This window comes from Peromyscus leucopus, chromosome X, assembly GCF_004664715.2.
Source record: "Peromyscus leucopus breed LL Stock chromosome X, UCI_PerLeu_2.1, whole genome shotgun sequence".
NCBI classification, from domain to species: domain Eukaryota; kingdom Metazoa; phylum Chordata; class Mammalia; order Rodentia; family Cricetidae; genus Peromyscus; species Peromyscus leucopus.
Genome location: NC_051083.1, coordinates 115446224 through 115518312, shown reverse-complemented (window position 1 = coordinate 115518312; position 72089 = coordinate 115446224). Strand labels below are relative to the sequence as shown.

The 72089-nt window shown below is 38.3% G+C and overlaps 2 protein-coding genes across 2 annotated transcripts; both read left to right on the top strand.

Moving 5' to 3' along the window:
• The first annotated feature begins 29697 nt into the window (after window positions 1-29697).
• On the top strand, window positions 29698-30696 carry LOC114710158 (olfactory receptor 1468-like). Its single transcript, XM_028894247.1, has one exon. The coding sequence runs from the start codon at window positions 29698-29700 to the stop codon at window positions 30694-30696; it is 999 nt and encodes a 332-aa protein (XP_028750080.1).
• Window positions 30697-46752: 16056 nt separating this feature from the next.
• Window positions 46753-49254, top strand: LOC114710165 (protein mono-ADP-ribosyltransferase PARP6-like). Its single transcript, XM_037199021.1, is given in 2 exon segments — window positions 46753-48880; window positions 48883-49254. Coding segments are annotated over 2 exon segments (1890 nt in total). The 5' UTR covers window positions 46753-47217; the 3' UTR covers window positions 49110-49254.
• The last annotated feature ends 22835 nt before the right edge of the window (window positions 49255-72089 follow it).

The window sequence follows — 72089 nt, the reverse complement described above, 5'->3', positions numbered from 1 at the left end:
CTTCCTGTTTTTATTTTTGTTAGCTAATATTATTCCCTTCTTGGGTCTCTGAGGGAGTTGAAGTTTAGTTAGTTATGGTTGAAGATTAGTTATAGTTGAAAATTAATTAGGATAGAAAGTACATTAGATACATCTTGGATTTACCAAAATAGGATAGATAATGGAATTATTTTCTCTGATTTGTCAAATACCTGTTTAGGTATTTATTACTTGTATATATTGTATATAGTTATTGTACTTTTGTATATAGTTTTTCTTTTGTTAGTTATAACCTTTTGCTTTTTTTCTTTTTATTAAAATAGAAAAGGGGAAATGTGGTGGTAATCTAATTGTACTGAAATATTATTTTGATTGTATGTTAATAAATAAAGTTGCCCAGGGGTCAGAGCTATTAGAGCCATAGCAAGAGTGTGGCGGTGGTGGCACACGCCTTTAATTCCATAAGATCTCTGTGTGTTCAGGGATATAGCCAGCATTGGAGACATATGCCTTTAAGACCTAGGGGGCTGTACATTCAGACAGTGATGAGGCAGTCATGTGTTTGGGTTTACAACCAATGAGAAGGCAGAACAACATACTATAAAAAAACGAACCGACAGGAAGTAGGTCTCTTTTGAGAAGCTGGGACAGCAGGAGGAAGGGTGAGATTTTAGATCTGAGCTCTGACCTCTCGGCTTTCTCCTTTACATTGTTTCTGTGTTTCTTATTTAATAAGATGGTTGGATACATCAACAGGGTGATCCATGTATGCATCTCTCTTAGGGTCCTCCTTGTTACCTAGCTTCTCTGAGACTGTGGATTATAGCCTTGTTATCTTTTGCTTTACATTTAATATCCACTTATGAGTGAGTACATACCATGTTTGTCTTTCTGAGTCTGAGTTACCTCACTCAGGATGATTTTTTTCTAGTTCCATCCGTTTGCCTGCAAATTTCATGATGTCACTGTTTTTTTTTCCTGCTGAGTAATACTCCATTGTATAAATGTACCACATTTTCTTTATCCATTCTTCAGCTGAGAGTTGAGGGACATCTAGGTTGTTTCCAGGTTCTGGGTAATACAAATAATGCTGCTATGAACACAATTGAGCAAGTGTCTTGTGGTATGATTGATCATCCTTTGGGCATATGCCCAAGAGTGATATAGCTGGGTCTTGAGATAGATTCATTCCCAATTTTCTGAAAATCCACCACACTGATTTCCAGACTGGCTTTACAAGTTTGCACTCCCACCAACAGTGGAGGATTGTCCCCATTTCTTCATATCCTCTCAAACATAAGCTGTCCTCAGGGGTTTTGATCTTAGCCAGTCTGAGAGGTATAAGATGGTATCTCAGAGTTGATTTGATTTGCATTTCCTGATGACTAAAGATGTTGAGCAATTCCTTAAATTCTTTCGGTCATTTGAGATTTTTCTGTTGAGAATTCTCTGTTTAGATCTGTAGTTCATTTTTAAATTAGATTATTTGGTATTTTGATGTCTACTTTTTTGAGTTATTATATATTTTGGAGACCTACCCTCTGTCAGATATGGGGCTGGTGAAGATCTTTTCCCATTTCGTAGGCTGCCATTTTGTCTTATTTACCATGTTCTTTGCCTTACAGAAGCTTTTCGGTTTCAGGACATCCCACTTATTAATTGTCTATCTCAGTGTCTATGCTACTGGTGTTATATTCAGGATGTAGTCTCCTATGCCAATGCATTCAAAGCTACTTCCTACTTTCTCTTCTATCAGGTTCAGATTTATGTTGCAGTGTTTGATCCACTTGGATTTGAGTTTTGTGCATGGCAATAGATATGGATCTATTTGCATTCTTCTACATGTTGACATCCAGTTATTCCAGCACCATTCATTGAAGATACTAGCTCACTTTTCAAGAAAAGAACAACTGCTTTAGATAATGGATAACCTCCCATTCCATACCCAGAATTCTCATGTCTTCCTCTGGGCTCTAGCCTGAACTAACAAAGGAAATCCACATGCCCAGATCTCATCACAACAATGTCAGCAATATGAAAGATCAAGCCAGTATCTTCTCTCCCAAATCCACCAGTTCTGTAGAAATGCTCCCCAATGAGAATTACCTAGATGAACTCTAGGACACAGAAGTTAAAAGACCAATCACTAACTTCACCAAAGAATTCAAAGAGATTAAAGAAGACATAAAGAAACAGCTCAGTGAAATCAAGGAAGAAGAACTTATGGAGAATAAATTGGTGAGTGATGCCCAAGAAAAACCACAAACATAAGGCTGAAGGATATGATGATTATAACCTAGGACCTGAGAACCAAATTCAATAAGGAGGTAGAAATACTGAAGGAGACTCAAGATGAAACAAAGATGGAATTGAAAACCCAAATATCACAACAAGAAAACTCAAAGGAAAGCCTTACAAGAAGAATGAATCAAGCAGAAGACAGAATATCAGGTCTAGATCAAATAGAGGCTCTAGACCAAATAACCATGATGAATTTAAAAAAACACACCCAGGAATGTGGAAACCCATGAAAAAAACCTTTAAATTATAGGCATAGACTAGGTCTTCAACAAAGTCATAGAAGAAAAGAATCCCAAAACCCATACATATAGAAAGACAAACCTATATGAATAAAAAAATCACACAGAACACTAAATATACAGGATCAGAAAAGAAAATCGCCACAGCATATCATAGGTAAACCACTAAGCATACATAACAAGGTGTATTGAAAGCTGCAAGGGAAAAACTGCAAGTTACATATAAAGAGTCGATTAGAATCACAACTAATTTCTCAATGGAAACTTTGAAAGCCAGAAGAACCTGGGGCAATGCATTCCAAGTCTGAAAAGACTGTGGTAATCATTGTATACTAATAAACCCAGCAAAAGTAACAACCGTAATTGAAGGAGAAAGAAAAAAATCTTTCCGTGATATAAGCAGTCTAAAATTATAACAATATACAACAAACACAACTTGAAGAAAATACTAGAAGTAGTATGTTTTTTTTCAAGATAGGGTTTCTCTGTATAGCCTTCTAAATTTTTTCTGTAGACCAGGCTGGCCTTGGACTCATAAAGATCCACCTGCCTTGGACTCCCAAGTGCTGGGATTAAGACTGAGCAGGAAGCAGTAGTTTGAATTGAAGTGAGGAATGAGCACAGCAGAACAACTGTGGAAATAAGTATTAAGCCACAATTATTAAATTACAAAGTATCACTGATAATGAAAACACTACCACCAAATATCAATCATATGATCACTGCAATTAACACAAACATTTCAATAATAACTTTATATGTCAATGACCTCAATACTCTACGCAAAATATAAAAGCTGACTAATTGGATCAAGAAATAAAACCAATACATATGCAGCCTACAAGAATCATATCTTAGCTTTGAAGACAGACACTGAATGAGGGTAAGAAAATGAACAGAAATCCTACAATCAAATGGGTAAGAAGAAAACAGGCATCAATATCACAATAGCTGACCAAATAAATTTCAAACTAAAACTAGTCAGGGCAGATAAACAGGGACACTTCATTCCAATCAAGGGAACAGTTAACCAAGAAAATTCTGCTACCCCAAACATAAATACCTCAAATTCTGGTGCACCCACTTTCATAAAAAATTCACTACTGTATTTAAAGACACAGATCAACACCAATCTAGTAACAGTAGATGATTTCAGTATCTTGTTTTCTCTAGTAGACAGGTCATCTAGACAGAAAAGTGAACAAAAACCTTAGAATTCATTGGCATCAGTATCAAATAGACTCACCAGTTATCTCCAGAATAATCCATACAAATAGCAAAGAACACACATTCTACTCAGCAATACATGAAAGCTGTTCTAAACCAGACCACATCCTGTTACCCCAAACAAATCTTTACAAATTCAAAAAGATTGAAATTACTCCCTGTATCCTATCTGACCACAATATAGTAAAACTTAATTATATGCATAGTAAAAATAAAAAAAAAGACTAAAAAATATACAAATTTATGGAAGATTAAACAAGTCATTGCTGAATTTGGAATGAGTTAAAGGAAAAAAAATCAAGAAAGAAATTTTATAAAACTTCCTGGTACTAAATGAAAATGAAAACAACGCACAACAAAAACTCTGAAATATATTGAAAGTGGTCTTATGAGAGAAATTGATTGCTTTAAGTGCCTACATTAAAAAAAAATCAGCAAAAGCAAAAATAAATGACTTAGAGATACAATTCAAGAAGTTGAAAACAAGAACATGTGGAAACCAAACAGAAATCAATGAAATAGATAAAAAGAAAACAATACAAAAATCAATGAAACTAACAGCTTGTTCTTTGAGAAAATAAACCAGATTAACAGTCCGTTGGCCCAACTAACCAAAAGAAAGATAGAGAGGTATCAAACCAAAAGAATCAGATATGAACACGGAAACATTCAGCAGATATCACAGAAATTCAGAATATTATAATGGAATATTATAAAAACCTATATTCCAATAAGCTGGAAAACCTAAAAGAAATAGATTAATTTCTAGATACAGCCAAACCACAAAAATGAAGCCAAGAAGAACTAAACAACCCAAACAGACCCATATCACATAATGATACTGATATTGTAACAAAAAGCCTTCCACCTAAAAAAAGTCCAGGGCCAGAAAGATTCATAACAGAATTTTATCAGATTTTAAAAGAAGATCTTTATTCAATCCTTATTAAACTATTAAAAAACAGAAACAGAAGGATACTTTCAGACTAAGCCAGTATTACTAATACCTAAACCAGGTAAAGACACAATAACTCCAAGAAAAATCAACAAGAAACTATAGACCAGTATCCCTGAAGAACATAGACTCAATAATACTCAGTGAAATACTGCAAACAGAATAAAGACATACATCATGACCTATGATCAAGTTGACTTTATCTCTGAAATGCAGGGATACCTCCACATACACGGGTTAATAAATGTGATAATATAAATAAATGGACTTAGGGACAAAAATCACATTATAATCTCAATAGATGCAAAAAAAAAAGCTTTTCACAAAATCCAACTTCTCTTCACGATAGAAGTCTTAGTGAATGTAGGGCTAAATGTATGTTACCTCAGCATGTATGAAAGCTGTACATCAGAAACTCACAGCCAACATCATCCTAAATGGAGAAAAGCTTCAAGAAATCCCACTGAAGTCTGGAAGGAGATGTGGCATCACACTGTCCTTACTCCTTTTCTAATACTGTGCACAAGGCAGTCCTGGAGCAATACAGCAAGGGAAGGAAGTTCAAGGGAAACCAATATGGAAAGAAATGTCAATTTGTAGATGATATATTATATTATTATATTATATCCCATAATTTCTACCAGAAAACTTCTGGAAACAATAAGCAAATTCAGTAATGTGCTGAGATACAGAATCAACTTGCACAAATCAATATTTTTATATACCAATAGCAATAAAAATTAAATAGAGATAATGGACACACATATTTACAGTAGCCTCAAAGAAACTAAAATATTTATTAATAATCCTACCCAAGGAAGTGAAGGACCTGTAGAAAGAAAATTTCAAACATCTGGAGAAAGTGATTAAAACACATGAAAATAGAAAGACACCCTGAAGGGTTCACAACATGCCCCTATGTTTGGGCGTGTTTGCACATGCCCGTTCGGACACTTCCGCCTAGCCAGTTCCAGGTCAGGATAGCCATTTCTGGATCAGGGCGTCTCTCCTAACCAGGATGCCCAGCAGACCTGGACACTTCCCCTAGCCAGTTCCAGGTCAAGATAGCCATTTCCGGGTCAAGGCGTCTGGCGTGACCAGGATCCGTGACATTTCATGGCGACATAAGTGTGCAACGTGGGCATGTGATCTGCGCACATGCATGGAGTAGTGACGTGATCTGGGCATGCCCAGCCTTTAAAAACAAGAGCCATGTTTCCAGTTTTTTCTTTTTCTCCACACACGTGTCTCTCCCACAGGCCTGCACACTCTCTGTCCCTTTATCTTTAACAAAACTCTTATTAGTGGATTCTGTCATGTTTCGTGACATTTCCTTGCCGGGTAAGAACACAACGTGGCCAATTAACTAACACACCCCATGCTTATCGACTTGTAGAACTCATATTTTAAAAATGACCATTTTATCGAAAGCCATTTACAGATTCAATATAGTCCTAAATGAAATCCCTATCTCATTATTCATAAACAGAGAAAAACCCACCATAAGTTCATATCAATTCATAAATGATCCTGGCTAGCCAAAACAATTCTGAACAAGAACAATGCTGGAAAAATTATTATTTCAGATCTTAAGATATACTACAGAGCTATCTAATAAAATCAGTATGGCAGCAGCACTAAAATAGATATGAAGACCAAAGGAGCAAAGTCAAAGACCCAAACATGAGCACATGTGCCTTCAGCAATCTGTCATTTGACAAAGATGCCAGGATGATAAGGTGGAGAAAAGAAAACAACTTTATTAAATGGCTCTGGGGAAACTGGATGTCCACATGCAGAAGAATAAAATCCGAGCTTCTCTAACAACTTGCACAAAAACTGAAGCAATGAAACTGCTAGAAAAAACATAGACAGTACCCTCCATGATATAGGTGCAGCAAAGCATTTGCGAACAAGACTCCATCTGCTGAAGAGTTAAGGCCAATAGTTGACATGTGGAACTTTATAAGAATAAATTGCTTCTTTCAAGCTAAAGAAACAATCATCCAGTTAAGGAAGCCCACTAATTGGGAGATATTCTTTGCTAGCTATCCATCTGACAATGGATTAATACCCAGAAAAAAATGAAGAACTAAAAAACAAAAAACAAACAAATAAACAAAAAAAAGAATAAAAATTTTGACCTTTTAGAAAAAGGACCTGAGACATGAACAGAGAGTTCTCAAAAGGATAAAAATGGACTCCAGCCAGGGAATCAGGTAAGCTGACAGCTTTCCTTTTGCCCCTTTAAATGCAACCCCCCAGTCTCATTCGAAGCTTTGCAGCAGAACGCCTGCTGTGGTTTCATTTGTCTCTCCAACCATGTCCTTAAGGGATAACAAAAACCTTTTCCTCCAACCTTTCATTCCCAACCTCTTCCTATTATCTTAGCCTACTACACCAGGAGGCTTTCCCTAAGAATACCAGCTGAGCAGGACAGGAAAACAGGTAAGCTAACTGAAGATCTTCACCACTTCCCTCTCCTTTCCAAATCCAACCTCCCAGTCTCCTCCCTAGTGATGCAAGAGAACACCAGCTGCATTGGTGCTTCCAATTCCTTCTATTCCCCACATCCTGCTGACATCACCAGTGGATTCCACAGATCACCCCTCCTGACCTCCCTGACCCCACTAGCTGCTTTATTCCAGTTCACAAGTATAGCAGACACTCCCTGTTAACTTACAGGCCACCCTGCCATGGAAGCAGGTATGCTGACTGCAGATCCTCCCCTCTCCTTCTGTTCCTTGAGATCCAATCTCTTAGTTTCATCTCCAGCTCTCTAGCAGACCTTTTGGGCTGACCTTTCTTCACTTTCTATACCCATTCCAAGGAGACTAAATAAGCAGACTAAATATGGAACACTCTGCTTTCCCCCTCCTGTGAATACTTTCACATCCCTGGGTTATCCTCATTCCTAAGTGTCAGCTCCCAATACCCAGAAACACATTTTACCTGGAACCCCCAGTGGCCACACCTATCAAGTTCACAGAAAATTTCCTTCAAGGCAATATGCAGCCATCACATTCTACTAAAGTCAAGATAGGAAACAACAACAACAAACAAACATAACAAAACAAAACAAGGAACAGATCACAAAGACAAAACCAGACATCAGCACCTAGATCTATAATCCTCCCAATCCCAGATGCCTAGATGCCAGAGTAAAAACACAGTCAGTAGCAGCCAGGGCAACCCTACCACAGCAACCTTATCCCAGCAGGCCTTGAATATTCCAAAAGCTGAAGCACAAGAAAAAAAATCTTAAAATGACCTTACGAATATGATAGAGTTATGGAGGAAATGAATAAATCCCTTAATGAAATCCAGGAAAACACAAACACACATTGGAAGGAAATGCAAGACCTGAAAATGGAAACAAAATCAATAAAGTAAAGAAAATCCAATCTGAAGAAATTCTTGAAAATGAGAAATTTAGGAATTCAAACAGGAACTACAGAGGCAAGCTTCACCAACAGAATATAAGAGCTATAGGAGAGAATCTCAGGCACTGAAGATGTGATAGAACAAATAGATACATTGGTCAAATAAAATGTTAAATCTAAATTACTGCTGACAAAAAACACCCAGGAAATATGAAACACCATGAAAATACCAAATCTAATTATTATAGGAATAAAGGAAGAAGAAGAAACTCAGGTCAAGGCACAAAATATTGTCAAAAATCATAGAAGAAAATTGTCCTAACCTAAAGAAAAATATGCTTATAAAGACACAAGAAGCTTACAGAGCACCAAATAGCTTGAACAAGAAAAGAAAGGCCACTTGCCACATAATAATAAAAACACTAAATGTACAAAACAAAGAAAGAATATCAAAAGGAGCAAGGGAAAAAGACCAAGCAACATATAAAGGCAGACTTATTAGAATTACACCTTACATCTCAATGGAGACTCTAAAAGTCAGAAGGACCTGGAAGATGTGCTGCGTATTGTAAGAGACCATAGATACCAGTCCAAATTACTATACCAAGCAAAACTTTCAATCACCATAGATGGAAAAAACAAGATATTCCATGATAAAGCCAAATTTAAGCAATATTTATCTATAAATCCAGCTCTACAGGAGGTAATAGAAGGAAAATTTCAACCTAAGTAGGTTAACTACATCGATGAAAACACAGGGAATAAATAACATCAGACCAGCATAATCAAGAGAAGGGAAACACATACACACCTCCACTACCACCACCATCATCAACAACAAAATACCAGGAATGAACAATCATTAGTCATTGATATCTCTCTGTATTGATGGAATTGATTCCCCAATAAAAACATACAGACTAAAAGAATGGATGTGAAAACAGGATCGTTCTGCTATATCCAAGAAACATACCACAACAGCAAGAATAAACATTACCTCAGGGTAAAGCATTGGAAAAAGATATTCCAAGCAAATGGACATAAGAAGCAAGCTGGTGTGGCCATTTTAATATCTAACCAAATAGACTTCAAGCCAAAGCAAGTCAGAAGTGATATGGAAGGACACTACATACTGTACATCAAAGCAAAAATCCACCAAGATGCCATTTCAACTCTTAACATTTATGCCCCAAACATGAGGGCACCACATTTGTAAAAGAAATATTACTGCAGCTTAAATCACATATTGACCCTCACACACTGATGATGGGAGAATTCAATACCCCACTCTCACCAATGGACACATCATAGAAATGCTGGAGCTAATAGACGTTATAAACCAAATGGACCTAATAGATATTTATAGAACATTTCAGTCAAACACAAAAGAACACATCTTCTTCTGGGCACGATACAGATTTCTCCAAAATTCGCCATATACTCAGACACAAAGTAAGTTTCAGCAGACAGAAGAAAACTGAATAACTGCCTACATCCTATCAGACCACCACAGATTAAGGCTAGATAAATCAACTACAACAGAAACAACAAAGTTTACAAACTTTTGGAAACTGAACAACTCTACTGAATGAAAAGTGGGTGAAGAAAGAAATAAAGAAAGAAATTAACAACTGCATAGGAATCAATGAAAATGAATGCACAACATACCCAAACTTATGGGACACTATGAAATCAGTGCTAAGAGGAAAGTTCATAGCACTAAGTGCACACATAAAGAATTTGGAGAAATTCCACACTAACAACTTAATGGCACACCTGAAAGTTCCAGAACAAAAAGAAGCAAACTCACCCAGGAGGAGTAGATGACAAGAAATAAACCCAGGGCTGAAATAATAGAAACAAAGAGAACAATACAAAGAGTCAATGAAACAAAGAGTTGGTTCTTTGATAAAATCAACAAGATAGACAAACCCTTATGCAACCTAACCAAAAGGCAGAGAAAGAGAATATTCAAATTAACAAAATCAGAAATGAAAAGTGAGACATAACAACAGACACCGAGGAAACCCAGAATCATCAGGTCATACTTCAAAAGCCTGCACTCCACAAAATTCGAAAATCTAAAAGAAATGGGCAATTTTCTTTATAGATACCATGTATTACAGTTAAATCAAGGTCAGATAAACAATTATATAGTAAAATAAAAGCAGTCACTAATAGTCTTCCAACTCAAACAAGCCAAGGGGCAGATGCTTTTTAGCTCAGAATTCTATCAGACTTCTAAAGAAGAGTTAATTCCAATCCTCCTCAAATTATTTCACAAAATAGAAACAGAAGGAACATTGGTAAATTCATTTTATGAAGCCATAGTTACACTGATACCCAATTCACATAAAGACTCATCAAAGAGAGTTATAGACCTATTTCTGTTAAGAATATCAATGCTATAATACTCAATGAAATACTTATGAAGTGAATCCAAGAATACATCAAAAGGATCATGGATGATTAAGTAGGCTTCATTCCAAAGATGTAGGCCTGCCTTAATATATGAAGAAGGCAGACACACACACTGGAAAAAACCCAGCTTCTTCAACAAAAGGTACTATTCCAAACTGGAGGTCTGCAAGTTAAAGAATGCAAATTGATCTATACTTTATCACCCTGCACAAAATTCAAGTCCAAGTTAATCAAAGACCTCAACATAAAACTAGGTACACTGAACCTGATAGAAGTGAAGTTGGAAAATAGCCTTGAACAATATTGGCACAGGAACTAACTTTCTGAAAGAACACCACCAGTGAAGGCCCTAATATCAACAATTAATACATCGGACCTCACGAAGAGGTCTGTAAAACATCTGTAAGGCAAAGGGTACCATCAATTAGACAAAGTAGCAGCCTAAGAATGGGAAAAGATTTTTATCAACTCCACATCTGATAGACAACTAATAACAAAAATATATGAATAACTCAAGGAACTAGATATCAAAAACCAAACAATTCAATTAAAAACATGGTACATCTTTATAAGTACATTCACTTCCTTCTTACCAACACCTTATATTTAATCCCTGACAGCTACTGATATGATTCCTATTTCTGTGGTTTTATTTTTTTCAAGATTGCTGTGTAAATGAAATCATATATATAACATTTTGTCATTTTGTTTTCGAAAGTTTAGTGAGTTTGTTTGATTGCTGCATGTGTACATAGATATCACTTTTTATTATTAAATACTATTCTCTGGTATGGATTCTGCACTTTGTTTAACTACTCACCCACTGAAGGACATTTGTATTATTTGCAGTTTGTCCAAATGAATAGAACTGCTTTAATTATTCATTTAAAGAATGTACTTTTGAGTTTCTGGACAAAATGCCTCAGAGTACAATATCTGGATTGTATGGTATTTGTGTGGTTAATCTTTAAGGGAATTTCTTATGAGCTGAAATTTAAATTCTCCCCTGAGATGTATCATAAGTATTGTGGTTTGAATTAAAAATGGTCTCTATAGGCTCATTTGATTGAACTTTTTGCTCAGGCGGTGGTGATGTCTAAGAAGCTTATAGGACTTTTAGGAGGTAAATCATTGATAGGTAATGATGTTTCTGGGATGAGCCTTGAGGATTTTACAGCTACGTCCACGTCCTGTTTTCTCTCTCAGCTTCCTATCAGCCAATGCAGTGTGACCTGCAGCCTTATTCTTCTGCTGCCATATCTTCCCTGGCATGACAGATTGTAATTCATTAAAACTGTAACCTAGAGTAAACCTCTTCTTCCTCAAGTGGCTTTAGTCAAGCATTTTGTCATACCACCATGTAAAGAAACAAAGAGAACAAGGGAACTATTATATGATGGACATTTCTGTACCTTGACTATCTAGGAACAATATTGTAATATAGATTTAAAAAGTGGTATTGTTGGAAAAAACTGTATAAGAAGTATATGAGATAGGTCTTATTTCTTAATATACATGCATGTATATGTACATAATTATCTCAAAATGAGTCATAAGCTGTTAGTATATATGTCTTATAACTGAAAGTTCAATAAATTTAAATTATTCTTAGGATCAAAACCAAAAAAAAAAAAAAACATGGTACAGATCTCAATAGAGAATTCTTAATAGAGGAAACTTAAATTGCTGAGAAACAATGTTCAGCATCTTTAGACATCAGGGAAATGCAAAGCAAAACTACTTTGAGATTTCATCTTACAACTCTCAGAATGGCTAAGATCAATAACATAAGAGACAGCTCATGCTGGTGCGGTTATGAAGCAAGAGGAACACTTCTCCATTGCTGGTGAGAGTACAAACTTGTATAGCCACTATGGTAATGAACATGGAAGTTCCTCACAAGGTTGGAAATCAATCTACCTCAAGACTCAGTTATACCACTCTTGGGCAAATACCCGAATGATGGTCCATCCTACTACAAAGATGGCTTGTGGCTTTATTCATAATAGCCGGAAACTGGAAACAACCTAGATGTTCCACAACAGAAGAACGGATAAAGGAAATGTGGTACATTCACACAATGGAGTATTACTCAGTTGTTTAAAAAAAATGACATCATGAAAACAGCATTCGAATGGCTAGAACTAGAAAAAAAAATCATCCCAAGTGAGCTAACCCAAACCAGAAAGATATATATATGGCAATGTCATGTATTCACTTATAAATGGCTATTATTTGTAAATGAATTGCTAAATTGTCTTATTAATAAATAAGAGTCAGATATTGCTGTTAAAACTGAGAGATCAGAAAAGCAGAAAGAAGCCAGATACATTCTTACCACTTATAGATCCTCAGACAACAAGACCTACTTCCTGTATACTCATACCTATATGCCTTTCTGTTCTGTTATCTCATTTCCTCTCTCCTTCTAGTTACATCACTTCCTCTTCCTGCCCAGCTCTGTAACTTCCTGTCTATCTGTACAGACCTCCAGACCTTTATGGTTAGTGCTGGGATTAAAGGTATGTACCACCATGCCTGGCTCTGTTCTTAATGTGGCCTTGCACTCACAGAGATCCAAACGGATCTCTGCCTTCCAAGTGATAGGAATAAAGGCATACGCTACAATTGAGTGACCTCTATGTTTACTATAGTGGCTGGCTTTTTCCTCTGATCCTCGGATAAACTTTATTGGGGTACACAGATAATATATCACCACAATTATCCATTAAGTAAATGATAACCAAGCTAAAATAGTTAGTTCTCCCTGTAGACCCAGAGAGGTTAGGTAAAGAGGAGTGATTTAGGGGGAACTTAGGTTCTCCATGGGAGGGGAAAATAGAATAGTTTCTGTGGCGTGTGGGGATGGGGGCAGGGTAGGTTACCAGGTTGGAAGGGGGATATAGTGTAGAGGGAGATAGTATGGGGAGAGACAGCTGGAAGTGGGGGGGGGTCTTTGGGAGGTGGTGTGGAAACCTAGTGCAGTGGAACCTTCCTGGAATCTATGAAGGTGATCCTAATGAGGACGCCTAGTAATGGGGGATATGGAGTCTCAACTGGCACTCTCTTGTAGTCACATAAGGGTCCCAGTAGCAGGACTGGGTCACTTTCAATTGAGTTCTTGGCCAAAGGGGTCCCATGGAAATCCCCAAACAACCCAGCCTGTTGCTGAGACAAAGGGTTGCTCTCTACAAACTGAGAGCAGAGTACCCTTGTGAAGGACAGCATCCACACAGCTCATTAAATATGGAGAACTCAAGCTCATACCTATATGGACTCTTCACCCTTATGTTCTAGTCTCTTTGGTGTGGGAAGGTATTCTATAGTCTATCAAAAGAGAAATGTGGAAACCAACCCAGACACAACACCTTTGACCTACCATCTGTCCTGCCTGCAAAATATGCTAGGGCAATGGTGGCAAAGAACTTGTGGGAGTAACCAATCAATGTCTGATTTGACTTAAGACCTACTTCATGAGAAGGAACACATGCCAGATACTGCTTGGGTGACCAAGTACCAGAGACTAGATAGCCCAGAGTCCTAGGGTAAACCAAATACTACTGGTCTAGAATGAATATATATATATAGTGATTTCCACGATATCCTATACTTCTTCTGGATCCTTAACTCTTACTCTTCATAAAACTCAACTCCTTATGTGTCAGTGACTTCTACAAAATACCTGACAGCTTTACTCTAATAGAGAAGAAAGTATGGAATATGCTTGAACTCATTGTCATAGGAAAGATCTTTCTGAATAGAACAGCCATTAAGACCATCAACTTACAAATGGGACCTCAATAAACTCAAAACCTCCTGTATAGCTAGGGACACATCAATTGATTGAAGAGGCAGCCTACAGAATGAGAAAATGCCTTTACCAGTTATACATCTGACAGAGGCTTAGTATTTAGAATATGAATATACAACAACAACAACAACAAAACAACAACAGAAGAATCATCAAGAAAACAAATAATCCAAATAAAAAATGGAGTATGAAACTAAACAGAGATTTCTCAAAAGATGAAATGCAAATGTCTGAGAAACATTTAAAAAGTGTTCAATACCCTTACACATCAGGAAAATGCATCCTACTCTTGTTAGAATGGCTAAGATAAAAAAGGAATAACAAGTACTTGTGTGGAAGTGGGGAAAGGGGAACATTTATTCATTTCTGGTGGGAGTGCAAACTGCTACAGCTACTATAGAAATCAATGTGGAGGCTTCTCAAAACACAAGAAATAGATCTGCCACATGATCCAGCTATACCATTGGTATTATACCCAATGGATTGTTTGTTCTACTCTAGAAATAATTGCTCCACCATATTCAATGCTGCTCTGTTCACAATAGTTATGAAATGGAAAGAGCCTTAGTTGTCCATCAACTGATGAATAGATAATGAAAATGTGGTATATTTACACAGTGGAATATTAGTCATCTGTAAACAAAAATGCAATTATGAAGTGTTCAGGTAAATGGATAGAACTAGAAACAATTATTCCGAGTGTTATAAGCCAGATCCAGAAAAAAACAAAAGAGCACAGATTGTTTCCTTTCATTTGTAGATGTTAACTTTCATCTTCAGATACTTGTTCCATTTGAAATACATATAGAGGACAGGAGATCAATTTGGGGACATGGAGGGGGAGGGACTTTCATGATAGATGAGACAGAATATAGTAGTATAAATGTTTAAAGTGGAATAATGTAGCAGAAATTTGGGGTGGGGTGTGGAAGGGCAGGTTAGAAGAGGGAGTGGTAAATAAAAATAAAGACTTAGAAAAAGAAATACAGAAACCTACTACTGTAGAAGCTTGTAGTCTACTGCCATTTCTGTTGGTTACTGCTGTGGGATGTTCTGTATGACAAATGTGTTGCTCTGATTGGTCAATAAATAAAACACTGATTGGCCAGTGGCTAGGTAGGAAGTATAGGTGGGACTAACAGAGAGGAGAAAAGAAAGAACAGGAAGGCAGGAGTCACTGCCAGCCACTGCCAGGACAAGCAGAATGTGAAGATGCTGGTAAGCCACAAGCCACGTGGCAAGGTATGAATTTATGGAAATGGATTAATTTAAGCTGTAAGAACAGTTAGCAAGAAGCCGCCATGGCCATACAGTTTGTAAGCAATATAAGTCTCTGTGCTTACTTGGTTGGGTCTGAGTGGCTGTGGGACTGGTGGGTGACAAAGATTTGCCCTGACTGCGGGCAAGGCAGGAAAACTCTAGCTCCAGGTTACCATCCAGAAATTGACAATAACATTCTATCTCTGAAGACTCTATATATTCACAAGTAACACAGACACCTACATGTGTTCAAGGTGGTGAGAATATGAGACTGGAATTTTCAGCCCAAATGGGATGTCTCAGTTACAGCCCCTCTTCCCAAGGATCAAGGATCCTTGCCAAAGGGGGAACAGAAAGAGTATAAGAGCCAGAGGAGGTGGAGGCCTACAAAAAAACTGTCCTTTGGATATGGCAGTGAAGTTGCACTTGTGAACTTAGGACAACATGCACAAGACCTGTGCATGCTCATTCTAGACCAAATCCCAGAAGGAAGAGGGGAGGTGGCACAAAGTTCCAATCCTGGCCAAGGAGCTGCTGAAAGAGGAAGAATGAGTTTTCTTAAAGAGAGTAGGCCTCAGTAGGTTAACCACACTCCAGTGGAAGGCCAGCCATTCAAGAATATATGGGTAGCACAAATTGCATTTGATAGGTTTAAAAAATAGCACACAGAATTGAGTGAATTTGAAGGGAGAATGGATATTAGAGTATCTGGGGGAGAGCTATGATCAAATAAGATAGTAGAAAATCATCAAAAAGTATTTTAGTTTATTTGTTATTAATGTTTATGTACATGTTCTGGGAAGTTGTTGACTACAATGTGTATGAGAATGTCAGAAGACAACTTTCCAGAGTCTGTACCATCCTGCCACCATGGGCTCTAGGAATCAAATTCAGGTCATCAGGCTTACTTGTCAAACACTTTTACCTGATGAGCCATCTCACTGGCCCAAGAAAATACCTCTTACATTAGAATATGAAACAAAGCGACCCATTTTAGTAGATACATATTTCATTCAGATAGAGTAGAGAAAATATGAAGGATGAAATCATTAAATAGTTTAAGAAACAATCAAATCACAGAACTAAAGAATTATTTCCCATATTAAAAGAGATACTTTTATGTCTCACAAATTCATGAAAGTAGATACATGCTGAAGGCACCTCATGTTGAAATTTAAAATACTGGAGAATAAGGAGGATAATGTCTAATGATAGTAGTTGAGTTGAAAGACAAGTTGAATAAGAGCCACAGAGGTGACAATAATTATACAATGATGTAAACCACTGCTATACCAAACACATTAAATTCCCCCTTACCTACTGTAAAAGAATATCAACTATTTATAATTTCTCTGTGACTTCACTGTGTCATCCTCATCCAGTCCATTGTTATCTTTCTCACAGAGTGTAATAGTCTATAAAGGGAATCTCCATCTTCATTGTGGTACCCTGTAATTCATCCACCAGACAGCACCCACAACCAACTTAGTAAAGTATAAATTAGAATAATTTCCTCCCTCCTTAATCTCATAAGAGATCTAACATGGCATATAGAATTAAATGCAAATTCTTTTCAATAGCCTTCTGGACTCTTCATAATGTAGTCTATGATTGATTACATTGACTTTATTATCAGTCTCTTTCTAATTTTAACCACACTAATCTTTATAGTTTATGTATGTGCCCAACACATTGAGATGAACAGCTTATCTAAAGTAGTCATTGACCATACAATTCTCTAGAACATTTTATTCTTGTCAGGTATTAGAAGATAGAATTATGTGTTCTAATCCAATTTCCTGTACATATATTGTCTGTCTTCTCCCAACTGCCACGCAAATACTGTTAGGATAAAAAATGAATTTATCCTTCCTAATTATCATTGTGTCTCATTATCTATAATAGAAGTTTACATGACATGTTGCTTAAAATATACTGAATTAATTTACTAATGGTGTCGTTTTCTATTCTGCGAAGAGACACCATGACCATGGTAACTCTTGTAAAGGAAAGCATTTAATCAGGACTTGCTCACAGTTTCAGAGGTTTAGTCCATTATCAGCATGGTGGGGAGCATGGAAGCACACAGGCAGACATGGTGCTGGAGAAGAAGCTGAGAGAGTTCTAGATCTAGACCTGAAGGAAGCAGGAAGAGCAACACTTGAGCATTTGAAACCCCAAAGCTCAACCTCAGTGACACACTTCCTTCAACAAGTCCATACCTACTCCAAGACACACCTCCTAATTGCTCTCAAGCATTGCCATTCCCTGAAGACCAAACATTCAAATATTGGAGCCTGTTCTTATTCAAGCCACCAAAATAGGTTATCTGCTAGGAATTCATAGCTGCTAAACAACACAGTAAATAGAGTTATGGGATACACATGGTGACATGTTGGCCCTATATTGTGATATTCAAAAGTTAGCTCTTCAGTTGTTAATGAAGAGACTCTTAGTTGGTCAAAATACTAATTACAATTGATGGCTCAGACCTGAATGGGACATTTATATCAACCTCTCCATTATTCAAAGGACAGTGCAGAAAAGAAGAAAGAAAGAGTGTTAAGATCTGGAGGATGGGAAGAGTGTTATGAACTATTGTTTTCTGGACATGACATATGTATTGTATTCATGTGGCTGCTTGTGTAAAACCTCCACAAGACAGGGTGTACACTTTTCATCATAGATAATGGAGAAGCTCATTAGGCCCTATCATTAGAAGTTAGTATCAGCTAATGTTTGCATGAAGGTGTAATTTTTTTCAGTGATGTACCCGTAAGAAGTTCCCCACATTCCAATAAGTAACTCCTGGTCTATTTCTTGATTAAGCTCAGTAGTCCATAAAAATATAAAATGAACCAAAGTTGTGAAAATAGGAGGAGGACTTACTGCAATTTCACAATATACATGTATGAAGCTGTTAAAAATTAAAACATTTAGAAAGATAGACTTCGGTCAAATATATAGTAAATAGATTCATCACTATCATGCTCCAAAAGAAGAAATCAGTTTTGAACTGTTATAATGTCCTCCATTTTAGTTTCCATGACACAAGACTACCAAATGTAGAAAAAAAATAAGAATTAGGAGGAAATATACAAATAGAACAAAATAGAGTATGTATAGAGTTGGTACAGAGTTTGATACGTCTAATTCCTTACTATATGTAACTTTTATAAACCTTGGATTGTGCTACAAATAAAACACACAGGCTTTTCTGGATTTCCAAGAATATATAATTATATTGGTGATATTATTATGCCTTTCCTTATGGGACACAACGCAGGCCTTATTTAGAAAATGGTATTTTTTAATTTTTAAAATTATTTTTTTGCTATCTGGAGATGGCATAACAAATGCATCAGAGATTGGATGGTTTAAATGACAGAAAATAATCATCTTGTAGTTATAGAGATTAGAAATCCAAGATGAGAATGGTTGGTTTATTGGTTTGTAGGAGGGCATCTGTTTCACTTACCTCCACTTAGGGAGAGGGAAAGTGAGAGGGGTAAGGGAGGAGAGAAAGAATCACTTAGAGTATATAAGAGCAATGCATCTTTTGTTGTTGTTGTTTTTTGAGACAGGGTTTCTATTTGTAGCTTTGGAGTCTGTCCTGGAACTCACTCTGTAGACCAAGCTAGCTTCGAACTCACAGAGTTCTGCCTCTGACTCCCAAGTGCTGGGATTAAGGGCATGTACCACTACCACCTGGCAAGAGCGTTGTATCTTGATCCCATTCATTTCCTCATCCTTTCACATCAGCCCTCTGCCCCTGTGCCACCCCCCAAATAAAACAAAATTTAAGAGAAAAAAGGAAAAAATGGGAGAAAATTAAAAATCTCGTCATGGAAGTTGCAGTGTGACACAGTTGAGTCACACAGTAACCCCCTTTGTCCATATGTCTTTCCTTGAAAGTGTTCATTGCAGAGTCAATGGTTTGGTTCAAGGCTTCTGGTTTCTCCTAAGCTATGGATGCTAGGCCCTCACTAGGACTCTTCTTGGATATCTGTTGTTTCCCTGTGTTGTGGAGATCCTGTAGCTTTCGGTCTGTAGGTCAGGTCCCGTCACATGCTCCAGCAGATCATAGATGGGGTGGATTTTGGGTTGGGCCAAGTCATAACCCTGGTTCTGGGCCTGAGCAGCTATAGGGTTAGTCTACCAGCCAGTTCTCCCCTGTCCACACCACCAAAGTGAGCTCTCCAGCCTTGCCCTGGCTAATTCACCTCTTGCAGCAATGAACAAGAGGGTAGGACTGGTCCTCCTGTTTTCATGTCCTCAGGGTCAGCTCTCCCACACCTATGTCTTTAGGGCCAGCTGTATTGTGTTGCCCAGGTGAGGTACAGGGACCACTCTTTCAAGTGCTGCAGCTAGTGAGGGATAGGGACAGTCCTCCTGCTCTTATGACCCCAGGGCCTGTTCCTCCACCTGTCTCAGACTTTGATGGGCAGGAGGTGGAGGCAGGCATCTCTCTTTTACCTATGATACCACATATCTGATGAGGACAGCTCTCCTTTGCTCATAACATTGGGGCTGGGTCACCCTCACTTCTGACCACTGGGCAGCTCCGCTGTGCTGCCTAGGTGAGGGGCAGGGCCCATTTACTGAGTGTGGCAGCTAGTAAGGGGGAGGGTCAGCTCTTTCATCTGTTGCAGGCAGTAAGGGGAGAGGGGTAGGTGGGGCATCTTTCACCCTCCCACACTGCCACATGACAGGTGCATAGTGGGGAGAGGCCTCTCACACTTACAACTTCAGGGCTGGTTCACCCACACCTCTGCCAACAAGATTGGCTCTATTGTTTTATCCAGGTGAGGTGCAGGGCCTGCTCTCCCAAGGGCTTCAGTTGGTGGGGGGCAAGGACAGTTCTGCTCTTGGATCTCAGGGTCAGTGCTCACAGCTACCTCAGGCATTGATAGGTTGATGGGCATGGGGAGGGGAGAAGGGCCTCTCTTTCCCGACCATGTCACCACAAGACAGATGAGTAATGGGGACAGATCACACATGTTCACAACTTCAGGGCTGGCTCATCCACACCTGTGCTAACAGGGTTGGCTTTACTGTGCTGTTCTGGTGAAATGCAGGGCCTGCTCTCCCAAATGTTGCAGCTGGTGGGGGTCAGGGATGGTTCTCCCACCCTGACCACAGGGCCAGCTCTCCCACTTGCCCCAGGTGTTGATGGATGAGGAGGGAAGGGGAAGGGCAACTCTCCCATGGCCATACAGCCTCATGACTGATGAGAAATGGGGACAGATCTCCCTTGCTCACTATTTTGGGATTGGCTCACCCGCTTCTCTGCCAACATGGTTGGGTATACTGTGCTGCCCAGGCAAAGTGCTGGGCCTGCTGTCCTACTCTGGTGACCTCAGGGTCTAGTTTCTCACCTGCCCCAGGTGTTGATGGGTGGAGGTGAGAGGTTTTAAAGGCTTTAACATGGTAATTTGAGGGACACAATTCAGTTTACAGCTATAATGAGGAAGGCAGTAAGAGTTCAAAATCATAGTCCCTTGTAAATTTATCTATCTGGGGACCTCTTGCACTTCCTTCTTCATTTCCCTACTGTTCCACATTAATATGGGATCAATAAAGATGGTCCTGTTCTAGGAACTAGGGAGATGACTCAGTGTATAAAACACTTGCCTCCCAACCCACCAAGTCCTGAGTTCAAATCACCACCACCCACATAAATTTTGGGCAAATGTGGCATCCCATCTGTAATCCTAGCATTGGGGAGGCAGAGAAAGGTGATCCACTGTTCAAGCTGGCTGACTATATTAGTCAGATGGTGAGGTTCATGTAAGGGACTCTGCCTCAATATATAAGGTGGTGAGAGGTTGACAATGGAATTTAATGTCAGTCTCAGGCCTTGCCAGGAACACACACATTCCTGTATGTGTCATATTCTAAATTCATATTAAGGGATCAAGTTCTGCAGCCAAGGAAGGAATTCAGCCTGTCATTTGTGATTTACAATCAAGAAATCAAATATCTGTATTAGTGCATTAATACGTTCAAAGCCACTTGGCAAATAACATTCCCAGCCATATTAGAATCACAAAACTGTTATTCACTAGCAGGGACTTTTCGTTTGGAAGATATAATTTTTGCCCTGATATATCCAGGTTTCAGGGTCGTTCCGAGGGAATTCAAGCAAGATTTAAGACCCTCTGCAATGCTGTGTCACAGTGACCCTCACACTGCGCTCTATTGTTCAGTTCTCTTTCTGGACATCCTATGAAGGGAGCTAAAAAATCAAGACCTACTTTTTCCACAAACCTTCAAATCTAATTAGGAAAAAATACACCATGTCCTTGTTCCCTTGACACGTCAGGTGGCAAAATTTCATCCTTTCCCAGGCCTATTAGAAACTTGCAAGTATCTTGTTACCTGACCAGCTGTCTTTAAGGACAGCATGCTCACTAAGACCCACACGACAATAAATATTACTTAATATTTACAAGTAAGTCCATAGTACAATAGAAAATACCAAGATCTCTACTGAGAATTAAAGGTTGACTGAAAAAGAGCCCCAGTGCTCTCCTGATTATAGAGTGGGAACCATTTTTATGGTGAAGCTTTTCTATCTCTGATTCTTCCATTCTTGGCTTTTCATTCTCCTGTTTGCTCCTGTTCAGTTGATGCTCTGAAACACAGTGAGGGATGAAGAGTTGTCTGCACACATGCTCTTGCTTTCCCCAACTGACTCATAGCTACCACATAGCTGCTTCTGATTATGGTCTTCATACCCATGCTTGATGTCTTTGAAACCTCACTTTCTGCCATCCCCTTTCACTGACACAATAATTGGCAGTTGGGAAGAATCACAGAAAGCCTGACAGAGTGTAGCTTATGCATTAACTGTAGCATGCTGAATAGTAAAATGGGAAGCCATCTGTGATGATTTTCTGCACCACTGAGAGCTAAGTGCTTCAAGTTGACTTCCCAAACATCTCCCTTCACTAGACACCCCTGGATCCTGGTGCCGCCCTTAAATGCTGCCAATAAAAACTTAATGAACCTGATCATTACTGAGTGACCTGAGAATGAATGAAAATGTGATTGCTTCTCAAGGATGTAGACATGTCAGATGACATGTGAGACTTCTTCTATAGGGCACAGTAAGCAAAAACTTTGAACAGACAAGACTGGATTAGGCACGTTAGCTGGGAGTTATCTGGCAGCCCTTGTCTTTTCTTTCTGTTTGATGTTTCTTTCCCTTAATGTTATGGATGCTTGTGAGTGAGGAGGATTCTTAGGCCTTCTGTACCAACTAAGAGGGATTTAGAGAAGAAACAAGCCCCAGGGGATACTTTTCTCACATCATTTCCCCTTTCTCAGTACTGAAGGAGAGCTTCAACCCTACTTCCATGTCCGATTAATGACATAATGAATAAAAACATAACTTGGTGCCTCCTCCCAAGCTGGATTGACTCCAGTTTCATTCATAAGTTCATAACCATTTCTAGTGTTTTTCACAACCTTATTAAGGAAGCTATTTAAAGCAGTTAAAACCTTTTTCTGCACTTTTCCTAATTTCCCCCTTCAAACAGAAACCTAGGGGGCACTACTATGTCCAGGTGACTCCCTCTGCAAACACACTCATGTATAATGAGCTCCCTAGCCCCCCCCCCAATGTAAGAGAACCAATTAGGCAAAATGTGTTTTCTTTTTGGTCACAAACTCTCTAAGCTGGAAATTGGGAAAGTTCATGAATTATACATCAAAACACATACACCAAAGCCACTGTGTAAGTTGAAAAGAAATTGTACTGTTTCTACTATCCACCTTCTATTCGTATACAATCACACTTCTACCACATCATGCATAAATATACCCAATTAGAAATCAAAGAATTTTCAAATGTCAGATGGAAATAGAAGTATAGAGATAATTTAGTACAACCCCTTCATTTTACAAAGGATACAACTAATACTCAGACAGAGGACTTTATAAAGGTCACTCAGGTAGCTGAGAATAGAAGTGGACTAAAATGGTGAGCATGTCTATGATGTCCTGTGTCAGAACAAACAAGCACACATTCACCTAAGAACATAAATGTGTATAGATCAATCCTCTAAATGAGGAAACACCAATCTTTTTAAAGCAAAAATGACCCCATTCATCATTTCTGAATGTCCCTGTTCTTTCCTGCACTGCTTTGCTGCTTGTCAATTCCCAGGACACTTCCCTTCCCCTGCCTCTGAACAGCCCTCACGAATGAACAATTCATAAGTGCATATGCTATGACGTGTGGAAAGGCAGCCACTCAGAGAAAAGGTCAGTGTCAGTGTCCTTTGTTTCCAAATATGTCTCTTTAAAAAAAAAATCAAACATTGCAATACTGAATCCAAATTGCCTAAAGACTTACAGATCTTCTCTCAGAAAGTCCAAGGCTCCTGAAAAAATGGCAAATTCAATGAAACTGGTGATGTGATTTACCAAACTGAAAAAGCTACACAAAAGGGGCATGAAGAGACACCATTTTTCTAGTGGCCTAGGGAATTGTGTTGACAGGTCTGCAAGTGCAACCATGACTTTGTGATTCGTCAGTCTTTCTACACAGCCATTTCTCCAGTGCCTCAGAAAATCATGCAGATTTGGGACACATTTTTTAGTCATTTGAAATAGGGATCCAGAGTTCAGAGGAGCTCAGGACAAAACAGGGAAGTCCTGAAGAAAAAAGCAATTATTTGTAGATGTTTTATTTTTCTGTGTGGTATATGTGGGTTCGCATTTCTGTGTGTGAGTGGGTACATGTATGTGTAGGTGTGCATGTATACATAGGCACCTGTGTGTGAAGGCCAGACAATCCCAGGTGTCATTCCTTAGATACTGTCCACCTTTTTTTAATGCTTTAGTATTATTCTTTTTTTAGATAGGGTCACTCTCTGGCTGTTACTCTACACACAAACTAGACTGGCTTACCACAGAACCCCAGGGAACCACATGTCTATGCCACCCTTGGGGATCCAACACAGGTCCTATGCTTGCAAGTGAGTACTTAACCAACTAAGGTATGCCCCGGCCCCATATTTATATTTAATTTTGCATTTCTTTTCTTGCCCTTATTTCTTGGTTGTTTTGAGACAGGCTATTACTATGCAGCCTAGGTAGCCCTTGACCTCTTCAACCTCCTCAAAGCTGGGATTATAGGTATGGACTACCACCCATGAGTGTGATTTGCATTTCTGATGTTAGTTCTTGCCTGGCACCTAATCTTTTTCATTTTGAATTTAAGAAATCATAAATTATATGGCATATACAATAACCCACTTATCATTCCCAACTACTAGTTTTGCTTTCCATCACTCTCTTCTATACTGCAGCCATAGTTGTTAACTCTAGGTTCTTGTACTCATCTTGTACTTGAGACCTCCAACTTCCTGTTTCTCTATCTTTATGAATAAGTGCCAATTTTTCATTTCAGTTCTTCAAAAACATCCAGTTCCACTTTTCCCTTAAAGGCTTCTGTGATTCCCACTATAACTTCTTTATGAGTCTTCCATGTATGGTTTCCATTCATCTGATAGTCAACTCATTCCCTGGTTACTGAGTGATTATTTGAGTAACAATTGTTTTTCAGCATTATTGTAGAAAAAGTGAAGTCATCTCTGTCTCCAGAATTTATAGGGGAGCAGGGAAGAAGACAGTTAGTTGCAGTAAATATGCTACATAGGTTGATCTAATCTAATTTAATTTTGAAAGTTCATAGCCCACTTAGAGAAGTAGCACTTCAATTGAGATCAGAAATCAGACCATTAGTGAGTCAGAGGGTAGGGTGATTTCTTTCCAGACAGAGACTACAGGTATATGAAGGAAACTGAAGCAGGAAGGAAGTTGAATCTTTAAATACATCTGGAAGAAAGGGATAAGAGCACAGTATAGAAGTGAGAAAATTGAAAGACATTATAGGCTACATTAACAATTTTGGACCTTAACTGTTTGAAGGAAAGACGTACATGCAGAGGCATGGTGGTCATTCGGAATAGGGTAGTTGAGATGGATATATTAGAGCTATATTAAAAATGAGAATCTGTAAGACTTAACTAATTAACTTCTAAGAGAAAAAGAAGGTGTCAAAATGACAAAAGTTGATAATGTTATAATTTAATGAGATGAGAAAACTATGCTTGGTTTTAGGTAGATGATGAGATTTAATTTTTGTTATATTTATTTGAGCGTGTTGTTAGGTGCACGTATTCTATGATGCATGTGTAGTTGTCAGAATACAACTTGCAGGGGTTGGTTTTCTCCATTCCACCTAAGAGGCTTAGGGGATTAAACTCAGGTCATTATGCTTGGTGGCAAGCACCTTTATCCATTGAGCCATCTTGCTGGCCATGTTTGGTTGTGAAAAATCTGTTTGGTGTGCTTATGAGATAACACAAATGCAGATACCAGGTGATAATGAGAGTGCTTTGTTTTATAGTACAGAATAAAGAGCTAAACTAGAGACAGGATATTGGGAATCATCAGCATAAATATGGTAAACAAGGCCTCGAGAATAGGCAATTATATTTAAAGGAGAGAGTTGAGCAAGAAAGGAAAACTGTCATATCACCATAAACATTTAAATATTTATGAAGGTGCCATGAAAAGGAATGGTAAAAGAATAGTCATCTAACTAGAAGGAAACCCAGATTCATGAAAGTTTTCCCAAGGAAGGAGAGTATATTAGGAAGGGTGATCATCTGAGGTAAATGCTGTGAAGTTGCCAAGAAGACTGGATTTAGCAGAGTAAGTGTCATTTCGACCTTCAAGAGCTATTTCGATGGAATCATGTGGGGCAGAAGGCAGATTGGAGTGGGTTGAGGTGAAGAAGTGGAGACAGAAATGTAAATAATGTAAGAAATTTCTATTTAATGACAGGAATGATACTGTTCCATAACTAAGTGACTGAAATACAGGGGGGGGGGGGTTGCTTTGTTTGTTTGCATGCACATTGCAATGACTAGACCAATTTTGGGATCCAAAGGTAGAGACCAATTGAAGATATGGACAAGCAAGAAACTAGCTGATGATTTAAATCATCAGGAAAGACGAATGGATATGGGGCCCTAAATATAGGTAGGAGGTTAGCCAGGTTAGAAATAGAGCTAACTCTCGGTTTAGTGGCAGACAGTCCATAATAGATTTGAGTAGATGGTGAGAATATTTGCTCAGATTTTGAAGGGAGGGAGAATTGAAGGAAGGAAATTTTAGAAGATAACTTAGATAATTTTGGGCAACTTCTCAGTGTGCCTGTTATTCTGTAGCTCCCCCACCTAGGCTCATTAAGAAGCAGTGTAATAGAACGCTTATATGAGATCTCCAGTGAGCATTTCTTGGTAGTGATTTTTGTCTAACACCTAGTTGTATGGCTTTAGTTAATTCACTCAAACTCTGACTTTAGTTTTTTCCTTTGTGAAAGAGACATCATAATTTTTTACATATACCACAATTTTGTTATGAACTATGTTATAAACATAGTGGGATTAGAACAGTGCCCAAAGATAGTAAGTACACTAGCTTTATCTTTATGGCTAAATCTTTCCAAACAAAAACCTAAAGTTATTGCCGGGCGGTGGTGGCGCACGCCTTTAATCCCAGCACTCGGGAGGCAGAGCCAGGCGGATCTCTGTGAGTTCGAGGCCAGCCTGGGCTACCAAGTGAGTTCCAGGAAAGGCGCAAAGCTACACAGAGAAACCCTGTCTCGAAAAACCAAAAAAAAAAAAAAAAAAAAAAAAAAAACCTAAAGTTATATGTAGAATCAAAGAGCAGTTATTAGGTGTGAGGAGGCTGAATTTGTTTCTCCAAAAGCCAATATTTTAGTTTTATGACTAGAATAAAAATCTAGCAGGCATTTTTGGTTGTATACAGTTTTTACATATCAGGAAATTAGAGATTGCCAATAAATCCCAGTAGGGACGACTTGGTCCATAGAGGAAGGACATACGAGTGGTTTTTTAATAAGATGCCTTGAGACTTGTGTCCTCGGCCAAAAATCCAGAAACAGAGACAACATTGGTTGAGGTTTTCATCCTTCTAACCTTCCTTTCTATTTTATTTTTCTGTTTCATACTGTTTTGAGTCTTGGAGGAGAAAAGGTTTATGTTGTGGCTGGGGAAAGCATCACTGACTTCTTGGTGAATAATGTGAAGCCATTTCTGTATGGAAGAGCTTTGGAAGCAGCCATAAAAAGCAAGGTGAGGACCATCGGAGGGAGACTTCAACCCCTAAACATAAACACTTGCTCCCTACATTCACTACAAACATATTGTGCCAACTTAGTGACTTGAGCACAAAGGGTGACAGATGGAAGACACAAACACACTTGGTTGTGAAGGGTAACACCAGTTTGGAGGGGGTAGATGGGAACAATCAGTTAAATGGAGCTAGCTAACATGCTATCTTGAAAGTCAAATCAGAAACGTGTGCTGTCAAACTTTGTTAATTCAATCTGCATTAATGAAAAGCCTAGATTACATGTACATAATAATATGCCACTTTATTATTTTCGGTACATTCTGTACATATGAAACAGCCGAGTGTTGCCTAGCAGAGGTCCCACCAGACCCGATCCTGCTTGATTTACAATTAGCACATTTATTTGTTAGTATGCAAATGAAGACTGCTACGGCACTTAGAAAAAATTGTGTTATTAAATAAGTGCAGCATCCTTCCTGTAATCTTGTTCCAACTATTCATTAGTGTTAGCAACCTCTTTTTTTTTTTTGTCATGGAAGGTACAAACTTAACAGAAAACCAGTAAAATTATAGAAATTTACACAGTGGCAGTTTCACTTGTGTTAGGCTGGGAAAATGGTATAAAAACATGGCAGGCCTTCAAGTAACCAATGCATAAAATGGATCTGCAAGCATCATATGGAGCAGTTTAGATGCGGTCCAAATTTCAAGAAGTACAAACACAACTTCAATTTGCATGTCCTTGTCCATTTGCTCTCAGATATGGGGAAATTAAGTTCTAGGTTAAAACACAGTCTAACTCTACTGCTACTGACAGGGTGTGACTGGCTGGACAAGATTTCTGGTGCACTGAAGATGGGTAGGGTTGAATAAATATTAGTTATTACCTCCTATGATGCAGCCATGAAGGTGTAAAGCAATACAGAGATGTTATGGCACAGAAGTGAACCAGAGGTCTCTAAAGCCATGCTGGTTAAGCTCAGAACCCTGACTCCACTGCACTGACTTTTCTATCAAATTCATCAACATAACCCTGGATGTGTCAATTTTTGCACCTATAAATTTGCATTTTAGTAGTCCTATGTATTTTATACGGTTAGGGTGAATATTTGAAAAGATACATCATGTAAAGTACTTGGTAGAGTACCAGCAAAATAGAAACCATAAATAATCACTAACACTTAAAGTGTTCCCCAAATCTTTTTTTTGTTTGTTTGTTTTTTTTTTCGAGACAGGGTTTCTCTGTGTAGCTTTGCGCCTTTCCTGGAACTCACTTGGTAGCCCAGGCTGGCCTCGAACTCACAGAGATCCGCCTGGCTCTGCCTCCCGAGTGCTGGGATTAAAGGCATGCGTCACCACCACCCGGTTATCCCCAAATCTTTCTTTAGTTTGGTTTCTCACTGTTCAAATGACTACACTGTAAATGGACTCAGGACATTACATTTCACATCTATGTTGCTTGCTTGAGTGGACATTCATGCATGGTTTTCTTGTGGTACTTCATTTCACCTTGTTGAAATTCAAAAAGTGGTGTTTGGGTCAGTTCTTCTTTGGAGCTATCTTTTTGCCTTTAGACAATACCAGTCTTTAAGATTAGTGAATGTTAACACTTATCGTTTGTGTAGTCATGGATCAAATACATGCCTGTCTACTTTGTATGTGTCAGTACAATTCTCATATTACCTATGAAAATAGAAACTGTTGAAATAGCTCCAGAAAGCTCAGATAGCATAGACATGAAGATTGTGAGCTGTAAATTCAAAATGTCCCAGTTTCCCCCATTTACTCATTTACCAATATTTACTGATCTCTCACTGTGTGCTAGGCCCTCGTTTTACTGCTGTTTTATTTACTAGGGATGAATGTAACCCTGTGTTGTCTGGCTCCAAGGCCTGACTCTGTTCTACAGTCTAGTGTAATGCACTGATGGGCTTTTGTGTCATGTTGCCATTTACCAGTGAAGATGAATTTTCCCTTTTTAGACACAGCAGAACCATGCACCAAGGAAACCAAACTACTATCTCTGGATTCTTCCTCCTGGGACTCACAGTGGGGTCTGAGCAGCAGCTGTTCATCTTCTCACTGTTTCTATGCATGTATGTGGTCACTATGGTGGGAAACTCACTTATCGTTCTGGCTATTATTAGTGATACTCATCTTCACAGCCCCATGTACTTCTTCCTTGCCAATCTATCCTTCACTGACATCTGCTTCACAAACACTACAGTTCCTAAACTGCTGGCAGACATTCAAAGCCAGAATCCAACCATCTCTTTTGGAGGATGTCTTACACAAATGTACTTTTTTATGCTCCTGGTGGACCTGGACAATTTCCTTTTGGCAGCCATGGCATATGACCGATACATTGCCATCTGCCACCCATTACACTATGTTGCACTGTTGAGTCCCAAGCGCTGTGCCCTGTTGGTAGTGATTCCGTGGGTTATCTCTAATCTTGTCTCAGTGCTGCATCTCAGTCTGCTTAGTCGCTTGCCTTTCTGTGATGAGAGAGTAGTCCCACACTTCTTCTGTGATCTGGAACCCATCTTAAGGCTTGCTTGCGCAGATACTCAAATCAACAACTTGCTCATCCTTTTTGTTGGGGGAGCAGTTATCTTCATGCCCTTCAGTTTCATTCTTGTCTCCTATATCCTAATTGGTGCTGCTGTGCTTACTGTTCCATCAGCGAAAGGGAAGTGGAAGACATTTTCTACATGTGGCTCCCACCTCTCAGCAGTGTCCCTCTTCTATGGGTCTATTGTTGGTGTCTACTTTCTTCCAGCTTCCAGCTACTCAGCAGAAAGGGATAAGGTGGCTGCCATCATGTATACAGTGGTAACACCAATGATGAATCCCTTCATCTACAGTCTAAGAAACAAAGACATGAAAAGGGCACTGAGGAGGCTACTCAGCAAAAAACATCTTTTTTTGAGTTGGTGAACTCTGCCGGATACACATCTTCATCAACTTTTAAAAACTTGGAGAGGAGCAAAAAGGACACATGGCCCGAGGCTACTCAATAACATTAGCAGTTTCCTTCATACCAGCTTCTTAACTTCAGTTCTGTCCCAAGATTCTAGTTCAGAAATATCTCACCATAATGAAAAGAATCACAATGATGAAACAAAACAATAATACTTTATTTTATTTTATTTTATTTCAAAACCTTCATTGCTTACATAAAGAATGTTCCTTAAATAAATCCATGAATAAAAATCAAGATTTAATAATTTTCTCCCTAATTTTTGGGTTGCATTAACTTTCTCCCTCAACTGGACTTTATATACTAAATTGTAAATCTTAAAAGAAGAAGGAAGGGAGAGACGGAAGGAAGGAAGAGAGAGGGAAGGTGTGGGAAGAGAGGGAAGGAGGGAATGAGAAATACAGGGAAATGAGGAGGGAAGGAGGAGGGAGGAGGGAGTGATTACTACTTAGAATAAGTTATAGATAAGACAATACTAAAGTTACAACTTCCAAAGAATAACTTCTTTTTCTTCTTTCTATAACTCTTTAAAATAAATATTATGGTGTTCTCATGTGCTGGGTAAGAAAAAAAGTATGTACTAGGAGAAGAAAGTGCAGAGCCAAAACATAGCAAGTGTCTTGTCCTCCTATGTGCCCTACAGAGGCTCTGTACCAACTAAATGCTTCTGAAGTTCTGCAGTTATGACTCCCCACCCCCAGGACTATGAGGGAACACTCACTATGTTCTAACCAGCCTTGGAACACTCTCTATTGGAGCTACATTGAACATTTTGTTGTTCCTTGAGCAGTCTACGAATTTGTGGTACTCTAGTCTTTATAATGTATGTGCTCTCTTTGAAATGTGTTTCACTCGCTCTAAAAACATTCAGTGCTTTATGTTTCCATCTTAGATGCTACATGCTCTGAACTCATATTTCTCACATGTTTCTAGGTACAATTACTCACTTTTGTCTTTGTAGCTCATATTGTACTTTATGTTTCAGGACACGCGCGTGCGTGCGCGCGTGCGTGTGTTTGTGTGTGTGTGTGCACATGCACCAAACATTTGCTACCACTGAGCTATATCTCCAGCTCCTATCACATTGATGAACATTCACTCCATCAATAATCATGTTATATTACTTTACACAATGGATTATAAGTAATAGGATATTTTTTATGTGTTGTCCAAAGTACTCTGAGCTCTTGGAGGTGAGGAGGATGATTATGTTATATTAAGCTCTGTAGCTCTTGCCAGAAGGTAACACCTAATAAAGCAGGTACCCAGTAAGATGAATTGAATGAAGTGGATATTTTTCAGAAAAAGTATATTTAGTTTTTTTCCTCTGCTGAATTTTTGTTAATAATCCTTAATGAACTACCAAATCATTCTGATCTTCAGTTTTCTTCTGGTACAAACTATGAATTAGTTATACAAGTGTCTATCTCCTATCTACCCATGTTGACCATATAGAACAGTTAGTAATTAAAATGTTCTGAGATAGCAGGATGTGAAATTTCCATACTAGATGGGTACCAACATTGACTTTTATTGCTGGATCATCACTGTTTGTTATTTTGGAGAAGAGCTTCTCTTGTCTCTAGTCTTCCTTCTAATCCATCTACTTTCCTTTTTCAAATTTAATTTTTTTGTCCTTCATTTTATGTGTATGGATGCTTTGTCTGCATGAGTGTCTGTGTACCACTTGCATATCTGGTGCTCACAGAGGACAGAAGAGGGCATCAGATTGCCTAGATGAGTTACATATGGTGTGAGCCAAGTTGTAGGTGTTCATAATTAAACTCATGTCTTTATAGCCAGTGCTCTTTTATTTTTTTTTATTTATTCTTCTCTCATACAATATATCCCAACAGTCTCCCCTCCCTCCTCTCCTCCCAGTCACCCGCACCTTCCATCTCTCCCAGATCTACTGCTCTTCCATTTCCCTTTAGAAAATAGGCTTCTTAGCAATATCAATTGAACACAGTGGCCAGTTCTCTTAAAGCCAGGTCTTTCTCTCCAGCCCCCAAGTACTATTCCTATTGGACTGCAAATAAATAAACACTTATGAAGCTTTCCTTTGGTTCTTCATGGGAACCTATGATCTTACAATGAGTGTAAAAAATAAAAAAAAGGAATAGTAGGATGTATGTCATATGGAATAACAGGGAAAGAATACTGGGAGCTTAAACTTTAAGCAGATATGGGGACATGGCGTGTGAGGGAAAGGAGGAGTAGGGAATGGGTTAACCAAAACTTCAGAAGGAGAAACCTTCTGAAACCTCACTAGTTCATAAACTAATTTAAATTATACACTTTTAAAAAGGAATTTGAATGTAAGTACCAAACATTACTGAACGGAATTGTTCCTGTGGGTTATTAAATGAAAAAGTCAATATCAGTCACACATTATCTCCTTATAAGTAATCGGTCAGAGAATCTCAAGAAGCACCACAACCAGATAGGCTATTTCTATTGCTCTTGGCTGCCTGCCATAACTACATAAGACTCTATTTCTGAAGACACTATATATTCTGGTTGCAAGACACAGAGAAATCAGTCTTGAAGTGATCAGAAAAGTCTCCCTGCTGGTTAGCTTCCATAGTGAAGGAAGGTGCTAAGTAGGCTGCTGTGGGAGAAAAGACATCTGTGGCATTATCCAGCCCTAGACCCTGCATGCTACATCACTGACTCATCTGGCAGGATATGTCCACCAGTACAATAGTGGCAAGACTGTTTATAGGACTTACCAATCACTCTCTTCAATGGACTTGAACCCTAATCTATGGGAATAAATTTATACTTGCTTCTAGAAATACGGCCAAAATCTATGGCTAGGGATGTCATAGATTTGAGGGGAGCATTCTCTGATAATGTTTTCATAAATAGTCTTGCTACCAAACTGCCTTCTAAACATTTATGTTTATATCCACAGATTTGTGTTGTTCCCAACTTTAGTCAGAGAAGTTTCTTATTGCAGTGAGTAGAGGTTAATTCAGAGATGCATTACCATTCAAAGTGCTAAATGTAAGTGATTATCAGTTCTCAGGTGTATGTGGAATATCCATATCAACACCCATGCTTTAGGCTCAGGGAACATAGTGGAAGAGGATGCAGAAAGAACATGAGTTAGAGGATGGGCAAGAGTGCTGTGAAATGCTCTCCTCTGAACATAATGACTATAGCACACATAAACTCACAGCATAAAATGTTTATCTACACAAGATCTGCATAATATCCAGCTAGTAAAAAATTCCAGCAGAGGGAGTGAAGGGTTCTTGAGGTTACAGCCCTACCCAAGGAGATATTTGCAATTCATGGCTACTGGGGAGGGAGAGTTAGTTTTGGAGTGTGTCCACTGGAATATTGTCATAGCCCCGGTGGATGAAACCACATACATGCACATAAGGGAAGCATTAATTGAACCCAATGGGGTTCTATTATAAACAATTTAAAAATGTTTTTTACATCAGTTCTCAAATGGCTAAAAACATCTTACTTTTGCTATAATAAAATACTTTTAAAATAAAAAGCAAAGAAACACTTGGAATAGAATAATAAATTGCCTATATACTGTTGGTTATGGTGCAGGCATGTAATCTCAGCATTTACATGACAAAGTCAGGACGACTGTGAATTGGGAAGTAGCCTGGACTACATAGTGAGACCCTGCCCCACCAAGGACTAGGGTGTACCTTAGCATTGAAATGCTTGGCCACAATTCACAAGACCCTGGGTTTTATCCCTAGCATCAAATAGAATCAAATATGAAAAATAACTCTTGGTAAGTCCAATATCTTGGGCAAAATTTTGCTGAGTCTGACTCACCTGGTACCAAATTCAGTGACTCTTCATTCAGCATATCTGATTATACATGTGAGCAGAACAAGTTTATATGTAGATAAGGTCAATAGTGCTCTATAGGGTATTAATTGAAATTCCTCAAAAATATAACAGGGCCAGGGGACTGGAAGATAACTCAGTGATCAAAGGCACTTGCCACCAATCTGAAAATCCAAGGTCATTCCTTGGAACCCACATGGTAGAAGGAAAGAACCAACTCTTGCAAGTTGTCCTCTAACCTACACACATACAATTCTCTCTCTCTCTCTCTCTCTCTCTCTCTCTCTCTCTCTCTCTCTCTCTCTCTCTCTCTCTTGCTCAATGCTTGTTAAATTTAATTAAAAACTATTTTGTACTTTATTCACATTTTCATTTCTTCACACTGCTTTGGAACTGTCTTCATTTGTTTGTTTTGGTTTTTCTCTCCCCCTTTAGAACTCCCCTGAGACTTTCTTGAAGGATTGGTGTACTGATAATTAACTCATTCAGCTTTGATATTTCCCGATGATGTTTTAATTTCTTCTTCCTCTTTCAAGACAGTTTGGCTAGATGTAGGACAAGGGACCTTTAAAGTATAGTGATGATGAACCAATTTATCACCAGAAATGTTCTAAATGAAAAACAAAACATAAACTTTACTTAAATTCAGGAAGATACATTAAGTATACTCCTTTTTAAAATTTTAATATTTTCTATTTAAATATTTCATACAATGTATTTTGATCACATTCATTCTTCTCCCTCAACTTCCCCTAGGTCCTTTTCACTTTCATGGACTCTATTTTTCTTTTTTATTCTCTCTAAAAAAAAAACCCAAAACAAAACAAAAAGTACACACACACACACACACACACACACACACACACACACACACACACACACACACCAAACCAACCAAACAACCAAACAAAACAAAAACAAAAACAAACAAACCCCGCACCACCAAAAATGTGGAGTCCAATTTGTATTGGCCAACTATTCCTGGGCATGAAACATGCTATAGAATATGGTTGATTTACCCAGTGACACTATATTGAAAAAAAAAATTTTTCCCCAGCATATAGCAACACAAATAGCTTCATGCTTAGTATTCTTAAATATTAGAAATAGAATTTAACAAAAATATTGGTAATGTATACAAAATGGACATGGCCTGATTTTAGTGCAGAGAATAGTCAGAACAATGCTGTGGCGTGTGTGTGTGTGTGTGTGTGTGTGTGTGTGTGTGTGTGTGTGTACACATGAGAGAAAGAAGGAGAGAGAGAGAGAGGTAGAGGAGCCAACAGGAGAGCATAACATATTCAAGTATTAAGAAAATATGGGAAAGAATTTAGTCTTAAGTGCACCCCAGAGGATTTTTGATCAAGTGTGACAATGATGATTATGTAGGCAGGAAGGACCACCAGCAGAGGAATCGATCAACAGCAGAGAGTTCAAATGGTTGAAGCTTTCAATGAAAAAAAAAAAACCCCACAAACTGAAAAAATGAATGATTCTTTCTATGAGTGTCCAAGCAGAAAGATCAAAATTGAGGAAGTATCATAAAAGAAGCTTATTATGATTTTGATGCATAAAACTGAAACATAAAAATTACACTCCCTACAATCCCAGTATGTATAACTCCATTCATGTGGCATACAGCCACTAGTTGAATGTGATTAAAAATAAGACTCGATGGCAGGGAGGTATATATGCCTGTGATATGAGGTTTCTAAGTAAGGAAATCTAGGACATAGCATTCAGTACAAAGAGCAAACATATCAGCATTTAGATCACATAAGAGGAAGAAAGAACGTTGTCTTTGCTAAAATATTCACCAGTACCTTAAGACAATGACTGAGTACATACACAAACTTACAAAGGATCTTCAGAAGATGATATGAACAGTGGTTCAATAATGTGACCAATACTGGTACATGCCAAGTAATCAAAGTTTCTTAAGAAAGGGACTACATATATTAAAATAGATACCTCAAAAAGGAAAACTAGTAGGTAGGGGTCATTCGAACTCCCAGACAGAACTTATTTTGTTACTGAATTTTGAAATCAAGCTGTGCTTCTCTTGAGCATATTTCTCCCTAACTGTCATGACTTCTTAGCTAAAAAAAATCACACAAGTAGAAATAGCAATAGTTAAGAGAGTTTCTTTATGTACACCTAGGCACGTCCATAGGCACTGGCATGTATGCTGAGGTATTATCCTGGAATACTTAATCATGATAAATTGAAGAATGTAGGTCTATATTTCTAGGAGTCTGGATCAGTGATACTCCTTTTGGTCTCATGAAAATAAATAAATAAACAACAACAACAACAATAATAAATAATTTGATGTATCATGTGAAACACATCATTCCATTGTTTCAAACAATAGTTCCATAAACACTTAAGTTCACATAGGAACACGACCTTGATTTCATGTGTAGTAGATGCTTTGATAAGTTCTCAAACTCATTGTACATGTAGCCTGACTTTGAAGAAAATAACCCAAAACTTGTCTAAAAGAAACAAGGTGTTTAGTACAATTGGCACAAATTGTAATGGTTTTAGCATTTTCTAATTCACTTTTATTTGCTATATTCTAATGCATAGTTCTGATTACTTTGCTTATTAAGTTCATTAATGAATTCCACAGACATTTATAAAGGACCTTGTCTTTATCACATAATTTTAATTCTTTAATAATATGGTGGCACAAATGTAAAATATACAGATTCCATCCTGAACGAACACATAGGTTAGAGATAAAAATCATCACAACACAGAGTAAAGAGTGCATGCTGCAAACCATATGAGCTCCTATTCCAGATACACAGTACCTTCATCTTTAGTTCACAGTAAGGCTTTGGGACCCAGTGGTTTAAGACTTCTCAGGATCTCAAACTGATGTTCTCTTTACTTTGGGATGGAGTCATTTTTGATATAGTGTTGAGTAATTCATCATGACCATGAAGCTGGAATTTTCTGTCCTTGAAGATACCACATTTGTTCATACATTGCTTTTTTACACAATGCCACATTCCTGATGAAATATTATACTTTTCTAAGATGCATATTTACTTTTTACTTTTAAGACACATTTTATTATTTCATTGAGAATTTCAAGCATGCATACAATATATTGTCATTATATTCATTCTACATTTCACCCCCTCACTTCTTCATGGTCTACTCCACATCTCCACACGTTTTGCAACTTCATGTCCTCTTATTTCATGTTCAACTGAGTTCCAATTTTTGCTGCCAATATGTACATGAGTGTGGGGCAATTTGCCAGAGCATGGTTGATCTATCAGAGACCACACTCATTAAACAGCCTGATCCTCACTCCCGTAGCAGTCATCAAATATCAATAACTTCTCAGCTATGTTTGGGGTCTCATGAGGTCTTCCCCTTCATTGCTGGAGTTTTGACAGACTTAATCTTTTGCTAGTCATATGGAAGCAACCACAGCTACACGTGAGTTCATGGATAAGTCAGTCCTGGCATGTCCAGAACACACTGTTTCATCCTTTACTACAATAACTCTGGCTCTCATAGACTTTCTGTCTCTCATCAGAAATGTTCTCTGACCCACAGCAAGACTGGGAAGTATGTGATACACATGCCTCATTTATAGCTGAGGACTCTATAGACACTTATTCTCACCAACAGTACATGTTTCTTAAAACTAGGCAATCCAGACATATCCAAAGAAAATGTCCCTCATTCTCTTCATTCACTTCAGTGAATTTTGTATACCAGGAACACATAGGAGCACAAAGGAATAAAGATGACCTAATTATTCAGTATAGGAAAATGCATGTATTTCTAATAGGAGAAATAAAAGCTACAGAAAAAATGAGGTTATTATTTTTCATTTCATAATTGCCAAAGAAATCTTTGCTAACACTTTTGTGTTAATGCAATTTAATTTAAACATGCCTCTGAAAATAGGATTTTATAATGCTTCTTCAAATATTGATATAAAAGCTTGACTGAGGGTTGAAGAAGAGGTAAGAAAGGGGTACTGCTAGAGGTGAACTAAGCCAGATCTACTGTACTGGGACATGTTTCTCATGATTTAAGACCTAAAGACTGTCTTCATGGGCATCAAGGAACCAAGCATTTATGTTCTAGGTGAAGTGTATCTTCAAGGGTATTCCCAAGTGGCTACCCAAAGAGCATAGATTGTAGAAGAATGACAAGCTTCTCAATGATCAACCCCACCCCCTACACATACATACTCCTCCCACCCCCAAGCATACTACAAAAATTACCCAGAAATCTGTGTGAGTGTGACTTTAGCAGCTAAGGCCACAGACCTCAGCCATAGTTGGTCTTGCTTTTGTGGAGGATGATGACTTCTAGCTTCTAGTTGTAATGAAACCTCTGGAATCTGGAGGATGAGCCAATGAACAAATTGTGCCATGGAGGCCTCCAGGTCTATTCCACAAAAGCCCGTTCACCATAATAAAAGAGATTTTGTGAAAAAAGAGCCTAATTTGAAGTCTCAGAGGCCTGCCAGTGAAAGCTTACCCAAGATTCAAGTATCTAGATGTTCTTGACTCTGGCTGTTCATTTGAGTCCAATGTCATGGCTAGATATATTTCATCAAAGATTTCTACAAGTGTATCCTCATCATAGATTATTTTTACTTTGGAGCACAATCAACTTTATTAGGTTTTAATTTTCATTAAAATGCACCAAGTTTAAGTGAACAGATCAATGAGTGGGAACAAATTGCATATTCCCATGTAACTACCATCTCATAATTAAATACAGAGCATGTTCATCACCCTCTAATGTTATCCCTGCCCACATTTCAGTCAGTTGATCCATGCCTGTCCTAAAATGATCTACTTTCTGCCATTGTGTGCTAAATTCTATGGACTTTCATAGAGTTAAGCAACTCACAGTGTATGCAGTGCAAATCTCATTTGAAATATTCCAAGTGATTTTTTTAATAAATTTGGTGAACCAATGATATACAAAGTCTCACCCAGGATACAGTCAAGGATATGGTTATGAACTGTATATGAGCCAAAATGTTTGTGACCTAGAAGAATTACTAGTAAAATTATAGTCATCAAAAGCATGTTTTTAAACATAATTTTATTGATTCTTTGGAAATCTCACACCATGTACCCCAATCACACCCATTTCCTAGTCCCTCCATATCAGCCTTTTTATTTCATTTTTATTTTAAAAAATAATATTAATGAAAAAAATCACTCCACTCTTCTGTCTTTCCCATCTATCACCTCTTTATCTGTCTTAGTGTTATTGGGAGCTGTGGTGTGTTAACTTTTTGTTCAAACAACTTTGATTTCTGCATTTGGAGAGCAGGCCCCACCACACAATGTAGACAAGGGAGAACTGGTTCTGGCTCTCTCCTGAAGAAATTAGTTCCAGTGGAGGCCTGGATGGCCAACTTAGCTATCACCTAGGCCCACATCCAGTGCTTTGAGTTTGACAACCCCAGCACCTACTCCACCTCTAACTTGCTGGAGCATGTGAAGAGACTAGTCCTGTGGAACCAGAACTGGAGGATCTATATGACTTGAGCCAAACAGCAGATTACCCAAGAGGAGTTTTGAGGTCCAATATTGACGACAATGATGATGTACAAGGTCATAGGCCTTGAACCAGACCAGCAACTCATTTTAATGAACAAAAGTATTTTTATAAACTTCCTGTGGTTTAAAGTGTTGGGCCATGAGACATTATAAAAATGAACATTGAAAGTTATATTTAATTACATGTTGGAAACATAAACTAAGTAGTCAATTCCTACACAGGTAAGTGTAATGTCTGTTTCTCAAATTAGCAAAAGAAAAATGCATTTCTATTTAAAATTTGGCCTCAAAGAAAAGTTAATCAGATACCACAATGTGTTGTTTAGCAACATTAGTCTGCAGTTTGGAAGAAATATCAGGTCTGGAGTTGTGAATCCATTTTAATAGACTTCATCATGAGTACCATGACAGGACTGCCATGAGCTACATCTTTAAGAATGTGCACAAGGCCAATTACTGGTTGTCATGGAGCAATGATCTGCATTCTACCAGTAACTTCATGGATATCATTGTTTCTTTGTCCTCAAGATTCCCTGTGTGCAAAACAAGATTAATCCACACACTTTCAAAGGTGATTTCTGATTCTAATTCTAGGATTCTGTTATAATGAGTTTCTTGATGAATCATTGGTAACTAACTTGGATGTTTAACAGTAACTTACAAAGTTTGTAATTAAATCTAAACCAAACTCCAATTTTCATTAGAACAACTTGATAGTTGAAGTTTTTCTAAGTTCCTAGTGGGACAAGAGGACTTGTGACAGGAATAACATCTTATTGTGTACTTAGTTCTCTTAGCACAAAATATAGTCTTCAGACATTATATAGCATGGTGTATTATCTTTAATGTTACTTCAGGAATCACATAGAAAGCAAAACAAGATGTCAAAGTTTATTCAAAAAATTATACTATAAAGCAGTTGCCTTGGCTTTATATCTTTTCCTTGTTATTACGCAAGAAAAGCAAGGTCTAGAGAAATAATAGTCGATCAGTAAGGTTTATAGGCAAGAACATTTTCTTCTCTTCTCCCTAGTGAAGTGGAGGTTTATGAACCACTCACTGAATAGATATTTGAACTCTAAATCCAGGTTAACTTAATAGAGTCCATGGTAGCACATCTGTAAATTCAATGGGCCTTGAAATTCACATAACACAAGAAAGTATGCGAGGGAGGGTGGTCGAAAGAATCTTGTTAATTGGGGTTTTTAAAGCCACATATATATGTAACCACAATGTAAAAATAACCAATTCTAACTGTTTATGAGTCTTCATACTGGTGAGAATATTTCAAAAATATGAAAACAAAAATACTGCTTAGAGAAAAGATATAGAAGACAGTTATGTTGAAAACGAGGTAAAAGAGATATGAATCTAAATTTGACAATTTTCAAATACATAAAGTGAATGCCAGAAAAGAATGTTTTTAAATAAGTCTTCTCAAGCAAAGGAGTATGACAAAATGCTACAAGATTCATTATAAATGTGGATACACAATATATGTGACATCAAAAGAAAATAGAAAGTTACGGTCACTTCTACTCATACAAGAAAGAACAATGTGGCAGACACTTAGGAGTAAAGAACAATTCCACTATACATTAAAAGAATTGAAACGTCCACAGAAAGGAACTACCTTGGTCAAAGGACCATCTCTGGTCAGTCTGGCACTCAAGTACCTCTTACCTCTGTCACATCTCTCACCCACTCAGGCTCAGACAAACTCTGCTCTTAGAGAAAACCTCTAGCTCACATTCACTCAGAACACAGACTCTGACCAGCTTTAAGGTACTCCTAGGAATTACTGAACTTGGGAGAAGCAGGCTTGATGGGGTCCCTCAAAGAGGAGGGAGGCACATGGTATACTTCTGAACCTGGAGGACACAGGAGGTTCAGCTAGAGTCTTGCACCACCGGGGACGCGTTTGGGCAGCATGACTCCTCGCCTCTGGCCTCTGGGTCTGGTCATTTGTGCATGGTGGGACTGCGCCATCCCTGCTGAAAATAACTGTTACAGACAAGTGCCAATTTTCCAGCTGTGCTAACAACAGCTAAGTGACGCAGTGGATCAGGCAAGGAGGCTGCTCTGAGCTCAATCTCTGTCTTCAACACTGACAATTTGCTTACCTTCACATACACGAAGCATCAAAGGGTTAGCTATTAAAAGCAAGGCATTTTCTTGCTCATTACAGCCTACACTATAAAATGTCCGGAGATGCAAGGAGCCCTGTTTTCACCATTACTCAAGAAATCATTTCTGTTGCCTTTGGAAGAAAATGCAATTATTTTCCTTCCTGTCAGTGTTTCCCTACTCACCTAGAAACGAGAGCACCCTATTAAAATGGACTCATCTTCTTTTGAGTGAGGACAGTGGAGGACCTTCTCTGACCTGAGGGTGGAACACTGGTCCTTGAGTCCTCATGCTGGGAAGACAGGGTCACCAGGGACACAGGTAATTAGACAGCACTGAGTCACTGCCACTTGCAAGCTTGTCGCAGGAAAAGGAAGCTTTGCAGAGAAGAAAGTGAATGCTTCAAGCAGAGGTCACCCCCTTTCACCAGTTGCCAGAGCCCAGGTGGGCCTGATTGCTATGGGCTCCCTTGCCTGGTCCACTTCTGGACAGTTCAAACACCAGTTTGTTCTGGGGTGGCACATAGGTTAGATCTGCCTAGCCACAGAGTTTGCCCAGAAAGACACCTGTAGCTCCACCTACACTAATGCTGAAATCTTGGCCTATGAGCAAAGTCCTCAGCCAATGTAGCTTTGAAACAACATTTGTGATGGTGGCAGCTTGCCATCCTGCACATTTTGCTCAGCTTTCATCTTGCCAGAGACTGCTGAGTCTCATTGCTTGACCCAGGCCTACCTCCTCCCTGTTCCCAAGAAAAGCTAGGTAAATAGTATTGTTTTCTCAGGGCAATCTCTCTCTCATCAACTCACTATCAGTACTCTAACATGATGCATCAACACCATCTGGCATCATGAGCAATTGTATTACCACCCAAGATGGATATCCAGAATGTATCAGAAACATTACTTTTACGGTAATATTTTTTGTAGTATATTGAGTTTCTGATGTGGTATCTGCATACCAGTGACGTATTCTACCTTATAATCTTTTAACTAAGGTTTTTAATTTGGTGAGCAAAGCAGAATTTAAGAAAAGAGACAAAGCTCTTAGGGCTCCTTATTTATGGTCAAAATGATAGTGTATTCAAGGCATGACCCAATCTTTCTATTCAAGGCAACTTACAGAGTTGAATACACAGTGTTTTCTGATAGATTTCAAAGGTTAAGTCTACATCCTAATGATGAAGAAAAGAGGGAAAAAGGATGATTTCCATTTTTTTTTTGCTGGGATAACTGCTTTTCTGGAATTTAATTTTGTTGTAATAGGAAGACTAGGATAGGGAACAGTTTTGAGATCAAATTGCATGTTCCACTAAACAGCTTTTTCTGATCATTTCTCTTCACTCACAGAAATGAAATCTACTAGGTCAATCCAATCTTGTTAAGGCTAGCCAAGCATGGTCCAATGTCTACACAATTTAGCTATGTATTCCCATTTTAAAGTCTCCAACATAGACTGTGTGTAAGATATCATACTGGAACTATTTACACAATGACACATTTCTTCCTTCTTTTTTTAAAAAAGTTTTTAAAATTAATTTTACATACCAACCACAGAACTTCGCTCCTCCCACTCTCCCTCAGTTCCCCTCCCTCCCCAGTCCACTTCTATCCTTTCCTCCAAAAGGGTAAGGCTTTTCATGGGGAGTCAACAAACCCTGGTACATTCAGTTGAGGCAGGACCAAGCCCTTTCCCCCTGCACCACGGCTGAGTCAGGTGTCCCATCATAGGTAATGGGATCCAGAAAGGCAGCTCATGCACCAGGGATAGATCCTGATCCCTCTGCCAGAGGTCTCTCAAACAGACCAAGCTACACAACTGAATGACACATTTCTTAATGTAAAGTTTCATTGACTATCCAGAAGTTTCCATTTAACAGTAAGCATTTTCAGCTTTTATGGGTTTCTTTCACTTTTCTTTCTTTCTTTTTTTTAAATGTAGATACTTTGTGTGCTGTGGGCCATATCTTGAGCATGAGAGGATATATAAAGACATGTGAAAAAATTTTCTCCTGGAACAATCTTATAGCAAAACATCACAGTTATTTGACTACCTGCTTTACCAATGACGCAAATGCCACAATCTCAGGCATCTGGGCATATTATTACACTTTCCCAAGTCAAGTGGGGCCTTTCAATGCTGTCATCCTGGAAGACATGTAATAAAAATGTCACGATCTGCTTTCCTCTTGAGTAAGAGACATGCCTTGGTTACCTTGACACCAAACAATTTAATAAAAAAGTAAAAAATTCAATCAATCAATCAGTCAATCATTCCAAAAGGATCACACAACTTAGTAGGCACAATATGATCTATTTTTCCATGTCTTAAAGGCAAAACCAGAACATTTTTGCTAACTTTTAGGAAAGAAAATGCTTATTCTTCAAGTTTCCCATTTAAATAAATATTTCTAATAAAAATGTTAATTTGCAGAAATCTGTTAATAAATGATCTAAAATCCCCACATCAATCAATACCTCTTCACAATTTACCTTTGTGTTCCAAACTCTTAATGCTAATGAAAATCATGCATGCAGAAACAGAGACAAACTTTCGGCAAATGGAAAGCCAGTTCTTAATCACTGGTGTTACAAAATCAGTCAAATTCATGTTTCTCCTATTTAGGGCAATAGTAAATACTTGTAAAAGGGCTTTAGTAGAGTCAGGGTAAGTTTCTGGCTGGAATGACCAATCTCTCTAGTGTTTTGTCCCAGATCTGCTTTCCTACCTATCTTTTCTGAGTCATGCTATCCCTCTATTATATTATTATTACAAAGTTATTTGATGAATTCAGAGCCAAGTATAAAACAAGATAAACAAGAAACCTTAGGTAGGGCTAATGTGCAAAGTATATATAATCATCACTGTACGGTAGTAAGAAATGATCCACAAATTATCTTAGACCTACATAGGAACAAAGCAAAGGGACAAGAGTCATAGAGCTTGCAAGCATATTATGAAACAAAATTTTCATATGAAACAATTTTCCTGGTATTAAATCCAGACAGAAAATTGTGCTGTAAGTCTTTGTAAAACAGAAAATATAGAGAACATTGTCCTCATGCTTCCTGGCAGTGCAATACAATAAGCAACTGTTTTCATAGGACTCATTTTGATGATACATTTTAATGAAGGCTGACAACATTATGTCAACGAATAATCAAATTAAAGTGATTCTGCAAAAAGATAAAATACATTGATCTGAATGGACAGTTCTCTGGTGATTTTCTTTAATTATTAAATGACAATCTGGGGAAGTAAATGAAACATATGTCATTTATGTTGTTACACATTTTTCTATGACAATGTAGCTTTACATCAGATATGAAAAGCAAAAAATAAAAGCATACTTTCATATGATAAATTGATACAAACCTTTTTCCAAGTTTATAATTATGGAAAAAACTCTCAAATTTTGATGATTGTCTAAGTCCTTTTGAGATAGGTAAGTTACTTACCTTACTTACACCAACATTTCTGAATAGATGCCTACATACTGTGAATTTTCCAGAATACAAAAAAGAATCCCCAAATTATCTTCCATGGTCCAGTATGCTTGCATTTAAATTTTTTATTTACCCAATTTGATTATGCTATGTGTATTCATCAACACTACTCACTTTGGAGAGTATTTCCTTAGTTCAAAGTCCATCCTAGACACATTAAAATTTAATCTTCACCCATCCATCTCCCACAGCTACTAATCTATACTTCCCATAAGAAGAATCATACACTATGAGGCCAATTGTGTGCATGTTTTTCACACTGTATAGTGTTTCATCAGCTCCATTCATGCTGTCAAATGTTATCAGTAACTCATTTCCTTTTATACATAATTTGATATAAGATTTTTTTATAAAAAGTATATTTTTATTTATCCACTTATTAGTTTATAGACATTTAGGGAATCCTCATTTATGGACATAATGGTTAATGTACTATGAACATTAGTAAGCAAACTTTTCTGTGAGCATGTGTTTTCATTTATTTTGTGCATACTCTTAGAAGTAGAATTATTCAGCCATCTGTTAATTTTATTTCTAACATTTTGAGCAAAATATTTTGTCAAGAATATTTTCAAAAGTGAGTTGGCCATTTTACATTTCTTCTAGAAATATATTTGGGTTCCAGTTTCTCTACCCTCATTTGGATATGTTATTATCTTTTTATAGTAGCAATTCTGGTAGATATGAAGTAGTATCTCATAATGGTTTTGGTGTGCATTGTGTCTGTAGTAGGCAATGTGGGTGAGCACCTTTTTATGTGGATACTGCTCACTAACATATTTTCTTCAAAAATGTCTATTAAAATCATTACCTCATTTTAATTTCATGATTTGTATTTTGTTAATGAGTTTGTAAAGTTCTTTGTGTATTCTGCAAATAATTTGGTCAGTTATGGAATATGGAATTCATTAATATTCCTTTTATCCTGTCCATTCAGGAAGGAAAGGAAACACTGAGCTCACTGCTTTTACAAATACTCTATCCTACCTCAGGGGTCGCCAAGCCAAGCAGCAAACCTTGAAAAGATGCTCACTTTTTCTTGACTTCTTCGGTGAAAGACCTTTGAAAAAGTTGGCACTTGTAGCCTAAGCTTCCATCGTTCTCCTACTCACCCCAGGACAACCCAGGCTGGACAGTAGTGCTTCCTTCCCTCTGTATTCCTCCATGGTCGTCCATATCAGCACTTGACTGTTTATTTTCAAATCTCAAAAAAAAAAAAAAACCTCCAGTCCCCAGAACTTCATAATTTGCTTCTCGGCTGCTCTTGAAGGACAGTGACTTATTACCACAACAGCAGAGCCTGCCATTCCCAGCAGATCGACAGTACCTATGACATCATCACCTCCTTTTTCTCATCCTGTGATCTCTTAAATGCTCATCTTGTTGGCATGGGTTCAGTTGGTGGTATGGAGGGGTACTGCCTAGCACAGACCTGAGAGTGTGTGTGAGACCCACTGACCCAATGGACATCAAAGGCCAGTTCTGGAATGATGATGATTCAGAAGGAGATAATGAATCAGAGGAGTTCCTATATGGAGTTCAGGGGAGCTGTGCTGCTGACCTGTATAGACACCCACAGCTTGATGCAGACATTGAAGCAGTGAAGGAGATCTACAGTGAGAACTCTGTGTCTATCAGAGAATATGGAACTATCGATGATGTGGACATTGACCTCCATATCAACATCAGCTTCCTCGATGAGGAAGGATCTACAGCTTGGAAGGTCCTTCGAATGGAACCTATTGTGTTGAGGCTACGGTTTTCTCTCTCCCAGTACCTTGATGGACCAGAACCATCAACTGAAGTTTTCCAGCCATCGAATAAAGAAGGGTTTGGGCTAGGTCTTCAGTTAAAAAAGATCCTGGGTATGTTTACATCCCAACAATGGAAACATCTGAGCAATGATTTCCTGAAGACCCAGCAGGAGAAGAGGCACAGTTGGTTCAAAGCAAGTGGTACCATCAAGAAGTTCCGAGCTGGCCTCAGCATCTTCTCACCCATTCCCAAATCTCCCAGTTTTCATATCATACAAGACTCCATGCTAAAAGGCAAACTGGGTGTACCAGAGCTTCGAGTTGGGCGCCTTATGAATCGTTCCATTTCTTGTACCATGAAGAACCCCAAAGTAGAGGTGTTTGGCTATCCTCCCAGCCCCCAGGCAGGTCTCCTGTGCCCCGAGAACGTGGGCCTCCCTCCCCGAGCACGGACTTCTCCTTTGGTCAGTGGTCACTGCAAAAACATCCCCACTCTGGAGTATGGATTCCTTGTGCAGATCATGAAGTATGCAGAGCAGAGGATTCCAACATTGAATGAGTACTGCGTGGTGTGTGATGAGCAGCATGTCTTCCAGAATGGGTCTATGCTTAAGCCAGCTGTCTGTACTCGTGAACTATGCGTCTTCTCCTTCTACACACTGGGAGTCATGTCGGGAGCTGCAGAGGAGGTGGCTACTGGAGCAGAGGTGGTAGATCTGCTGGTGGCCATGTGTAGAGCAGCTTTGGAGTCCCCTAGAAAGAGCATCATCTTCGAGCCTTATCCCTCTGTGGTGGACCCCACTGATCCTAAGACTCTGGCCTTTAACCCTAAGAAAAAGAATTATGAGCGGCTTCAGAAAGCTCTGGATAGTGTGATGTCCATCCGGGAAATGACCCAGGGCTCATATTTGGAAGTCAAGAAACAGATGGACAAGCTGGATTCCTTGGCCCATCCTCTTCTTTAATGGATAATTTCTAGCAACAGGTCACACATTGTCAAACTACCTCTCAGCAGGCTGAAGTTCATGCACACCTCACACCAATTCCTCCTGCTGAGCAGCCCTCCTGCTAAGGAAGGTCGGTTCCGGACTGCCAAGAAGCTGTACGGAAGCACCTTTGCCTTCCATGGGTCCCACATTGAGAACTGTCATTCCATCCTGCGCAATGGGCTGGTCAATGCATCCTACACCAAACTGCAGCTGCATGGAGCAGTCTATGGCAAAGGCATCTACCTGAGCCCCATCTCCAGTATTTCCTTTGGATACTCAGGAATGGGCAAAGGACAGCACAGAATGCCTTCCAAGGATGAGCTGGTCCAGAGATATAACAGGATGAACACCATCCCCCAGACCCGATCCATTCAGTCAAGGTTCCTCAGAGTCGGAATCTAAACTGTATAGCACTTTGTGAAGTGATTACATCTAAGGACCTTCAGAAGCATGGAAACATTTGGGTGTGCCCTGTGTCCGACCGTGTCTGCACAAGGTTCTTCTTTGTATACGAGGATGGGCAGGTGGGCGATGCCAACATTAATACTCAGGACCCCAAGATACAGAAGGAAATCATGCGTGTGATTGGAACTCAGGTTTACACAAACTGAGGGGGCCCCAGTCCTCGTACCACTCTGTTCCCCCAGGATCCATCTGCCTTTATAAAAGGGCTCAGGAGCAGCAGGTGAGGCTGCCCTGAGAAATTTCAAGGGGCAAGAAAAGGATAGAAGAGGCGGCCTTCATGGTGGAGATTGACCCAGGAACCACTCCACATTTGGATGGTCCTGACTGACTCCCACCCCGATTTGCCCAGTTGACTTCACCCTGTTTGTAAACAAAACAATAAAATGGAAGGTGCTGTGGACTGGATATGATCACTGTGGTCTGCCTAGCCTCGGCCCAGCACCTAACTGCGGCCCTGGTTAGGGGCTGTGTGCTGTGGGATAGAATATCTGAAAGTTGGGCCTGTTTGTGTTTCCTGAAGTAAAAGACGTATCCATTTAGTTTCAAAAAAAAAAAAAAAAAAAAAAAAAAAAAAAAAAAAAAAAACCAAGAATCAATGGTGAAGGTCAAATATGACTAAAAGACTGAGAGTGCTCTCCATAACTCGTATATTGAAATCTAAGCCTCAGGGCAATTACCTTAAGACATAGGACCTTTGGGAAGTGGTTAGCTTTTGAGTGATTTACCATAAGGAAAAGAAAAGAAGTAATAAAAACTAGAGCTGAAATTTAAAGCAGAAAACCAACCAACAAAATGAATGAAGCAAAGAGCCACTCATTTCAAGATTAATAATCTTGACAAATGATATTTCATAAATATCTGATGTAGGTTAGCTAAATGAAAATGGAGAATATACAAAGGATGATAACAGAAATGAAAGAGAAAGACCTCATCACTGCTTCCTCCATGGACAAGTGACTACAAGGATGTGGTGGTAATCTAATTGTACTGAAATATTATTTTGATTGTATGTTAATAAATAAAGTTGTCCGGGGGTCAGAGCTATTAGAGCCATAGCAAGAGTGTGGCGGTGGTGGCACATGCCTTTAATCCCATAAGATCTCTGTGTGTTCAGGGATATAGCCAGCATTGGAGACATATGCCTTTAAGACCTAGGGGGCTGTACATTCAGACAGTGACGAGGCAGTCATGTGTTTGGGTTTACAACCAATGAGAAGGCAGAACAACATACTATAAAAAAACGAACCGACAGGAAGTAGGTCTCTTTTCGCGAAGCTGGGACAGCAGGTGGAAGGGTGAGATTTTAACTCTGAGCTCTGACCTCTCGGCTTTCTCCTTTACATTGTTTCTGTGTTTCTTATTTAATAAGACGGTTAGTTACATCTATATCTGGCAACCAATGTGACAAGAATCCATTAAAAACTGCTTGGCTTGGCGGCAGGTCCGCTTTCCCGCAAGGACGGCAGGCGGCCCGTGGCGGTGGCGGCGGCACACGGCGGCAAGCGGCAATCGGCTTCTTAGTCTGAGCAGCGGCTTCTTAGCCTGGGTCTAGTTCTGCTTGACCTCAGGCTGGACTATCGGTGAGCTGCTTGCTTAAATCCTGCTTGCTTAAAGCCGGTGCTACAAACAACTCAGAGTTGCCCTGCCGAACAGGGCCCTGCCTGTAAAGCCAACGCACATGGTCGGAGTTTAAGGAAGCCAGACCCAAGCCTTGACTCGGCACAAGAGGGAACACGTGGCTGCATTTAAACTTTAGCCAGCTACGCTTTCTTGTTCTCTCTCTCTCTCTCTCTCTCTCTCTCTCTCTCTCTCTCTCTCTCTCTTTCTCTTTGGATTTACACCTGGGACACTAGGTGGCTGCTTTGAAAATCCCCTCGGATTTCTACTGTTCTACGCAGATTTGGTAAGTCATAATATATCAGATATTTTAAAGGAAACTACCTAAAAGAGAATTTTTTTTCCACATTAAAAAACAAATGGGTTTTATGTGTACATTGGAAGAAAATTGGTTTTTGTTTAAAATTTTAGGCAGTATGATAATGGAACAACTATATAATATTATTATTGGTGGAATTATGCACCTTATCACTATACTAATCCACATTTTAATATTTAAAAAGATAGTCAATTTAAGTGCCAGGATAACAGCTTTAGGAGAACTTGTTAAACCTGTAAAAATTCAGACAGAAGAAATTAACAGTGAAGTGGTTTCAAGTCGGGATCATAAGGTTGCAGAAAGAAAGCCTGTTTTCACACAGTCACCCTTAATTTATCCTGTAACCGTACAGCAGATGCCTGATCAAATGGCTACACGAAATAATTGGGCTCCAATTGAAATGTTGGATTTAAAAAGGTTTAAGGAGGCAATAGTATCTTATGGCATGCATTCCCCATATGTAAAGCAAATGTTAAACTCTTGGTCAACATATAATAGGATAGTACCACAGGACTGGCGGGACCTTGCACAAGGTGTTCTGGAACCCAGCCAGAGACTTCAATTTCTGACTTGGTTTAAGGAGGAGGCTAAAAACATAGAAAAACAATGGAGGGATAAAGGAATACAAGTTTGCCAGGATCAGCTTATGGGCGAAGGCCAATATGCTTCAGCACAAACACAATGTTTATATGATGTCCAAACCCTAATTTTATGTCGAATGGCAGCCTTGAATGCATGGGACAGAGTTGAGGAACCAGGAAAAAAATCTGAGTCATTTACAAAGGTGATGCAAGGACCAAAAGAGTCTTTTACAGATTTTTTACAAAGACTGGCTTCAGCAGTAAAGAGAATGGTCTCGGATTCAGAAGCTGGTAAGGCAATAATTGAATCCTTGGCCTTTGAGAATGCGAATGCAGCATGCAAAAGAATAATCAGGCCATTAAGGGCAAGATCTGCACCTATGGAAGATTGGATTAGAGAAACAATTAATGTTGAAGCTGATGAGCATGATGATACATGGGTAGGAGAAGTAATTTCAAAAGGTTTGAGGAGTGTTAGATGTTTTGGATGTGGAAAGCAAGGACATTTGAAAAGGGACTGTAGACAGGTCATTCCCAGAAACAATGTTTCTTCAAGGAACAATGGCAACAGAATGCCCCTTCCTTCTGGAGTATGCAGAAGGTGTGGTAAGGGAAAACACTGGACCAATGAATGTAGATCAACAAAGGACAGACAGGGTAATCCTTTGCCTCAGTCTTCGGGAAACTCCCAGAGGGGCCTCAGGCAGGCCCCCAGTGCAAATCCAGTTCAAACCTTTCCTGCAGCCATAGAGGAAATGCCTGCTCTGGAGAGCGATTAAATAACCAAATGCCTATTGGAATAAATCATGCTGGTCAGGTTGATGAAACAGAGAGAATAGAAAATTCAGGAGAAAACATAAAGAAAATTTTTTGGCAAACTTCTATTAATGAACAAAGACCAAAATTAACGATAAAAATAAATGGTGTTTTGTTGTCTGGTCTGGTAGACACAGGTGTGGACGTTACCATAATTGCACCAGAATTTTGGCATCCAACTTGGCCTCTTCAGGAGGTAAACGTTCACCTGTTAGGAATTGGGACATTATCTCAGGTGAAACAGAGTGCAAGATGGCTCGAATGTATAGGTCCAGAAGGACAGAGAGGAAAATTAAAACCATATGTGGCTAACATAACTATGAACCTGTGGGGTCGAGACTTGTTGCAACAATGGAATACTCAGATTAACATCCCTCCAATCTCAGAAACAAATCATAAACTAGCACATGTTACTGAGAGAAATATTAGAAGATATTGTTCTAATGAGTGGTCACCAGCCATCCATATTATACAAGAACAGGGCACAATAACTGATGATCTTCCAAAGACACCAACAGCTCTACCTTTAAAATGGTTAACAGACAAGCCTGTATGGGTCCAACAATGGCCTTTCAAAACAGAGAAACTCCAGGCTTTAGAAGAGCTGGTAGAAGAACAGTTAAATGCTCAGCATATTGAAGAATCAACCAGCCCATGGAATTCTCCTGTATTTGTTATTAAAAAGAAATCTGGTAAATGGAGAATGGTAACAGACCTTAGAGCAATTAACAAAATAATTCAGCCAATGGGCTCTCTACAATCTGGGATGCCTTTGCCTACTCTGTTACCAAAAGGATGGCCTCTCATAGTTATTGATTTAAAAGACTGTTTCTTTTCAATACCCTTACAAGAAAAAGACAGAGAAAGATTTGCTTTTACAGTGCCTACTTATAATAATTCTCAACCGGTTAAAAGATTTCAATGGAGGGTCCTCCCACAGGGAATGTTGAATAGCCCAACTCTGTGCCAATATTTTGTACAACAGCCATTGGAAGTGATACGTAAAAATTTTCCTAAATCTATAATTTATCATTATATGGACGATATTTTACTAGCTGACTCAAATGCAGATACTTTAGAAATAATGTTTGAAGAAGTAAAGAAAATTTTGCCTTGCTGGGGATTACAAATTGCTCCTGAAAAGATACAAAGAGGAGATTCTATTAATTATTTAGGATATAAAATAGAGCTACAAAAAATTAGACCCCAAAAGGTGCAAATTCGGAGAGATAGACTACAGACTCTTAATGACTTTCAAAGATTATTTGGAGATATTTCTCATCTACGAACTATTGTTGGGGTAAAAAATGATGAACTGACTAATTTGTTCAAGACCTTAGAAGGTGACAAGGACTTAAATAGTCCAAGAGAATTATCACCTGAAGCTGAGAAAGAATTAGCCTTGGTAGAAAAGAAAGTGCATGAAGGACACGTGAATCGTATTGATCCAAAGCTGGATTGCATTTTGGTTATCATACCTTCTAGGCGTTCTCCTACTGGAATATTAATGCAGAGGGAAGATATTATATTGGAATGGATATTTTTACCAAATAAACCAAATAAAAAATTAAAAACTTATGTGGAAAAAATCTCTGACTTGATTTACAAAGGAAAATTGAGACTTCGTCAATTAGCAGGCATAGACCCAGCAGAAATTGTCGTACCATTAACTAAGGAGGACATTGAAAAATTATGGACAGAAAGTGAACCTTGGCAAAGAGCTTGCAGTAATTTTTTGGGAGAAATTAACAGCAAATATCCCAAAAGCAATAGAATTGATCTTATAAAGAGAGCTGAATGGATCTTGCCTCAAATTGTACGGCAAAAACCCATATCTGGAGTTCGTACATTTTATACAGATGCCAACAAAGAAGGAAAGGCTGGTTACAAATCAGAAAATTTAAGTAAAGTGGTTCAAAGTCCGTATAATTCAGTTCAAAAATCAGAATTGTATGCTATTCTGTTGGTATTAATGGATTTTTCAGAACCTCTCAACATAGTAACTGACTCTCAGTATGCTGAAAGAGTGGTGTTACATATTGAGACTGCAGAATTTATCCCTGATGCTTCAGAATTAACTTCACTATTTATTCAATTACAAGATACAATCAGGAAAAGGAATCATCCTTTATATATAACTCACATTCGATCCCATACAGGTCTGCCAGGCCCTCTAGCACAAGGCAATGATGAGATTGATAAATTATTGATAGGAAATGTGCTGGAAGCCTCAGAATTTCATAAAAAACATCACGTCAATAGTAAAGGTTTAAAAAAGGATTTTTCCATAACCTGGCAACAAGCCAAAGAAATAGTAAAGAAATGTCCTACTTGTTCCTTCTACAGTCAAGTGCCATTACCAGCAGGATGTAACCCAAAGGGTACTCAGAGAAATGAAATCTGGCAGATGGACGTGTTTCATTTTGCAAAATTTGGAAAATTGAAATATGTACACCACACTATCGATACTTATTCAGGATTTCAATGGGCAACTGCTTTGAGTTCTGAAAAAGCTGATTCTGTAATCACTCATTTGCTAGAAGTTATGGCTATCATGGGTATACCTGCACAAATCAAAACTGACAATGCTCCATCATATGTCTCTGTTAAAATGAAACAGTTTTTTGCTTATTACAATATAAAGCATATTACAGGCATACCACATAATCCTTCAGGTCAAGCAGTTATAGAAAGATCAAACAGAACTCTAAAGGATATGCTAAATAAACAAAAATGGGTAACAAAAACCCCAGAAATAGACTGCATAATGCTCTTCTAACTTTGAATTTTCTGAATGCCAATGAGAAAGGAACAACAGCTGCAGAGAGACATTGGATAATAGAAAAAACTACAGAATTAAATCAGCCTATATACTTTAAGGATGTGCTGACCTCAGAATGGAAACCAGGGTATGTATTACATTGGGGACGAGGTTTTGCTTTTGTTTCTACAGGAGAAGATAAGCTGTGGGTACCATCAAAATTGATAAAGGTTCGATTTGAACAAGAGAGACCTCTTAATTAGAGGAGGTGATAGTTCATCAACCAGCATGAACATCCAATTTAAACTAACTTGTATCAATAACACATGCCTTTTCATTTAATCAGATAATAACTTGCCAAAAAGGAACATCCCCAAAATTAGTCTTGGGGAAAGGTTTTTGTTTTTATCTTTTAGGAGAATGAAGATTAAGGAATCTGAAGAACACTGGACAAATGAGACAACTGAAGAAAAGGGACAAATCATCTATCCCAAGAAACAGAGTGAAACGGTGTATGGGTATATATTATCTAAAAAATTTTTTATGTCTTCCTAAATGTTTGTTTCTGCTTTTCTCTAAAGATTTAACACTATTGGTTTTCTAATAGTCCCAGTTCAATTAAAATTTAAAGCTGACTTTGGAGTTGGAAAATGGCTCTCTCCTTCTTTAAACTCAAGCATGTTGTTAAAAGGAAAATGCAAACTCCCTGTATCATGCCAGAATAAGAGCCATCTTCTGCTATGGTACAGGACAAAAGCAAAATTAATTAAGGGACTATTCTATTACTAATCTCAACTCTTTGATTCTATTCTGATTCTTTAAACTTTTCTCAAAGTATAAATTTTATATCAAAATTTACAAGATTAATATATATATACATTTTAAACTTTGTTAAGATATGAATGCTCACATAGAGTACTAACTAATTCTAGAAAAAAGGCTAGCTGCATATATATGTTTTTGTGTTCGAGTCTCTTATCAGTTTTCTGTAGGAAATCACGGCCAGGCCTAACATCAACTGATGTCTCCAGGAAGAAGATGGGGTCCCACAACAACAACAATTCCACGTGGACAATAATAATATCATTAAGCTGACAAACATCATCCATAGATCAGCTTTGAACTATAAGGTGCTCAGAGCAATTTTGAGATGACTAGCTGAGATGATCCAGTCTCAAAGACTACTTGAATAAGGACTTGAGATAAACCCTGAACTTTGGCATTATACACAGACTGGATAATGAAGGATATAGTTACCTCTCCTAGAATTTGACAATTAACCTAAAATTTTTCTTTCAGGATAAAGAAAACTTTGCCCATACCCAGCAGGAAGCAATTTTAAGAATACGACGCCCACATTCCCAAGGAGGTGATGTGGGGCGGGTGGTTTTTTGGTCTTTTTAATGGGTTTTGGGTCTGGGATAATTTTCAGTATTTAGGGGGGTTGGTTACAAGTTATTGTCAAGGGTTAGGAAAAAGGCTAAGCAAAGGAGATTAGATCTAAGGTTCTTGTTTAAAAAAAAAAGAAGAAAGAAAGAAAGAGAGAAAAAAGAAAGAAAGAAAAGAAAAAGACAATTACTAGTTTTAAATACTTTACATTGGATTGAATTGTTTTATATTGTATACAAATTTGAAACTGATATTGTTAGAAAATGCTATATGTATATTTCTAATTGTATTTATTCCATCCATTTAACAATGTAATGCAAATTTCTGATCCTTGAATGTTATTATTATCAACTATTAGGATATAAAGAAATGAAAGCTAGTAGTTAGACATTATCATAGAACTTGTAGTCATATTAGATATGTTTTAAAAATTGAGCAGAGATGTTTTAGACAGGTCATCTTCAAACCCTTCAGAGATCTACAGAATATGGCATTTAAAATGTTTTAATAACTTAGAAAATTTTTCTTTTTTGAGACATGTCGGCTCCTGGCAGTACCAATCTACTTTAGAGAAAATATGGGCATTGAAGAAACTGCATATGGAGTCAACTTTCATTCTGGCAAAAGTTAGCCACTGGACAACAAAGTATCCTCGAATCAACAGGACAAAATGGACAGACAGATCACGAAACAAGGGACTACTGATTCTTGCCAAAACAAGTGTGGTTATGGCTTTATCAAAAGGCATCTTCTGAGGCCAGGACAATATGGCCCCATCCCTGAAGTGGCCTTCGCATCCGGAAAAGGTACAGTGCCCTTTTCTTCGAAGGCAGCTTAACAGGCAGAGGGACGATGGATTCTGTTGTACAATGGAACAGCAGCTGAAAGCTCATGCCTCTCAAAAGTAGTCTGGCATTTAATAGAGGGATGTGGAGAAGAAGGGGATGCTGAGATGAAGCCATATATACACAGCCAAGAAGAATGGACAGCTGAATTTAAAAACTGTCAACAATTTCCAGAATTTAAAATCCTGAATCATGACAGGACACTAGTGGAATTCAGGTGTTTCTGGTACGTGGACTGCTCTCACCCAATGTGAGGTTGAACTGTTGACCTTGTGTACATCCTACTTCACAAATGAGTCTGTCAGATACACTAAGCCTATAGGCTGAAGATGATGCCCCAACACTGCGGAGAAACCTCAGGTGACTGCCCAGGCAGCTGGCTGTTTCTGTCAACTCACAAATTTTTTGGAAGTTGCTTGCATGCACTTCCTGTTTTTTATTTTTGTTAGCTAATTATTCCCTTCTTGGGTCTCTGAGGGAGTTGAAGATTAGTTAGTCATGGTTGAAGATTAGTTAGTTATAGTTGAAAATTAATTAGGATAGAAAGTGCATTAGATACATCTCGGAATTACCAAAATAGGATAGATAATGGAATTATTTTCTCTGATTTGTCAAATACCTGTTTAGGTATTTATTACTTGTATATATTGTATATAGTTATTGTACTTTTGTATATAGTTTTTCTTTTGTTAGTTATAACCTTTTGCTTTTTTTCTTTTTATTAAAATAGAAAAGGGGAAATGTGGTGGTAATCTAATTGTACTGAAATATTATTTTGATTGTATGTTAATAAATAAAGTTGTCCGGGGGTCAGAGCTATTAGAGCCATAGCAAGAGTGTGGCGGTGGTGGCACACGCCTTTAATCCCATAAGATCTCTGTGTGTTCAGGGATATAGCCAGCATTGGAGACATATGCCTTTAAGACCTAGGGGGCTGTACATTCAGACAGTGACGAGGCAGTCATGTGTTTGGGTTTACAACCAATGAGAAGGCAGAACAACATACTATAAAAAAACGAACCGACAGGAAGTAGGTCTCTTTTCGAGAAGCTGGGACAGCAGGAGGAAGGGTGAGATTTTAACTCTGAGCTCTGACCTCTCGGCTTTCTCCTTTACATTGTTTCTGTGTTTCTTATTTAATAAGACGGTTAGTTACATCTATACAAGGATACTAAATGAACATTCATAATGTCCCTGCTGAAATGAACCTATGTTCCTATTCATGTTACAACCTACCAAAATCCACACAAGTCAAAAACATTTTCTGTGTAAGCTATTGTCAACAGAATAAATTGAACCAACAATTACTAGCATTCAAAACAGAAAGCATCTAGTCCTAAACAGGGCCTTTATGCCTCCTATTCTATAGCACAGGGATCAACATGGAAGAGGGAATGGAACAAACGGAAAAGTTGCATGACAAGAAGCAGGGCTGTAAAATGCTGTCTTCTGGCCAAGACACTACCATTTCGATCATGGGTTCATATGAGCCACTGTTGCCTGCACAAGACTGGGAATGCCCCTCCCTGCTGTAGTCTTTGCTACTAATAGATTCTGGGAGAGGTGTTGTCTTCTGTTGTGTACCTACTATTGAGCCTATCATTTCTACAGTTAGAAGGCATGGTTAGACAGGTGACTGTTCAAACTGGGTGGGTCAAAATACATACACACACACACACACACACACACACACACACACACACACACGGGGGGGGGGAGAGAGAGAGAGAGAGAGAGAGAGAGAGAGAGAGAAATGCAAGAATGTGGAAAAAGGACTTGTGGGAGTGGTTGATGACTGTGTGAAGGAGGTAAATGTGGGTGAGGTATGAAAGATCATCCATAAGATTATCATACAACTAATTTAAATAAAAACAAAAATTAGAAAGCACCAAGTCTAAGCAGGTTTACTGGTAGATTATACCAAATACTTAAGAATTATACCAGTTCTCTCTAAAGAATTTTCCAAAACAGAGAAACAGAGAGAATATTTCCTACCTTACTCTTTAAGGTCAGTATTATTTTAATAAAAGAAATCCCAACAAAGACATTACAAGGAATTAAACCTACAGTCTAGCCTCTTTCATGGACATAGGTATAAAACTTCTAAAAATATTACCAAAATTAACCCAAAGGCACATAATAATATATAACATGGCTATGTGTGATTTATTCCAGCTATTCAACCCTGACTCAGTATAACATCAATTAGCTAAAGAAGAAAAGTCACATGATTATATTAATAGGTGCATACAGACATTTGATGGCTGGACAGTGGCAGTGCACACCTTTAATCTCAGTGCTTGGTAGGCAGAGGTAGGTGGCCGAGTCCAGCGTGGTCTTCAGAGCAAGGTCCAGGACAGCCAGGACTACAGAGAGAAGCCCTGTCTAGAAAAAAAAGCAAAACAAAAACAAAAGCAAAAAGACATTTGATAAGAGCCAACATAAGTACATATACTCTTGGAAAATTATGAATAGGAGTAATTTCTACCACTAGCAATAGCCTGAAGCTATTATCAAACTTAATGGTGACAAAATTATACCTACTCATTATTGTGGGGAAGAAGTAAAGGATTTTCATTCTCTGTACCATTGTTTAAAACTGTAATGGAAATTCAAAATGATACAATAGCATCAGAAAGGTAAATAAAAATCTAGCATTTAGGAAGGATGAAATAAAGTTGTATTTGTATGTAGATTACATGATTACTTGTGGATATATGTCCTTCAAATGAACAAAAAGTCCTAGAAATAAAGAACCATTCAAAGATGCACATTCTGGTTAAAATGTACATTATTTGGCTTCTTATATACCTGAGATCATCATGTGGAATTTGGAATTTAAAATACAATAAATATAGCCAACTGATATTTAACAAAGGAACAATGGAAATCTAATGGAAAAATGAACATCTTTTCAACAAATGGTGTGGGAACCACTAAATGACTGCTAAACATGGGGAAAATAAACCTTGAAATAAATCTTATAATTTCAACAGATTATCTCTACATAAACTCAAAACCAGGAGAGTGTAAGATGTTGGATGATTATGAGTTTGTAGATGAATTTTAGGTATTATACAACAGCAAAAGCATGGTACATGAAAGAAAAAAATCAATAAGCTGGACTGTATTATAGTTAAAAAAAAAATCTGTCCTGGGAAAGATACTGCTGTGGGAATGAAGCTTGTCTCCAGGCTGCCGAAGACACAACTATATAGGTAAGAATTGTCAAAGATTGTTCATGTAGATCTCAGCAATTTCTCTGTTATTAAGGGTGGGAGTAATGAAGGGCGAGGGTCGAGGGAAAGAGAGCCTGTGGGAGTGGGAGATCCCAGCTGGATCAAGAACAGAGAGGGAGAACAAGGACCATGGTAAATGAAGACCACATGAGAAAAGGAAGAAACAAAGTGCTAGAGAGGCCCACAGAAATCCACAAATATACCCCCACAACAGACTGCTGGCAATGGTCGAGAGACAGCCGGAACTCACCTACTCTGGTGATGGGATGGCCAAACACCCTAATAGTCATGCCAGAAACCCCATCCAAGGACTGAGGAATCTGAATGCAGAGATCCATGGCTAGGCCCCGGGTGGAGCTCTGGGAGTCTAATTAGCGAGAAAGAGGAGGGTTTATATGAGCGAGAATTGTTGAAACCAAGGTTGGATAAAGCACAGGGACAAATAGCCAAACGAATGAACCAAAGGCTGAGGGGCCCCCAACTGGATCAGGCCCTCTGAATAGGTGAGACAGTTGATTGGCTTGATCTGTTTGGGAGGCATCTAGGCAGTGGTACCAGGACCTGTGCTCATTGCATGAGTTAGCTGTTTGAAACCTGGGGCTTATGCAGGGACGCTTGGCTCAGTCTGGGAGGAGGGGACTGGACCTGCCTGGACTGAGTCTACCAGGTTGATTCCAGTCCTCGGAGGAGACCTTGATCTGAAGGAGGTGGGAATGGGGGGTGGGCTGGCGGGAAGGGGAGTGGGCAGGAGGGGGGAGAACAAGGGAATCCGTGGCTGATATGTAGAACTGAATGGTATTGTAAAATAAAATAAAAGGAAAAAAAGTAATTGTCAAAGATACTAACTGTGACTGCCAGGAAGGTGGCCTGGTGATGTCTATAAATGCAGGCATGTATGGGAATGGAGTCAGAAAAGAGAGCAACAGAAGTCCCAGTAAGTGGTACTCACATGTGATTCATGAACTAATATAAGCTTAATGACACCATTCCAAACAAGCCTTATGACAGCATCCCAAGCATTCCAGAGCTGGTCTTTCATAGTAGAAGTTGCAAAGGCCTTCTTTGCTCTAGTTGCCAATGGTCTGCAAACAATACTGCCGTAGGAGAATTACAGCAAAATTTGCAGCAATATTTACAATTACAAATTTCATAAATATACAGCATAAGTACTATAAATTGTTTATGGTTGTGAATTAGAAAAAACATAAGACTAAACTCGGAGAAACTGTATCTATAAGAACCACTTAAGAGGCTGGAGAAATGGCTCAGTGGTTAAGAGTTCTTATGAGTTTAGTTCCCAGCACTCACCTTCAGAAGCTCATGGGCCCTCTAACTCCAGCTCCAGAAGGTCCAATGATCTCATTGGGCTTCTGTGGGTACCTGTATATATGTGGAATATGCATACACACACACACACACACACACACACACACACACACAGATAAATTATAAAAAATTTTAAAAAATGGTGAAGGAATACATCTGCTAATGCAAATCTCTTCTATGTTATATTCACTGATCAAAAGTAAAATACATTTGAGTTTCTGTGAGAGGATTAAGGAAAGGAATTGGGGTATATGATAAAAATTCATTGTATGAAATTCTCAAATAATTAGTAAAATATTTACTAAACAAATAATATAAAAATTCAGACCAAGGAGACTGGCGGTGGTAGCACACACCTGTAATCCACGCACTATGGAGGCAGAATATGAACAATTGTGTTAAACTTCAATGAGTTTTTTCTCTTTGCTTAAGTGTCTGGCTGTGAGCTGCCCTCTAAACAAGACCAATTTCCATTCACTTCTTTTATTTTTACTTTCTATGAATGTTAGAGTACCATTTCCATTTCTTTGTTTTCATGTAATTTTTCTTCTGTATCTGGTAGCTAAGTTTCAACATATCTATTAAGAAATTCCTTGCTACTTTAAAGTGGGGGGATTCTAATCAAAATCTGAGAAAAATATTTGAAATGTATATATCCAAAACATGGGAAAAATCCTAAAACTCACTAACAAGACTGTCTATCCAACTTTGTAAAGATCAGTTGTTAAACAGAAGCTTCCCTGAAGAGTATTTATACTGCAGGCAACAAAACCAAGATGAAACAATGGTTTCACAAAACAATAAGGCTTCTTCACAGCAAGGAAAATAATAGAGTGAATGGACAAAAGAATGGGAGAAATATTTACAACTGTCATAGAGGAAACCAATAGCCAAAATATTTAAAGTACTCAAATAAGACAGAAAAAGAAATTGTTTTAGAAAAATGAAGGGGGAATGGTCAATGGATACTAAATTAAAGATAGAAATAAGAAGTTCTGCTGTGCTATTGTACACCAGGGTGAAGAATGATAACATTTATATTCCATAAACTCCAAAAAGCTAGAAGAAAGGATTCTGAATGCTTTCACTATAGAGAAATGATAAAACCTGTGTATGGTGGTGCTGGCACTTGGGAGCTGAGAAGGCTGGAGGTTACCATGAGGTTAAGGCCAACAAGTTTATAGGCTAGCTTAGGCAGCTTAGTGAGATGTTCTTTTTAAAAAAATCACAGGAAAAAGAAGGAAGGAAGGAAAGAAGGAAGGAGTGAAGGAAGGAAGAAAGGAAACAAGGAAGAAAGAGAAATGGATAGGAAAACTCCTAAGGAACAGCTAAATGTTTTGAACAAAGGTAAAATACATGTGAACGAACTAAACACATACCTCTTACTTTCTCTTTGGGCAATTTGATGTATGTGCACAATGTATTTAGAACACATCTACCCTCATTCCCCACATCCAGCTCCTCCAGAACCACCACACATATATCCACATCCTAACTTCATGCAGTCCTCTTTCTTTCCTTTCTTCAATAACTGACTGAGTCCAAATAGTATTTCCTACATGCACATGGGTGTGGTGCAGGCCATCTACTGGAGCATTGGCATTCTATGAGAAGCTAAACCCTTAATGAAAATTGAATTACTCTCTTCCCATAGCCATTAACTATTCATAGCTCCTCAGCTAAGGGTGGAGCCTCATGAACCAATTCCCCATCCATGCTGGAATGTTGACTGGTTTCATCTAGTTCAGGTCTTGAGCAGGAAAACAATAACTGCTGTGGGTTCATGACTGCAATGATGCATTCATGTCCAGAAGACACTGTTTTACAGCAGTCTTCCCTAACCTCTGATTCTTGCAATCTTTCTATGATGTTCCTTTTGCTTTGGGAAGTGGGAGATGTTGAACATGCCACTCTGATGTATCATCTTCACTTTCCCTAGTCATGAGTTTCTGCATCAACTTCCATCCACTGCATGAAGAAGTTTCTCTGATGAGGACCGAGGGTATAAGTATTTACAAGGTACTTTGAGACGATATACATTCAGCAAAAATAACATGTTTTCCTCTAAGGCCTATGACCTCCAAGCCTTTCGAGCAGATGCCAAATTCAGTTAGAGTGTTTTTGACTACCCCTTTAATATTCACAACACTACTGCACCAATGAAAAAATCTTGGCACACTGGATTCATAGCTTAATATGTCTGCTGATAACTTTTAGGACTTCATGAAATTAAAATGATTTTGTACAACAAAGGAAACAGTCAATCATGTGAAAAGGAAACCCACAGACTTGGAGAATCCATTACTAGGAGAGAACATACAGCCAATGGAAGATTAATGTCTGGAATATACAAAGAACTCAAAACACAAAGCATCTTCCAAATCAATGTGTCTCTCAGCCCTTATCTGAGAAGCTTCTATTTCCTGTAGATAGTGGTTAACACACAGACTCACAACTGGCCAAGGCACAAAGAACCAGACTTTAGAATGCTTAGTCCTACAGGAAACATATATACCAGAGTGCCTCCTCCGAAAATTCAGGGATCATTGTGGAAGAGGCAATGGAAAGAGTGTAAAAGTCAGCGTTGATTTAGGAATACAAGTTAAGAGTGTTTTCTGAACAAAACAGAGCAGCTGCACATATGAGCTCACAGTGGCTGTGACAGTATGCACAAGACCTGCATGATCCCAAACTGACACCAGATTCTGGTATAGAAAGGGGTGAGCAAAACGTTTCACTCTAACTGGAGTGGCTCTTGGCAATTGTTAGCTACTGTGAGGAGAAACATTTCTCTAAGAATGTGGAGCCTGGCAAATCAACAACTCTCTAGTGGAAAACCACACACGCAAGAATTAGAAAGTAGTCTTGAAATATTTTTATTTAGCTATTTTATTTTATGTGTTTTGGCTGGATGTATGTATATGCACCATGTATGTGCCCGGTACATACAGAAATTAGAAGAAAGCATAGGGTATTTGAAACTAGTCTTATGGGTGGTTGGGAGCCCCTCACTCACTCACCATGTGAGTGCTGGGAACCAAACCTAGGTCTTCTGCAATTTGTCTTCAACAATTCTCTGAACCATTGGTTCATGTCTCCAGCCCGCAGAAGCTTTTAAAATGTCAAAACAAAACAAACAAACAAATAAATAAATGGACACGAGTAGGTAGGTGGTAAAGGGGGTGGAGTCTAAGGAGGTTTGAAGGAAGGGTGACTATGATCAAAATAGGTACAAAATTTTCAAAGAACTAATAAGAGTTAAAAATTGTTCCAATGTGTCAAGAAAAAACAACTCAATAAAAAAAGGAATTTTAGCATGTTCCAGTAGATGATCCCACAGCCATGAACATATTGCCAGCATTAACTGGATTTACTATGTTAGAAAAAAAATACATGAATTTGGGAGGGAGGTATTTTGGGGAAATATGTGAGGAGTTAGAATGGGAAAATGGAGGTTAGATATGATCATATTTCTTTGCAAACATGAATAAAAACTTAATGAGCTTTAGATCTGAACAGAGAAGTCTCAAAATATTGGAGTCTGTAATGTTTCTCTTTTCTGTAATTAATAATATCCTATAATTGTAAAGTCTTTCTTTTATAGTTTCTAATTTTTATAAGTTTGCATCTCCTCTCCCTTTTTATCTGAGTTTACTTGGCCAGGGGTTTCTCAGCTTATTTATCTTTTCAAAGAACCAACTCATTCTTTCAGTGATGCTTTGTAATTATTTTGTTTCCATTTCATTAATTTTAGCTCTGATTTTTATTTTTATTTTTATTTAATTTTATTTTACAATACCACTCAGTTCTACATATCAGCCACGGGTTCCCCTATTCTCCCCTCCCACACCCTCCCCTTACCCCTAGACCACCCCCCATTCCCACCTCTTTCAGGGCAAATCCTCCCACGAGGACTGCGATCAACCTGGTAGACTCAGTCTAGGCAGGTCCAGTCCCTTCCTCCCAGACTGAGCCAAGTGTCCCTGAATAAGCTCCAGGTTTCAAACAGCCAACTCATGGAATGAGCACAGGACTTGTTCACACTGCCTAGTTGCCTCCCAAACTGAACAAGCCAATCAACTGTCACACCTATTCAGAGGGCCTGATCCAGCTGGGGGCCCCTCAGCCTTTGGTTCATAGTTCATGTGTTTCCATTCATTTGGCTATGTTTTCAATAAATGAGTAAAACTGAAATTTATTATAAGCCACAGTCGTCCTAGGGACCTCCATGCTATATATATAGCCTCCATGGTTCTATGGGTTGTGGTCTGATTGTTCTTTATTTTATATCTAGAATCCACTTATGAGTGAGTACATACCATGACTATCTTTCTGGGTTTGGGTTACCTCACTCAGGATGATTTTTTTTAGTTCTATCCATTTGCTTGCAAATTTCATGCTTTCATTGTTTTTCTCTACTGAGTAGTACTCCATTGTGTATATGTACCACATTTTTTTCATCCGTTCTTCTGTTGATGGGCATCTAGGTTGTTTCCAGGTTCTGGCTATTACAAATAGTGCTGCTATGAACATAGCTGAGCATGTGTCTTTATGGTATGAATCAGCATTCCTTGGGTATATGCCCAAGAGTGGGATGGCTGGGTCTTGAGGTAGTTCGATTCCTAATTTTCTGAGAAACCGCTATACTGATTTCCACAGTGGTTGTACAAGTTTACATTCCCACCAATAGTGGAGGAGTGTTCCCTTTGCTCCACATCCTCTCCAACATTGACTGTCATTGGTGTTTTTGATCGTAGCCATTCTGACAGGTGTAAGGTGGTATCTCAGAGTCGTTTTGATTTGCATTTCTCTGATGATTAAGGATGTTGAGCATTTCTTTAAATGTCTTTCAGCCATTTGTGTTTCTTGTTTTGTGAATTCTCTGTTTAGCTCTTTAGCCCATTTTTTAATTGGACTGTTCAGTATTTTGATGTCTGAGTTCTTTATATACTGTGGAGATCAATCCTCTGTCAGATGTGGGGTTGATGAAGATCTTTTCCCATTCTTTTGGCTGTCTTTTTGTCTTATTGACTGTGTCTTTTGCCCTGCAAAAGCTTCTTAATTTTGAGAGGTCCCATTTATTAATTTTTGTGCTCAGGGTCTATGCTGTTGGTGTTTTATTTAGGAAATGGTCTCCGGTGCCAATGCATTCAAGAGTGCTTCCTACTTTCTTTTCTATTAAGTTTAGTGTTACTGAATTTATGTTCAGGTCTTTGATCCACGTGGACTTGAGTTTTGTGCATGGTGACAGATATGGATCTATTTGTAATCTTTTGCATATTGACATCCAGTTATGCCAGCACCATTTGTTGAAAATACTTTCTTTTTTACATTGTATAGTTTTGGCTTTTTTATCAAAGACCAGGTATTCATATGTGCATGGATTAATGTCAGGGTCTTCAGTTCGATTCCATTGGTCCGTATGTCGGTTTTTATACCAGTACCTAGCTGTTTTTATTATTATAGCTCTATAGTAGAGTTTGAGGTCAGGGATGGTGATGCCTCCAAAGGTTGCTTTAATCATATAGGATTCTTTTAGCTATCCTGGGTCTTTTGTTTTTCCATATGAAGTTGAGTATTTTTCTTTCCAAGTCTGTGAAGAATTGTGTTGGGATTTTGATGGGGATTGCATTGAATCTGTAGATTGCTTTTGGTAAGATTGCCATTTTTACTATGTTAATCCTACAATTTTTCTTTATTTGTTTAAAAAAGTTTATTTTCATTGTGTGTACCAATCCTAGTTCCCCCTCCCTCTCCTTCTCCTGCCCCTATCCTCCCATTCCCGTCCCTTGGGGGAGTCAACAAAGTCTATTAGCCCGATTTTTAGTTATTTCTTCCCACTCTCTTTTTATAATTTGAATTTTTACTGCTATTTCTAAAGCATTAAGGTGTATTATTAAATTATTATATGAGAACTCAGAAAATTTTTTGCAGACATTTACAGCTATTAAGTCCCCCTCTTGAGACTACTTTCATCATGTCCTGTGGATTTTGGTGCACTGTATTTTTATTTTTATTTAATACTAGGAATATTTTGATTTTCTTCTGTGATACAATCACCATTCAATGCTTTTTTTTCTAGTTTCCACGAGTTTGTGTATTTTCATGTTGTTGGTATCTAGCTTTATTTCATTACAGTGAAATAGATGCTATTTCATTATTCCTATGTTTTCTGAGATGTGCTTTGAGTATAATATGTGATCAATTTTGGTGAAAAGACTATGGACTGCCAAGAAGAATGTGTATTCTTTAGTATTTGAATGGAATGTTCTAGAGATTAATATCTGATATCCCCATTTGATTTGTGGTGACATTTGACTGCAATGTTTCTCTATCAAGTTTTGTTCAGATGACCAATCTGTTGATAATAGTACTGTATTGAATCACCCACTACCACTGTGTTGAGATTAATTTTTGATTTTATATCTGGTAGTGCAATGTAATTTAGCAGATAGCAAAAATATACTTTAAAAATGTATATTCTATGAAATTGAAAGACCTAAAAAATGAATGAGTTCCTACATACATACAACATACTAAAATTAAAACAAAATGAAAAAAAAATTATACAAATCCAAGGGGCTCTATGTTCTACTACAGAAAACCTTTCCCACCCATGTTCATTACTTCATTACTCACAACAGCCAGAAAATTGAGCTAGACTAGATACCTATGAAATGATGAGTAAATATTGGAAATGTGGTACACATACATCAATGAAATACTAATTCAGCTATAAAGAGAAATGAAATCATGACATATATAGGTAAATTGATGGAGCTGGAAAAAATATACTGAGGAAGGTAAGCCAGACCCAGAAAGACAAACAACACATGCTCTCTCTCCTATGTGGTTCATAGCTTCAACTCTTTGGATTTATGTGTTTCATATGAAGTACATGAAGAAGACAGAAGACTAGAAAGTGGTCATTGAGGAGGATGGGGATTTAAGAGAGGGTTGTAGAGCATAGGTGTTATGAAATGGAAAACTGATATAATTCAGGGAAGACTTAAGTGGGAAAGGGCCCATGATGGGGTAGGAGAGAAATAACTGACATTAGGTCCTTGAAAAAGCTACATGGAAACCTAGGATTTTATAAGCTTCCTAAAGTATATGTATTAAGAAGAGAGAGTTTAACTGGAGTTGCTCTATACAAGGAATATGCTCCCTCTAGAAGCCATAGGATTTCAACCAAAGAGCTCTTTGGCAAGCGTGATAGTCAGGGGGATCCTAGAGTTCCTTTAAACAAGTCTAGCTAGTAAATGGTCCTAGAACTTTATGGTAAGAATTTATTGTTGATGTCCATTGGAGGCCTGTTCCTTTCTGAACAGAAAAAGAGGAGGAGTGGATTGGGGGGAGGAGAGCAGAGGCGGGAGAAGGAATGGAAGGAGAGGAAGTGGGGAAACTGTGGTCTGGATGTAAAATAAACAAATAAATTAAATAAAATTATTAGACATTCATTAAAAAGAACTTACTGCTGAAGATGTCATATATTTTGGTCACAGGTGACAGAGAAATGTATACTTCTTTAAAGAAGAGAGATGCTGCAGCTTTGGTTTTCTGTACAAGATTAACACAAGATTGAGCTCATCCCCATTTCATCACAGATGGAAGAAGTGTCCATGAGGTCTCATCCATGCCTGAGAGTCTACTAGCATTAAAAGGATTTGAGGGGAGGAGCAGTCATTTTCTTCAGTGGTAAGTTGACCTTGATCCAGTAAAAAGCCACCCACCCAATGTCTGGGCAAAAAAAAGTATTAAACTCAGTGAGTCACCATGATGAGTTTAAAAAACATGAAAACATGAGAATAGGAAAAGGTTTTGTTGATAAGGACTCTAGTAGGAGTAGGAGGGAGATGGAGAGGTGAATGGGTGTGTGTGAAGGCAACCAAAATTCATTATGTAAATGTATAAAACTGTCAAACAGAATTTTTTTAAATAATCAAAGGAATATATTTGGGGTCAACTCATAACCATGGGAGATTTATTGTAGGGTCTGGGAAAGCTGAGCTATGTCCCATACTGTATAGCTTGGTCCAAATCTCAGCATCCAAAACAATGAGGTAGTCAAGAGAGGGGGCATATGTGCATCCCAGGTCTTAAGGGTCCCCTGTGGCCATGCCCCAGGGGCAAATACCTCAAGGTCATAAGCAGGTGTAACAGCTACAGCTGCCTCACTAGGGTCAGTGCTTCAGAGCATGTCTCAAACAGCCACCTACTACATCTCCTGCTCTTCTCTAAATAAGAAAGTTCTAATCTAATACAAAACTCTGTACAATAGGAATGGTTATCAAGGAGAAATAAAGGGTAATGACATAACCAAATGGAACTACCACCAACAAGAGCAACATTAAACAAGAGACACATACTAAAATCCAGAGATATGCAGTACATAGATAAATGGTACGTTAGAGAGATTATTCCAAAAGCTGTCCTATCTTGAAGAATCTGAATCTAGCACTTAGTATGTTCTAGCTAACATATGAGAAGACTGTAACTATAATTGTTAGTCTTCAACACAATTAAAGACCTGAGAAGGAATATAATAATACCTGACAATACACGAAATGCACACAAGCAACTTTTGGAAATCTGTTGAGAATAGACAGAGGCAGCTGGCAGCCTGAACAGTCACCTAACATTTCTCAGCACCATTGGGACAACCAGTTTGGCCTAGAATATCTGACAGATCATTTTCAGAAACAGGAATTTGAAAGACCATCTTACCCTGTCTTGGCAGAGTTCACTAGTCACTTTTCCTCGTGTCCTGCCCGTCCAGAAAGGACAGCAATCGTATTGTCAGCAGTCAAGGTAAGGGCAGTTCTTTACCCAGCAGCCCATTATGCACCAGGAAGAAGAAAAACTTCCAAACGGAGTGTTTTAAAAGCCTAATGTTCTCTCAGGATCAGATCAATGCTGCCAGGAGTGTCTGGAGCTGCCAATTGTGTCTCACATCAACAGAATTCTAAGTTATTTAAATGCCATATTCTCTAGGTCCATGAAGTATTTGAAGATCACTTATCCATCTGACCTATGTATCTGTAAATCTGGATGACTTCATTAACATAGCTATACAGATGACAAGCATTCGTGTCTATAAATCTATAAGTCTTATCCAACTAAATAACCTAAGGACTAAGGCTTCATATAAACAGTCTGTAAACAAATGTACAATAAAAGGACAATGACCTCAAAATTGTGAAAATTTATAAAATATCTTAAACTGAGGTAGAAATATATAGTATAGTATGCAATATGACAACAATCCTATATAAGTATCAACATATAAAATATTCTAAACAGGTAGAACATACATACAGTATGACAAATATAATTTTACATTTGTATCAATATACAAAATATTTCAAATAGGAGTAGAAATATATGTACATTACAACAAATATAGTTCTGTGTTTGTATCAATATACAAATTATCTTAAATAGAAATATAAAAATAGTTTACATTTGTATCAATATACAAGAATCCATAACCATGCAAATTATCTAAGGCTAATATTTTACTAAATTAGTTTACTAGTATATACAATAATCTACCCTAATATCCTATACTTATCCATTCCCCCTTTTCTTTTCTTAAGGAGAATACTGACTCTAATAATTTCTTCCATCCCCAAACCTATAACCATCATCCATAACCCCGAGAAACATAAAACCTTTGGGAGAAAGGGTATCATTTTCTAGAATTGTTTTCTACTTTTTAGGGGTCGATGGTATCTCTGTGGGGTCCTGTAAGAAAGCTCAGGCAGTTAGGTCTCAGTTGGACTAACTATAGATTTTGCAGCCAGTCTCAGAGTAATGGGTAAGGTTGTCTGACATTCTGGCTAGAAGTATAGTATGATGGACCATCTCATCTTGGAACTGTCCTGGACTATTTTCAGTCCAAGGTTGATCATTGAGTAATGTTCATGAGTACCATGGCATCATTCTGGACTGAGTAGAGTCATTGTTGTGGGGCCCCATCTTCCTTCTGGAGACTTCAGAGGATGCTATTGGAAAGATTGTTTATTACGGAAAACTTGAACATTTTAAATATCAACATGGAAAGTTTTGCATTTATTCTAGATAGAGAAAGAATTCTTCAAAAGCAAGGATAATCATGGAAAGAAATAGAATCTGGAAGACTATGATCCCTATATTATTGTTTTTTTTTTTCTGTCTCAAACCACTTGGCTCTTCCAATAAGAGACAAAATTTCCCAATTCTTCTTTTAGC

Bases quoted from the DNA above. Each gene is read 5' to 3' on its own strand.
- LOC114710158 (XM_028894247.1), top strand. From the start codon at position 29,698: ATGTTGCCATTTACCAGTGAAGATGAATTTTCCCTTTTTAGACACAGC.